The following is a 68,784-nucleotide window of genomic DNA, read 5'->3' as shown; positions in this document are numbered from 1 at the left end:
CAGACCGAGGGCCCAGGTGAGACTCACTCTATACAGAAGAGCTGGTGGTATCAATTGTTCCCCATTGAGCCCTCCCACCAGTGCACCAGACACAGCGCTGCCATAGCCCTGATGTCATCAAACTAGATAACAGAGGTCACTCTGCCCAAAGGATTCCCTGAAACCCCACCTCCTCCAACCCATGTCCCCACCCAAGACACAACCAGATATATCCTCAGCGAGTCAGGTGCTCCTTGCTGAGCAACGCCTAGACTCACTCACACTGGAGGCAGTTTGCCTCAGTTTCTGGTGTGGCCTTTTGAGGCAACTATAAGCACAGCATTTGTGGGTTGTTTGCTGAATCTTAATAGGTGGCCCCAGAGGAGTAGAAGCTTGGGCTAAAGTTGCCCTGCAACTGAACCCCTATTTTACTAGTCACCTACGACACAAATCCACATTAAGACTGAAAGACTTAGGAGCTCTGCTTAGTACATGGAAACAGACACAGAAAGGCAGCCAAAATGGAAAGACAAAGAAGCAGAAACCATATGAGAGAAGAGAACAGAGATCCAGATATACTGGAGTCAAGTAATATAACAGATGCAGAGTTCAAAACACTGGTTATAAAGATGCTCAATGAACTTTTGGAAAGTGTAGATAAATTCAAAGAGAACTTTAACAAAGAGATAAAAAACATAAAAATGGGAATGGAAGTTATGAAAAGGAACCAGTCTGAAATGAAGAACACATTATCTGGGATGAGAAGTATATTAAATGGAATAAATAAAGGAATAAAAAAAGTGAATAAAGAAAAAAATCACATGCCCAATCTAGAGGATGGGAAAGCCAAGGACACACAATCAGTACAGAAAGAGATAAAGTGCCAAGACTATAAAAATAATTTAAGGAGAATGTGGGACATTATTAGGGGTCCAAATATCCATGTGATCAGCATACCTAAAGGAAAACAAGATACCAAACAGCTGTTTGAAGAAATAATGATGGAAAACTTCCCTAACCTGGTGTTGGACATGGACATAAAACCTCAGGAAGCTCAGAGAATTCCAAAAATCAAGGATCCAAAGAGGTCCACACCAAGACACATCATAATTAAAATACCAAAGGTTAAATAAAAAGAATATTAAAAGCAGCAAGAGAAAAACAGATAGTTACTTATAAGGAAACACCCATAAGACTAGCAGCTGATTTCTCAAAAGAAAGTATGCAAAACAGAAGGGCTTGCAGAAAATATTTGATAGGATAAAGACTCAGGATCTACAACCAAGAATAATTAATTTTTTGGCAAAGCTATAATTTAGAGTTGAAGGGCAGATAAGAGCTTCCCAGACAAAAATAAGCTAAAGGAATTTTTGATCACCAAGCCAGTATTACAGGAAATGTTGGAAGGACTTCTTTAAGAAGAAAAACCATGTATCAAAAAACAAGAATAGGCCTTTTGAGCCATGCTTCTCTTGCTCAGGCCCACTTCCACTTCTGGAAGTGTATTTTTCTTTCTAATAAAATTTTTCTTTTCTTCTGTAAAAAAAAAAACACAGAAATAAAGAATGGTAACAACTACATTCCTATCAATAAGTACCTTAAATGAAAAAGAATTAAGTGCTCCAACCAAAAGACAGAGTGGCTGAAAGGATAAGAAAATAAGACCCCTACATATGAAAAGAAAGAGGATGGAAAAAGATATTGCTTTGACGGACCTAGAAGGTCCATCAAAGGACCATTAAATCAGACAGAGAAAGATAAACACGATATGATTTCACTCACATGTGAAATCTAGGGAATAAAAAGAACAACTAATCAAAAACAGACTCACAAATACAGTGGACAATTTGGTGATGGACAGAGGGGAGGAGTTTTGGGAGGCTGAGAGAATGGGGTGAAAGGTTAAAGAATTACAAATTAGTACCTGACAAATGGTCGTGGGGATGGGGAGCATGCCATAGGGAATGCAGTTAGCATGAATACTTTGGCTAGATGGAGGTTCAGGCGAGGGAGGGAGCCATTGGGGGGATCCTTTTGAACTATATAGATATCCAATCAATGTGCTGTATATTTGAAACTAATTAAAATAAATGAATTTTTAAAAATATATTAGCTAAAACAAATTGATATGCATGTAATTACTAAAATGTAATAAGTTTCTATGCAAATCATAATAGAGTTTTCATTTTTAATTTATAAAATATATATTTTTAAATAAACATATATTTCTATAACTTTACATCAATACCTTTAATAGAATCTCACATCCCGTTTTTTGTTAATGTGGTACTTTTTCTTATTTCCTTTATAGATTGGCTTTGCTCTTCATTTCTTCTCTGATGCACATTGTCCCATTAGCTCATATTAACAGGCTACCATTTATCCATCCACATTTTTTATCAATTACATTTGTGTTTATATACATATATATTGTTTTGCTATTCATTTAAAAAATTTTAATCCACCTGAAATTTTATCTGGGTTTCCTCTTCTGTTCAACTTGTCATATTCATCTATTCCAACACAAATATCTGATTGTTTTCATTGTAGTGGCTTTTGATATGTTTTGATATCTAGTATGACAAGGTTTCCTTGTTATTCTTTTTCAAGAAAATTAACCAAACATTTTATGTTCAAAAAAATTTTTAGACTACGTAAAGTTGTAAAAATATTATAATAAGCTCAGATATACCCTTCATATGGATTCACCCACTCTCACCAATTTGCTACATTTGTGCTCCTCTCTCATATATTTTCCCAGCTTTCTAAAGGTATGTTGACATGTAACATTGTGTAAGGTGTACAACATGATGATTTGATACATATATATACTGCGAAATGATTACTACCATAAGGTTAGTTAACACCTCCATCCCCTCACATAACTACCATTTGTGTGTGTGTGTGTGTGTGTGTGTGATGAGAACATTTAAAATTTACTCTCATAGCAGAATGTAATACAATATTGTTAATTATAGTCACACTGCTGTACATGAGATGCCCATGAACTTATGTATCTGATAACTGGATGTCTGTACCATTTACAAAAATCTCTCCATTTCCCCTACCTCCAATCCCTGGCAACCATCATTCTACACTCTGTTTCTATGAGTTTAATGTTTTCAGTTTCACATGAGTGAGATTATACAGTAACTGTTTTTCTGTTTGACTTATTTAATTTAGCATAATGCCCTAAGCTTCATCCATGTTGTAAATGGTAGAGTTTCCTTCTTTTTTAAGGCTAAATGATATTCCTTTGTGTATGTATGTGTGTGTATATAATTTTCTTTATCCATTCATTCATTAATGGACACTTATGTTGTTTCCATTTCTTGACTATTGTGAATAATGCTGCAATGAACATGGAGGTTTAAACTTCTCCTCAAGGCCGTGATTTCATCTCCTTAAGATAAATTGGCTGCACCAATTTACATTTCAACCAACGGTGCACAGGATTTCCTTTTCTCTACATCCTTGCCAACACTTATCTCTTATCTTTTTGATAATAGTCATTCTCATGTGTGGTGATATCTCATTGTGGTTTTGATTCACATCCCCCTAATGATTAGTGTCATTGAGCACCTTTTTAGGTACCTTTTGATCATTAGTATGTCTTCTTTGAGAAATTATCGATTTAGGTCTTCTGCTCATATTTTAATTGAATATTTGGTTGGATTTGTTGGTTCATTTTTTACTATTGTGTTGTAATGAGTCCCTTTCATATTTTTGATATTAACCCCTTTATCAGTACACACATGCAAATATTTTCTCTCATTTCATAAGTTGCCTTTTTGTTTTGTTGTTCCTTTTACTATGCAGAAGCTATTTAGTTTGATATAAATTTACTTGGTTATTTTTGCTTTGCTTGTGCTTTTGGTGTCATTTCCAAAAAAATCATTGCCAAGCTGATAGTAAAAAACTTTTTCCCATTTTCTTCTAGGTCTTACATTTATGTCATTAATCCATTTTGAGTTAATATTTGTCACTGGTATAATGGAAGAGTCCAATCCACATTCTTTTGCATGTGAATATCCTATCTTCTCAACACCCTTTATTGAAGAGACCATCCTTTTCCCATTGAGTATTCTGACTCCCTTGTCAAATATTAGTTGACTGCATATACATAGCTTTATATCTGGGTTCTCTATTCTGTCCCATTTGTCTATGTATCTGTTTTATTCTAGTACCATACTGTTTTGATTACTATGGCTTTGTAATTTAGCTTGAAATAAGGAAGTTATGCCTGCAGCTTTGTTATTTCTCAGAATATTTGGTGTCATTTGTTGTTCCATAAAATTTTAGCACTATTTTTTCTATTTATGTGAAAAATGCCATTGGAATATTTGCAGAGATTGCATTGAATCTGTAGATGACTGTGTAGTATGGATATTTTAATAATATTAATTTTTTCAATACATGAACATGGGATATCTTTCCATTTATTTGTGTTTACTTCAATTTCTTTCATCAATATCTTATAATTTTCAGAATACAGATCTCTCAACTTTTTGGTTAAATTAATTCTTAAGTATTTTATTGTTTTTGATGTTATCATAAAGGGAATTGTTTTCTTATTCCTTTTCAGATAATTTGTTGTTAGTGTGTAGAAACACAATTGATTTTTGTATGTTGACTTTGTATCCTGTAACTTTACTGAATTCATTTATTAGTTCTAACAATCTTTTGGTGAAATCTTGATTTTCGATATATAAGATCATACTATCTGCGGAGACAATTTTGCTTCTTCCTTTTTATTTAAATACCTTTTTTTCTTGCCTAATTGCTCTAGCTAGGACTTCCAGTGCTATGTTGAACAAGAGTGGTAAAGAGTAGGCACCCTTGTCTTGTCCCTGATTTTTGAGAAAAAGACTCCAACCTTTCACCATTTAGTAAATGTTAGCTGTGACTAATTATAGATGGCCCTTATTATGTCTATATTATGCTCCTTCTATAGTCTATATATTCTTATTTTGCTAGTCCTCTTTTTCAAAATATGCTGACATATTCTAATTTATTTTTTCATACAAAATTTAATATATTTTATCTAATTTCCACTAAAAATCTGTTAACATTCAAATTAGAATTACATACTATATACATAATGATTTTTAGAAAAGTAATTGTTCATGATGTTAAATCATTAATCTCAGAATATATGTTTTTTTCTTTTGTTCAGATATTATTTTACATACTTCAGTGAGATTTTATAGTGTTCTTCATATGGATTCAATGCTTTTTAATTAAATTTATTCCTAAATATATGACACTTTTGTTGTTAATGTGAATATTTTCCTCTTTCAATTTCTAGGTATTTATAACTAGCACAGAGAAAAGGTAAATATACCTTCTACATGGCCACCTCACCAACTATCTTATAAATTCTAGTATTTTTTTCAGTAATGTTTCAGAAGTTCTAAGTATATAATCATATTATCTCCAAAGCGATGTGTAAGTTCTTTTTTAGCCCTTTGGCTTCTAGCAAAGGAAAGCTATCTGCCTCTGCTATGGCTGAAGGCATAACATAATTAACAACAACAACAACAACAACAGTAATGTTCTCTCATGAGAACTTAAAACCAATGGCTTGTTCTCAGTGAGATCTGAAGTCATTTGCATAGCCACATCCAGTCAAGAATAGACTATAGTAGAAAATAAGATGCACAGACTAAACTTCTGCCACCCCTTACAAAATGAAAGCACTCATTCCCCTAGCTGCTAGGATGGTTATCTACAGATGGCATTAAGTTGAATCCCTCTCTAAGAATTAGTCTCAGAGGAAGAGAGCCCCTTTGCCTCGGTAGGGGGCCACTCTGCAGAGCCATCTCTGCTCCAACTTCCTATGAGGTTGGCTCAGCACTGTGTTGTGACTGTCCACAGTTCAACTTGTCTCTCTGACCAATCCTACTTCCTTTAGCTTCCCATCTCCCCACCCGCCCCACCTTCCACACACACGTGTTGATTCCAAAAGCACACTCCAATAAACTTCTTGCATACCAATCTTCCAGTTAGAATCTGTTTCCTAGGGCACCTTACCTACAACAAAAGGTAATAAAAACAGTGTAGTTTGTGGGGTTAGATATTTGAAACTAAAATTATCCAAAATAGGAGCATGTAAGTCAGGCAATATTTAGAGTAAAAGTTTCCTAATGACTTGTATTTTATAGGAGAATGGTTAAGATATTAATTAACTTTATTAAAAATGTATTAGTAAAATTTTCAAGTCGACTAATAAAAAATAGAAATATATAAATTCCAACAGGAACAAAATAAAACTAAAGAATAACATACAAGCAAAAATAAAATATCATAACAGAATCAAACTAAAAAACAACAAAAAAATATATGGAAAATCCCCCCAAATATTTTGAAATTAAAGAACACACTTCTAAATAACCAGCTGGTCAAGAAAATGTGGTACATGTATACAATGGAATATTACCATGCCATAAAAAAAGATGAAATACTGCCATTTGTGACAGACAACATGGATGGACCTTAAATAATCATGCTAAACAAAATAAGTCAGACAAAAAAAGTTGAGAACAATATGATTTCACTTATATGTGAGGTATAAAACTGAAAGCAACAAACAAACATGACAAACTCGTGGACATCACAGTAGATTAGGGGTTACCAGAGGGAAGGATGTGAGGGGAAAAGTAAGGAGGGGTAAAAGAAGTCGAATATATGGTGATGGAAGGAAATTTAACTTTGGGTGATGAACACACAATGCAATATACATACAATGTATTATTGAATTGTACACTTGAAACCTATATGATTTTATTAACCAATGTCACCCCAATAATTTTAATTAATTAATTAATAACAAACTGGTTAAAGAGGATATCTTAAGAAAATTTTTAAAATATTTTGAGCTAAAAAATATATAACATTAAAATTTGTGAGATGCAGCTAAAGTAGTGCTTAGAAAAAATTATGGCATTAAATTCTTTTATTAGGAAGAAATAAAAGCATCGAATTTGTAATTTAAATTTCTACCTTTCCTGTGATTATACTAGCCCTTTAAAAAGAATATTGGAAATACCTGTTCAGTCTTACATGGCAGTTTTATGAAGAATAAAAAATAAGCACTAATATGTAATGTCCTCACCCATGTCAACTTATACTCTGATGCCCATGGAAACAAGGAAGAGTTTCAATGAGAGAAGTAGCCTGGAAATTCCAAGCAGGGGTCATCAGTGAAGTGAATCAGGAACTATGAAGATGAAAATGATGGAGGACAGCACCTGGAACAGAGGAATAATTTCCAAATATACAGCTGTAGGGAATGCAAGATAAAACTCCCACCTCCTAACTCCGAAGGTAGATAGGGGTATTACAAAGAATTAAACTGTCTGAAAACAAGAGCAACCTCCAAGATATGTGACAAGCATTGGAAAATCAATACCAAGACTCACAAAGTGGTTGTGAAGTATATAAGAAGGTGAGATCAAAACCCAAAAGAGAGAAATGAACATCCAGTAATAATAAATTTGAATTCAAGCAATTAAAACTAGGGCAGACTAGAATATGTCAGGAGTCCCTGTTATATTTACCTCCTTCAGAGTGGCTGAATTAGGGGCACCCGTGGAAACTATAACATGGGTTTCTAGTTTTAGAAGTGGTAAGAGCTTCTTCAAGAATAGGCAATAGTGGGAGCTCTAACAATTCAAATTTTCCTCTACCCAGGATTTTTAAATGCCTATATTGATGTCACATTTACATACAATTAAATGCACCTATTTTAAGTGTACAGTTTGACAAGTTTTGATAAATTTTTTTATATACAAAATAGCCTTCACCACTTTCAGGTCATATAACACAATTAACTTATAAAACATTTCCATCACTTCGAAAAGTTCCCTCATATCCCTTAGCAGTCAGTGCCTCCTTCCTGACACCAGGTAACCTTTTATCTTATTTCTGTAACTATTAATGGGCTTTGTCTGTTCTAGAAATTCACATAAATAAAATCAAACAATATCGTTTTGTGTCTAGCTTCCTTCACTCAATATATTTTTATATTCATCAATGTTGTTGTGTGTAAACATAGTTCATTCCTTTTTATTATTGAGTAGTTTTCCATTATAAATATAGACCACAATATATTTATCTATTTACTTGCTGGGGCTATTATAAACAAGGCCAGTATGCACATTTGAGGGCAAGTCCCATTGTGAACACATGCTTTCACTCCTAGATAAACACCTAAGAATGGAATTGGTGCGTGATAATGGATATTAACTAGACTATTATGGTGATCATTTCACAACATATACAAATATTGAATCATTATCTTGTACACCTAAAACTAACATGTTATATGTCAATTATATCTCAAATAAAATATTAATGCTTAAATTCCAACTATTTACAGATTTTCTAGATGTTTCATTGCTGTTGATTTCTAATTTACTACCCTTGTATTCAGAGAAAATACCTCTTTTCATATTGTGTACCCACTAACATACGCTTAAAATTACTTTTTTGCATTTATGTTTAAATTCTATACTAGATTTCAAAGTGATTTACATACCTATATTACAAAACTACAGTATTCTATGTTTGTCTATATATTAAACTTTACCAGAGAGTTTTATATTTTCATATGGTTTTGTATTGCTCTTTATTATCCTTTTGCTTCCAATTGAAGGACTTTCTTCAATATTTCTTATAGGGTAGTTCTACTGATATTAACTTCTTTTAGTTTTTGTTTATCTGAGAAAGTCTTAATTTCCCTTCATTCTTGAAGGACAGTTTTGCCAGATACAGTATTCTTGTTTGGCAAGTGTTATTTTTTAATTTCAGCACTTTGAATATATCATCCTACTCCCCCATCCTGCAAGGTTTCTGTTACGAAATTGGCTGGTAATCTAATAGGAGCTCCCTTGCACATGACAAGTCATTTTTCTCTTGCTGCTTTCAGGATTCTCTTTGTCTGCGACTTTTGACAAGTTGATTATGATTCAACTTAATCCAGGTCTCTTTAGATTGATCCTAGTTGAAGTTCTTTGAGCTTCTTGAAATTGCATGTCCATTTCTCTCCTCATATTTATAAACTCTTCAGCCATTATTTCTTCAAACAGGCTCTCTGCCATTTTCTCTCTCTCCTTCTGCGACTCCCATAATGTATATATGGTTCTTCATGATGGTGCCCCATAAGTTCCTTAAGCTATTTTCATTTTTTTCATTTTTTATTTTTATTTTTTTTTTAGTTACTGTCCTTGGTAATTTCAAAATTCATGTCTTTAAGTTTGATGATTCTTTCTTCTGCCTGGTCAAGTCTGATGTTGAGTCCGTATAGTATATTTTTCTATTCCAAAATTGTATTATTCACTTCTAGAATTTATGTTTGGTTCTTTCTCATAATTTCTCTTTGTTAATATTCTCATTTTGTTTGTGCATCATTTTCCTGATTTCATTTAGCTGTCCATCTGTGTTCTCTTTTAATTCATTGAGTATCCTTATAATAATTATTTTCAATTTTTTGTCTGGTAATTCACATACCACCATTTCTTTAGGATTGGTTTCTGTAGGTTTTAATTTGACCCTATTAATAGGCCATGTTTTCCTGTTTCTTCGTATGTTGTCTTATTTTCTGTTGGGACTTCAGCATTTGAAAACTCAGCTATCTCTCCCAGTCTTTGTAGTCTAACTTTTGCCAATCAACTCAGCTACAAAATCTGGAGACCTCTCAAGCCTTTTCTAGGAATGTATATTCTCTGGGTTTGTACATGTAATCTCCTATTAAAGAGATTTGCCAGTTTCTACTCAAGATCACTTCCTTGTGTCTGTCTGCATTGTTTCTCCAGAGCTGTGGAAAATTGTGGGACTGGAGTTCCATCTAGTGTCTGTCTGTGGTATTGAAGACTCTGGTGCTGAACCAAGCCATGGATTGATTGCCTTTGTTCTCAACGGCCTCCCAACCTAACATCTCATTGCTGTCAGTGCTTAGATTCAAGACAGAAACCAGTGCATTGGCAACATCCCAAAAAAGTCAGAACATTGGGTATACATTCAACCTTTTCCTTCCCAAGGGAGAGGTCAAGAGTTGGGGGTTTCCTCCAATCATGCCATGCCATGCCATGCTGAGAGGAAGGGCTCTGGTGAATGAATGCCAAGAATTCTCCTGCTGGGCTTCAGTGGAGTAGGCTTCATGCTTGAATGACCTTATACCAAAAAGAAAATTCTTTTATATACAAAACAGCCTTCACTACTTTCAGGCCAAAAATATAAATATTTATTTTATGTTTATCCATGCTTGAGCTCTGCTAGTCTCAAAAGATTAGACTAAGTTTGTATCCATTTTCAAGACTACACCTAAACAACATCAGCTTTCAAGTCTGAGGAGCTCACTTTCACAAAACCACAAATGGCTTATTCCTACAAACATCCACCATTTTTCCTCTGATGTAAGAAATGGGGACTGTAAGCATTTGGAGAGCAGGTTGGTGCCACTGTCTCCCAGACTTGGGGCGGCTCTCACTCCAGCTAGTATGGAAAGCTGCAGGCTAGTTTCATGGAGTTACCAGCAGGAGGGTTGGGGCAGGATATTTCATCCACTCACTGAACCCAGGATTAGCAGCGTCTTCCATTCCATTGGGTCTTACCAAGTTGTAGTGAAGTAAAGCACTGGACTTTACCCACTTACATTGTTTCAAATCTGTCACTTTATAGAGTGGTAAAAGGGCAGCCAGTTAGTAGCTAAAGCAGAAGAGTCTGAACTCTCATGATCTAACAAGAATCTCTTAGTTTCTGGATTTCTCACAAAGGAGGCTGGTTCATATATTATTGTAAAGCCTTGTCTTTATGGAGAAAGAAGTATCTAAGTTTCCTACTCTAGCATCTTGCTGTTATTAATTACTTCATTCTTCTCTGCCTACTGGTCACACTTCTGTTTCTTTGCATTTCTACTAATTTTTTTATTGGATATTGGGCAGTACGGATGTTCTTTGTTGAGTGAATTTTGTTGTCTTCCTTTAAAAAATTTTGGCTTTGCGACTGTAGTTAAGATAGATACTTGAGTTTCAGTTTAATCTTTTCAAGTGTTGTTTTTAATATTTTTTTAGAGCAGATCTAGATTAGCCTTTATTCTTGGGCTAATCTTATTCCTAAAGTTGGCAGTATTTAGAATTAAGATTTCATGACATGCTTCAAATAAAATCTCAGAAAATAGAGTAACAAAACTTGGGGCTAAATTCTGTAGAGTAGTGATGTAGGTAGGGATGAGATGTGAGCCACTTCCACGGCATATAGAGCTCCTCCTTGGGAAAGGAATGGTCAGTTAGAGGCCAGCACCACAGGCATGAAATTGCATACAACATAGCACCTGACCATGAAATTCACTGCATAGCAAAGGAGGGACCCACTGGTCATATCACATACTGCTCCATCCAGAAGTAACTGGCCTCAGAGTCCTATTGAAGGTACGTACAGTTGAAACATCAGCCTAGAGAAAATACTTTGCAAGGAGGGGTGCCATCTCTCAGGGTACAATACATGCACTAAATCAGAGATCTCTATAAAGTGCTCCATTCCCTTGAGAGGAATAAACAGGTTCAGGACCAAGGGACAGAAGTAGAATAACCCTATTTAACACACCCAGTGACCTACTGGGGTATTCCCAGCCAACTTTTGGCTCTGCAAGGTCCTGGTCGCAGTGTGTGTAGGGGGTGGGAGCAGTGCAGGAATGCACTCTTGCCAGGAAACATAGCAAGGATCCAGCTGAACTATAAGCTAGAACTGCCACCAGGCCACTTTAAACTGTGTCCAGAAACTAGCAGGAAAGGAGCCTCTGTTTTTGCAGGTAATTGATCAGCGGGAGCAAGTAGGGATTCTTTCATACAATTGTACTAGGAAAAACCAAGGTCATCAAATTGGGTGCTATATTGGTTGTTTCTGCCATAACCAATTTCCACAAATTTAGTGGCTTCGAAAAATATAAAATGTATTATATTTCCATAAGTTAGAAGCCCAGTACAGGACTCGGGCTAAAATCGAAGTATGGTTAGGTCGTATTCCTTTCTGTAAGCTCTAGGATAGTCTGCTTCCTCCTTATTCAGGTGCTGGCTAAATTCAGTCTCCTGAAGTATAGGACTGAAGTCTAATCCTTTGCAGGTTTTTATCTGGGGGTCATATTTAGCAACTAGAGACCCCTCTCTGGTCTCTGTACCTAGCTAGTCACCGCCCCCCCACCCCACCCCCAATCTCAAAACTACCATCAAATCCTTATGCTGTCAGCTGGAAAAGGTTCCCTGCTTTTAAGGGCCTGTAATTAGATTGGGCCCATCAAAAAAAATCCAGGATACTTTCCCCATCCAAAGCCCTTAACCTTAACCACGTCTGTAAGTCCCTTTTGCCAAGGTAACATTTTCACAGGACCCAGGGATTAGGATATGGACATCTTGGGAGATTATTCTACCACAGTGCAGCTTGGTACTCCCTTGCCTAACTGTAATTGGATATGTGCAGCAACCCTGGCCTGAGAAGGGTATGATTACCAAGAGTCCTCAGGAATAAGAGTTAAATTCCCACCACCAGGTAAGCTACCAAGACCTACCAATGTGATAACAAAGGATGAAAGGAATTTAGAATGTTTGGTGGAGGGAGGTGACTACAAGTTGCGGCCCAAAACAAACTACAGCCACGGAGGTGTTAACAACTCTCTAATTTATGCTCCTCAGGAATTGTGAATGTGCATCAAGAATTAATCTGGCATAAGAGGTGGACCGTAGTGGCCGTCGGGGTATGCCACCCAAAGCTCCTTTCAAGAGAACCTACTGCAGTTAACAGCCTCCAGCTCCCTCACCTTTAGATCTACAAGGTGTCACAAGGTCACACTTCTCTCAGGCCACAACTGAACATAGAAGGGGTGCTAGGCTATCTCTTCTAACAGCCAGGAACTACAAACTGAAAAACAGTATACTGTTAAGACTCATTAAACATGATCTCAGATATGGTATAGCTTGAGGCTCTTCTTACCAAATCATGTTTTCCCTATGGCTAATAGAAGCCAGAACCTTAAGAGTGGCCACTGTATGTGACCTTTTCAAAACTCACCATTGCTGCTAGGTTTGCAAACAAGTGGCCATCAAATTTCTAGGGTACTAAGAATGCAGATTCCCTGGCCACCACTTCTTGCCCCAACCCCAGAAAAGTGTTTATGGGCCTGTTAATTTACAAAACAATCACCTTGACTAATGGGTGGATGCAACTGTTTGTAGATCACTTTTTAAGAGGATATTCTAATTTCTAGTTGTCACAGGAGCAGACATGTTCTTGTTCATAGCTGCATAAGGTTTGTCTTATGCATAAAGTATAAAAATTACCAGGCAAGAAAGCAGTGGGAACTACAAACTGAAAAACAGTATACTGCAAGACTCATTAAACATGATCTCCAGAGTTCATCTGAGGGGCCAGCCTCCTGATTTAACCTTCAACCATTCTCTGGATACAGATATTTAAACTAAAGCCAAGGTGATGGTGTAACTAAACTCTTCAGTTCAATTCTTACAGAGGCAATCATTTGGCTTAACCCTAATTGAACTTCTATTTTAACCTTTCACCATCAAAATGATCTTAGACAATTTATGCCTACCTCTGTGATCCAGCATCGGGCCCAACTTCTCTGGGAGTTGTATATAGATTGCTAGCCCTAGAGAATTTTAAAATGATCATCAGGCATTATAAAACAGAAATGAGTGGGAATAGGGGGCACAGAGGAGGGTGAAAAGGAAGGTATTTGGAACTGGTAGGCTTTAATAAGGAAGTGTTAACCCTTTCCATTTACTTCTTAGAGGTTCTTTCATTATCCTGCAAACCAAAACCAAAGTAATTTACTGAAAATATATTTATTTCTTGGGATGGAAGGATATCTTGCCCATTTTGCCCTTCCCATTTAGACAACTCCCTAAGGAGTCCACCACATACACACACCCTCCCAAATACAAACAAAACATGCATTCAAGTGATTGTTTCATGTTTTCATAACATTTTAACATTTAATAGAAACTATATACAGTACTTTTTATGGTATCTTACATAAGACAGTCACTACAGAAATTTACATAAGTTAGAAGCAAGACAGATGGTTATGGAGGACCCAGTCCTTTGGGCTGTTTTCTGAGTTTATAGGTCAGAGTTCAAGGGGGAAGAGGGTTCAGATTACCCAAATAGGTGGGAGGTGAGGAAAGGCTAAAATGGAGCCTGTTAAATAGTGATAACCAGAAAGCAGATACATCAAAATTCCAAGGTTACACAGCTCCCACCAAAACACCCATGTGGATTTGTTCCAAGACTTGGGAAATCTTCTTACAAAGGTGTCTCTCTCCCCTCAGGCACAGACTGCCAAATATTTGCTCAATCCCAGCAGCAGATTCACCTTTCTCTCTTCCTTGCCCAAGTGGGAAGACATCCACAACTTTTAGACACAATTGGTCCCTTCTACAACAATTTGGTTTATGTTTGATTATAGCACTCAATAACCCAGAAGAAAAACAAAGCAGTCTGGGTTGTCCTTTAATAAGAGATGGTCAGAAATGCCTGCTTAAAAAACGGGAAATTCAAACCCTCCGAAGTCAAATGGTTCCCAAAACAAATCAACTATCAACTGATGGAAGTGGGTTCTGGCTTCCCATTTGCAGTAGCTATTCCACTTTGAGGCACTGGTGCAGAGGCTTTCTCAGAATTTCGAGATCCCTGCAATCTGAGCTCATCTCCGACCATCTGCATCTGGCCCTGTTAAAAGAAAGTCACTTCGGTTACAAATTCATTTGTTGTGGTCTGAATAAAAATCTGACTTAGCAATGATCTGTGTATTATAGCAACAAGAAAAAAGACAACAGAAATAAAATAATTTGGGGCAGTTACTCTTCCCCATACTTAACTACCCCTGACCCTTGAAATTCTCTTGAAATTCTAAGTCATTACTTGCTGCATTCTTGAGGTTCTCCCAATGGGACAGAGAGCTGTGGGTTGTTTCTTCCAAATGAAATAGTCATTCTCTGCTGAGGTTCCAGAAAAATCAACAGATTGCAGGAAGATGGTCCTTTGGGCCTCTGCTTGAAACCAACAGCTACAGCATAACTGCTGGTTTTCAGTCAGGGCCGTAGGTATCTCATCCAAAGCTCAAAGAAAGAAGCCAAATCACATTACTTGTCCTTCCTCTATGATGACAGCAATTCCAGTGCTGAACTCTCCCTCGAAAGAAGTATTTTACCTGGATTATTTGTCTCAACCTTTTCTAGTTAACTAAATTTATGTCCTGCTCCCTGAGACTTGAGAACCAAGAGCCATTACGTGTTCTAAGAGCCCGTCAGGAGGACTGCCATCTGGGGAACTTTTACTGTGTACGTGTGATGACAAGCCCACTCCCTGGGAGGACATGCCAGCAAAGAACCCTCTGCTTAGCTGGGCCACTATACGAGGGAAAGCTGGCTGGGGTTGTTCTTCACTTGCCAAAATATCCACTGGGCCTTCAGCAATGTCTTTCATTGAATGATCTTCAAGACTTAGTGAAGGATCGAAAAGCAAGGGTGAAGGAGGGCACTGTGTACCGTCACCCACAACATCCAAGTCCTAAAAAAAAAAAGAGAAAAGCCTATCAGCAATACCAAGGGAACCAATTAGCTAAAGCTGGCGTATTTTTCAGCAAACCTCAAAGCAATTCTCCCATACTTCCCTCACCCCTTACCTACCATAAATCAAAAAGATTTTCCCATATTGTCCAACAAATGAGACAAGATCCAAAAGCACTAAGATTTTTTTTTCTTGCTGCCAAGAATAAAACATAGACCACCACAGTAGATTTAAAGAGCATATTTTTCGAGTAGGAAAATTCAGAGAAAGTAGAACGATAGTCTCTTAGAAAGAGACTGGGGGAAAAGGGGAAGTGGGAATTATAGTTTAATGGGTATAAAGTCTCCAGGCTGATGGAAAAGTTCTAGAAATGGACAGTGATTATGGTGGCACAATATGTGAATGTACTTAACACTACTGAATTGTGCACTTAAATATGGGTGAAATAGTAAATTTTATGTTAAATATTTTACAATAAGTATTTTTTTAAAAAGCATATTCCAAGACCAACTGTAGTCAACATCCAAGTTCACCAGTGGTGACATGGACTATCAGCATAACTGCAAATTAAAATGAAATATTGTCTTAAAAGACTGGAGAATGTGAGACTGCTTGATTAATGTTCTAACAACCACAAGCAAGGCAGGGAGCAAGAGAGGGAAAAAAAAAAGAGGAGAGAAATGAGGAAGGACAAAAAACTCAAAATCCCTCTTAATGGCTATGAAATATTATTTTGGTTAAGTCCCTAACCCCACAGAGTAAGTCCCTGATTGTTAAATCTAACATAGTCCAAGTGATCTGTAAAAAAGAACCTTTAGGTTCTACAGGCTGTTTCTTCCAATGGAATTGGCCATTCCCACTGTGGTCCTGAATGGCCAAAGACCATAGAATGACATTGCTCTTGGCTCCTGTTTGAAACCCATGGCTACAACAAACCACTGATCTTGATTCAGGGGCTAAAGCATTGCAAAGCTTCGATGTGTCAAACTGACTTTCATGTTACCACTTTCTAAGAGACTACAGCTAAACTCTCCTAAGAATAAAAATTACCCAAGGATTTGTACTCCCCTATGCTCAATCCGCTTTACAGAGGCTGTGTTTCCAGTAATGTAGCTTCATGAGAAGCTTATTTAGTTCTATTCTTTTAAATAAGTTGTAAGAGTTTGAAATCCTTTCCCTTTCTTTGGTGTGCTAATCATCAGAAATGAGAATCACACCTTCATGATAATTAAGGTAAATAATATATATCAAGAATATACTGGCCTTAAAGCTGCTCAATTTAAGCAGAAGCAGAGAGAAAAGGATACAGTCAGCTACCTAACATTCATTTTGGATTTATTAGAAACTTCTATAACATCCAGCCACCACAGTGTTCTCATATCGTTAAGAGAGTGAACTATTCTCTCCAATTCTTTTAATATGGACAATTATATAAATAATTAACTTGGAATTTAGAAGAACCCATTTAAGTGATGAGGCAAAAGTTTTCCAAGTCTCAAGATGACAATGGTATGGAAATCTTTTCAAAGGAAAATATATCCTGAAAAGGCTTTTCTCACATGTTCAGTGTTGTCTGTTATAAGATAAAATTGGGGAAAGATACCTAAAATAAGAAAGGAAAAAACAATCAGCAGAAATGCCTACCATTAACAGGAATGTTTAGAGATGCAAGCATCAAGACACTGAGAATCCATTTTTGTTCTGATTTCAAAAACAGAGCTCAAAAACCAACACATATAAAAACAGCAAGCTCAAAGTAACAGGATAAAGGTATTAGGTTGTTACTTGCCAAATATCCTTGGATCAAAGCACAGAAAACAGGCAAGTGTAATATCCAGAATAAAAGGATGAATTTTTAGCCATGTTAATATCCAATACATGACCCACCCATGAGTAGTTACCAAAGTTGTTACCAAGTTATAGAAATGATATATAAGACAAAACATAGGTAAAAAGATTGCTTGGTGAAATGTATATAATTAAGAAATTATTTTTTCCCAAAAAACTGTATACTAATAAATATATCCAGAATTTATAGAAGGATAAAAATTCTTTTTTACAACTGAATTTTGTTTCAATATTTTCTGGATAATTTTTACCTCCAAAGGTTAAGAATAAAACTATACTTTTTAATGACTAATGTAGTTTATCAAAAGAACATTAATATGAACATATTAGATGACCAATTACAAAGAGATGATTGTTTATCGTGTTGATCTCTAAACAAAGGTAAGGGTCAAAACCTCTCAAAAATAAAGTTACTTCTCATATTCTTTAAGAAATCCATGCCACATATATGCATTAACAAGTTTGATGACATATTTTTATATATTTTTAAAATTAAGATTCCTTAAATGTCAGTTTTGCCTATGGTCACATCTTACAATCTTTAATATTTTGTGTAAATATCTCCAAAGAGCAAAGAACATAATCTTCAAACACACTGAAACAGTTATGCTTTCTTAAACCTAGATTATTAAAGGTTTGAGAAAGAAAACATCATTTAAAATTAACATGGTAAAAACAGATGAATGGGGGAAAAGTGAACTGGTAAAAACAGAAAATGGCTCTAGAAATTGAACAGACAACAAACATTAATAACCTAGTACATCTACATAAAACATATGTGCTACTTTCTACACAAACGCATTGATATTTGAAAAGAACTTGGTAACATAGTGATTAGGTTATTTTTTAAACCCTATAAAGCTCCTTGTATTACTAAGTTTAAAAAAAAAAAAAAAAAGCCCCTTGGTTTTCTCCACATCTAAGTAAAAAAAAAAAAATCTGTCCTTATCAATCTAGGGCAATCTATTCATTTACTACAACATAATCTCACTGGAAAAGTTTGGGAGATATTGGAATATATCATCTCCAAGGTCCCTTTCTAGTTCATATTCTATGAATCTGTGTGAAAAAAAAAAACTTTTTAAAGAGCAATTATAATCAGGATTACGACAAAAATTATAATTTTATTACAAAGTAATATAGATCAGAAGTTTAATATACCTATAGACAGTACACAACCCCCAAAAAGAGGGGAGAAATTATGGGAAAAATTGCAACTGGTTTATTCTTAATGTCACTTTTTCTTTTTCAGATACTACCCTACCTTGGTATATCTTTTTTAGTGAGCAGTACCCTCCAGGCTACCCAAATATTGCTTGTACCCTTAGCAAAAATCTTGCAACCTATACTGAATTTTCCACTTAGATTTGTCACCTTAAACATGTCATGGTTTTACACAAAATACTTTATTATGAAATTCAGAAGATTTATCATCAGAATAAATAATGAAGACCTTTATCCAGAAAGCTAAAGATTAAGCAAAGTGCCAAGAAAAAGACGGAATGTCAACTGATCCCTAAAGTCAAATAGTAGTAAGTGCTAATTAGGGAAATAAATAAAATGTAAGCTAGGTTTATGGGCTGGGACCAATCAAGGAATAAGCTAAAGAAGATAGGGTAGCAAACGTACGTAGAAGGCTGTAAAAAAAAATACTCAGGGAGATCACTGTTGTTCCAGTTCATTCACAACAGAGTATGTAAATAACATACCAAAAATGAAAAACAGTAACCTGACATAAGTTCAGAGTCATTTCCTGGCAGACAAATTAATCTGAAAATGAAAACCCTACTAAGAGCCAAAAACCAAGTTTACACTGTCAAGAGTAGATATCAGAACTAGTTTGTATTAAGATTCTAGTGAATCACTCACCGTGTGGATGAGTACCAAATTTCCTGGCTATACCAAATCCAACCATAACTTGACTTTCCAATTTCTCTTAGTTTATAATTTCCCTTATCATTCCCTCAGAAAAATTTCTGCCAATTTATGCTAATATGCTTCTGCCAATGAATAAGCTAACATACAAATACAGCCATACATATATCATTTCAAAAACTTTATCAAATATCCTGATATCTTCAAGACTAACCTATTCTCACCATTAATAAATAAGGCCTCGCCTCAAAGGCCAACCAGAGCAGAGCTTCTCTAACTTACATCACTGAACTCCAGAGGTAAACTCTCAGTGGGCTGAAGCTCAGCAGCACTCAAGTACAGATCCATGGGGCCGGCTTCCAGATCGTCTGGCACAGACAGTACCTGCTCGGGCTTATACATCTGAGGAGGCAATTGGAAATGCAGTAGGCAGCAAGGATCCTCAGAGAGGTTTACAGGAACTGGTTTGTTGCAGGGTACCTCTTCAGACCCCCGGCAGCATTTGAAGAGAACCTGATTCGTGTCCTGACAAATATCTGTAGGAAAATGGTCAAGGGAAATAAAATGGATCTATGGTAGATATAAAACAGAGGCAATGTCTGCCATATAAAACTCAAGGTCTGGACTACACAATTGGTTACATTTGATACAGAACCAAATGCAGTTAGCAATCTTTAAAAGTTACTTCTCAAAATTGTCATTTACTAGCATCTAATTCTAGCTATTAGTAATTTAAACCAACTTCAACCTCCATTTCAGGATCTTAGCCATCTGAACTAGAAACATTTTGTTCTCTCTCACAGGGAAAATACAAAACATGTGAAAAGGTAGTGCTAAGCAAACAACAACAGGTGTAGGAATCCACACCTATTCAGAAACATGTCATGGCAAATGCAAACAGCTGGCAGAGGCCTCTACCCACCCTTTCCAAGAGTCAAGAGATAACAATGTTGTATCTGCTCTATTAAGCAGTCTGGCGAAGTTTGCAAAAACTTTTCAAATCTTGTTTCTAAAACGCTTACACAAGTTTGTTTAAAGCAGCAGGGAACTAGGGAAAATGGAAGCTATAGCAATAGTAATTAGCTATTATATTTTGGGGGGGGGGGGTGAAGTGGAGGGGGCAAAGTGGAGGAACAGGGGTATTAGTGTAGGGGAGTTCTGCTGTGACGCCAAAGAGAAAGGGAAGAAGATAATTTTGCTTATGAGGGCCCATGGAAAGAAAAGTACTCCAGGAACGCTCCAGGAACTCTAACAACTTTTGTTAAGGCTAGAAGCAGAAAAGGGCTATTACTTCCAAGTTGGCAAAGAAGCTCTGTAAGATGAATCAAAATTGAAATCACGATTAGATAAAATAACATTTCAGTTCAAGTTACTCTACAAAATATATTTTACTTAAGTCTTACCATTTCTTGAGATCCTAACTACATGGTTATTTTCCTATTACTTCAAATTTGGGCTTATTTCTAAATAAGAAAGCACAATTTTCTATGAACTGATTGTATCCAGGATTATGAAATTATAGGTAATTTTTATTCTCAAAATTTTAAAGTCATTTTTAAAACCTAAAAAGTCTAATGTACATTATAATTTTTAAATCAAATAAAAATTCTTCAATAAAACCATTTCTTTCAATCCATTCTTGGAAACTGCTAAACTCTAAAGCAGGGTTTCACAACGGTGGCACTAATGACATTGGCTGTCCTGTGCACTGCAGGATGTTTAGCGGCATTCCTGGCCTCTACCCACTAGATGTCAGTAGCATCCCCAACTAAATTATGACAAGCAAAAATGTCTCCACACATTGCCAAATGGGGAACAAAATGGCCCCCAGCTGAAAACCAAAACAGGAGCAGTAAATAGTACAAATATTTATTGAATGAAAATAAACGATCAAATGAACAGGAATCTAATGGGAACAGATCTGCAGTCTCTAAGTGCTTAAAAAGCTCAATCTTAACATTGTTAATATTTAAAATTTAATCCATTAAAGTAAATGTTTTAACCAAATCTTTTTTCATAGAATTTGAAGGACTTTCACAAGTCTTATTTAATACCACATATTCTGCAAAGCAACCCCTCCCCCCCAATCCTTCTCCACCCCCTTTCTTTTCATATGGGAACAGAGAAAAAGAGAAGGGAACAGTTGACCTACAACTAGAGTCTGGGTCCTTCACTTTCAGTCCAGTGCTGTCTCCATTAGACCAGAGTAAAGAGAGTTAACAGGTCACCAATGGCAGTCGCATCTTTTCTCTGAGATAAGGACTTAAGGAAGGGTAAGTGACTTAGGCAACTATAAAGTGGAAAGGAAAAAGAGCATGAAAGAAAAAAACACTTCCCTTCTCTTTTCAAATACATTTCATTTTCAACTTTACTACTGTTTAAAATATTAATATTCTAATAAATGATTTGAGTACACTGTAAGAAAGTCTAAAATACTCCTTAACAACTGTAAATTGGGTATTTTTGCCTTATAAAGTAATTCGAGCTCAATGAAGAAAACCTGAGAAGTATAAAGCAGAGGAAAAAAGGGCAATCATAACCCCACCATGCAAAAATAATCACATTTCTACTATATTCCCTCCCAGTATTTAGTTCCATGTATGTTTTACATACTTGGAATATGTAAATATGTAAAGTTAAAACATACTTTGTATACTTCCATGTCTTACTTTTGTTGCTATCAAATACTTTCCCATGTGATTTATAAATTTTGTTAAATATAGTTAATGCCAGAACATATTCCATATTAGGTTGTATCAATTTTCCTCTCTATTGCCCATCTCTGAAAAATTTAAGGCTATTTCCAGTTGGAGACAATTTAAGTAAAAATACTGGTCCACATTTGCTTAGCTCCTTAAAATAAATTCCCAGAGGTGATGTTATATGAATACTGTCAAACTGCTTTCTAAACTGCTTTCTGAAAAGCCTGTATCACTGGAAGCATTTAGAAGGGCCCATTTCACCTTACAGTCACCACCTTTTGAAATTCACTCTCCTTATATACATGTAATTATCAAACTTATAATTAAAAAACTTTTTATTTCCTATTTCATTTATTTATAGTAATGATAAGCACTACTCAGCTATCAGCCACTTCTACTTTTAAATCTGTCCATAGCCAGTCTTTGTCCAATTATGTTTATAACATTTGCCTTTCGTTTTTAGTTACTTTGCATAAGCATTTCATATATTAAGGACAGTAATCCTTTAGCAGACATTTGTTGCATTAATTGATAAAATACTTTAAAAACATTTTCTACTTTCTAAATGTTTTATCTCTTGCCATGAAAATGAAGTCCAGCAAGATTTATGTCTTTCATATAATGAAGATCATTTTTAATAAATGCTTTTACAGCAAAAGTAACTTGATAAATGTCCATAGTAAAGACATACTTTTCACAATTTAATAAACAGCTCAAAAAACTTTATAGCTGAATAGTAAATAAAGTCCCATAGCAGGATCAAAAGATGCTATGATGGTTCAAAGGCAAATTAACTGAGGGGAAATCAACCAATTTTGGAAACGGCACATTTCCAATTTGAACGAAGTCTTAAAAATACAAGAATACGAAAGAATAATATTTAAAGGAAGCTCACAGAGTTTAGAACAATCCTGTTATTGACAGAAACATCCACAGTAATTTTTGTAACAACTGGATTAAACAGTATAGCTCTAATCAACAAATTAAATCAAGGATCTCTGTATTTTGGAAGCCCAATATTAACTGACTAAAAATAGATATTAGCCCACAAATGACTATCACAAATGACTCAGATGTTTCTTTCTAATGAATTGACCATTACATTACCTAAGATCTGAAATGGCCAACAGACCATAGAAAGATGTTTTTTTTAGGCTCCTGCTTGAAACCAACAGCTTAAGCCAACTGCTGGCCTTGATTCAGGGCCAAAGGAAAACAAAGACCTTCAATTAAGCAAACTATCAGATTCCCACTAGCCTTCAATCTAGATAGCAAACTGAACAGAGTAAAAAGATACGGGTAAGGCAGTGTCTCGTCATTGGTAGAGACTGATTGGAACAACGAACATCATCCACAAAGGCCAAACACCTCTGACTGGAACGAGTGGTATGGGCCTAAAATGGAGAAAACAGAAAAATCAAAACAAACAAACAAACAAACAAAAATCACCCCTCAAAAGAACATACTATCAATTATCTTTGAGACTAGTTATAATATGTAAGAAAGTACAGCTTTAAAAGCTAGAAAATTCAACATTATTCACCAATATGATATAAAAGGAAAAAAGAAATTAAAAATCTCATGCCCGAGTTAATCTTAACCTGAAATTCACGTCTCCATATCATAAACTTATAATATAGCCTAAAGGTTTTCAAAGCATTTTATCTTTCAGCAAAACTATTTTCAAAATTGTAACCTGTGAAGTCTCAACAAATAAAACATAAAAATAGAATTACTCTTATTGAAGCAGAGACCAAGAGCTTAAGAAACAAATTTAAGAATGATTACTTAACTCTGCTTCCTAGCAACCTTACTTCCTAACATTCATTGCTCCTATTATTCTATTTTCCCACCTTCTAAAACAAGACCCCCAGGAATTTGGGCTTAACCTGTCCCTATTTCTAAACTGAAGAATTTCTGAACCAAAGAACTGAGAAATCTATGCCCTCAATTTGCAGATGAGAATAGAGGCCCAGAGACATTATTAGTGCAGACATGTAACTGGTCAGAAGGGAACTAAGACTAGAACTCGTCTCCAGACTTCCAGATAAGTGCTCTTTTCAATATACCTCACATCCAATAAGTCAGATGTTGGAGCCAAGAATGTACAAGTGTTTTGACAATTACCCTAACTTCATAAATAAAGTAAATGTATACACCTTAGGAGTATATACACAAATTACCTGTTGGGCGGCACCATCTGTAGCCAGCATTCTGCGTTCCTTCAACTGCCTATGTAGTAAGGCTTCCACTCCATAGCGCTGACGATACCGCCGAAGACATTTTAGGCGCTTTAAATTGTCTCGTTCTTTGGCCAAAAGTCCCTCTGGGCCAGTTAGGAGACTACTACCTGGGTAGTCACAACATTCAAGATGTTATTTGCAGAGCAACCAATCAAGGACACTTCTCCAAAATAACAAAGAAATCTTTGGCCATAAGACAGGCAGTTTCAAAAGCAAATTCTCCTTCACTCCAAGTACTAAGACAGAGATAAATCTAACTACTGCAAACATGTGGGTTCACATGTTGAACCTGCACTAGCTTGCTGGAACAGGCATCAAACTTGCCTAGAGCTTCATGTTCCACTTTGCGATTATGTAAGTACCGTCGTTTCTTTTCTTTGAGCAGATGCTGAAGTCGTTTAAACTGATCAATGTACAAAGACTGTAAACGAATTAGTTTCTCACGCATAATCAGGGCCACTTCTTCAGCTGTGTAGACACCAGCATGTCTGGAATAAAAGAGAAGTCAGCAAAGCATAAGAAAGCACAACAATAAAACCCAAGCTTAAAAGGAGAAAAGAGTTGAGATTAGACTTAAGTTTATTTAAGAAGCAGTCAATGATGAGACAATGGCCTTATTAACAGGAGTCTTTCCACACATTATACAGCTGAAGATATATTAAGAAAAAAGGAAATCTCTAAGAATGGAGACTAATGTATGATCTGACAATAACAAGGAAGATGTTTCATTATTTCTCCTAGTTATCTGCATTATATTTAAAAAGTGAAGCTATACAACACTCAAAATTTTTTAATCTACATTCTAATTCCATCTAATAATACAGAAAAATCACTTAACAGGACAACTTAAAGTGTTCGATTTAGTAGCATGTATCTTAATATATTTTAATTAGAAAGTACAAAAGATAAACAATTACAACTTCTAATTTCAAAATACACTCCTATATTAGAGTTTACATGAGCCCTCAAACACCGGTCACAATGGTTAGACAGTGTCCTCAGCTCATTTTCTTGACAACGGTCTCAAAATATAGTACATCCTGTGTTAACTCTAATTGCCAATTAAATGATCCACATCAACTTTATTAACTTTTACTGCTAATTATAAATAATAGAACTTTTTAATAAGTTATTCTAGTGATTGAGGTCACATAAGCAAATGAGTTAAATGGCAGTTTAACTAGAGACTGTTTCCTGCCAAAGTCAACTCAAAATTAAAAAGATAAACTGTAAATTTAAAAAATTTTTAGTGCCATTTGTCTTGTGATCACCATATAAACAGCAAGAACAAGCTAGATTATATACCCTGACTTGACATTTTTTATATTTTGACTAAGTTATTTCTCTTAAAAGGCAATACACACCAATTACATACTCAAACTAATTTTAAATCCAAAAATTATGCTTCCTTTAAAAATTAGCTGTTAAGGTCACTGAAATACACAGAAGAAACAAAATCATTAACTTTAGGACTGAAAGCAAGTAACCTCTGCCACAATTTTTTCTTAAATATAAATAGGAGCCAATACTACCTGTGTATAAGAGAAGTATAACTACAAAATACTCTGAAATATGCGAACAAAAATATGAGTAAAACCAGCAAATTACAGAAATGACGAAATATAACACTATCAGAAAATACAAAAAGGTTTTAAAAATATCTGTCTAAACAAGGTGACAAGGTTATTTCTTCGGGAATATGGGCTATGTCTGCAACCCTAAAAATACTGAAACTTTAACCTAAGTATTAAGTTTATTAAAATGAAATCAATTTCATTGTACCCTATCAGAAGACGATTTATTCAACGGTCTAGGAAGTAGAATTTATAAATGGAAGACACTACAATTAGAATGTACTACAAATCATTTGAGGTGGCATGAGCACCCCAACTACTATGAATGTCTAGTCTAATTTATGTGACAAGAAGATCATTTAAAGACAGATGTTCTAGACAGTCACAACTAGTTGTCTAACTCCTTGTGACATGCACAAATATATGTCAAGGTTTTATTGTTAAAATTCATCTTCAAGAAAGAAGGAATTACCTTATACTCCATTCAAGTGTCTCTTATTAAAGGGCATTCTCTTGAATTTCTTTATTTTGGTAATAATGAAGACTCAATAATTTGAAATGACCTTTCTCAAAACAAGTTCTGGATGCTTGCAGAAGTCATATAACAAAACTTACTTTTTAAAAAGTGAAAGAAAGATTTAACAATTACTCTTAAACTAAAACTTCACCAGCGTTGGATGCTATAAACAAGCTTTTAAAAATTACTTTTTACAAAGTAATTAAGTAAATGGTTACTTTTTGGGAAATCACCTATATAGACCTACAAAGCAGAAAAAAACTATGGCAACAGTAATTCTAGTTAGGATAAAGTCTCTAACATTACCATAAATACTAAAAGTACCCTTTCTGAAACAAGCAAGTGAAGATATATGATGTAAATTACTAATGATTCAAAAAGTGGCTCTAATAACAACAAACAGTGGCACCAAGATGAAAATGTTTAATTATTCAGGGCTTTATTTTCTCTTTCGAATGTTTCTTTTGGGAGAAATTGACATCAAATTCCTATCTTTTTAACATTTATACTTATCATGGTATTATAACAGGTATTTTGGTTTGTAGAGCAGTCTCTTGTAAATCAGATTAGCAGGAATGTTTCCCCTAGAGATTGATCCACTCTAGATTACTAAAGACAAAATCAAGTTTCTGGACCTTCAAAGCTGAGTGTTTACTACACAACTAACAGTCACTCTGTGTGACCCTACAGACCATACATCCCTTCAAAATAGTAAGTCTGCCATTTCTAGAAGAACAATAAAAAATAAAAAAGAATATGCTTGTTAGAAAGTTACTACTGTGAAAGAACCTTGTTAGAAAACAAACATTCCTTCCCAAACTACTTCAGAGACTTTTGAAACAAGTACTTCCTGAATAGACCACTAGAGATTACTCAAAGAGATAAAAGTATTCTACTCAGAAAATGTAACCTACAATGACTTCTTATTATAAACCTCAGAATCCAAGGTAATGAAGAAAACGGTATTCTAAGATTTTAAGTTCAAAACAGTCTGGTCTAGAAATTTATTACCCCTCCCACTATTTACAGTACTTCCATCTAAACTGTCAGTGGGAAGTGTTAAGAGACATAAGTCAGAAAGAAAGAAAGAAAAAAAAAAAAAGAACGCTAACTAAATTAACCCAAACCATGAGACACAGAAATATGAGTCTCTGGGGTGGTAATGTTTTTATGTTTCTTCAACTTCTGACGTGATTATGAGTTAAGTACAGAACCTTAGTAAGATATAATTAGGCTGATTATTCACTTCCTGGTTTCTAAATCAGTATCTCTTTCTTAGGCATGAAACCAAAGGAAATTCTTGAACACCTTTTTTTTTCTTTAAAAAAAAAATGTAAAATGTAACTTTACAAAAAAAGTAGTTATTCAAATACTTTATGATTCCTGAAGTTTAAGCCAAGAATTCATTCACATCAATGTTCCCTACTCTGACTAATCTAAGCATTTCTCAACCCACTTCCCACTCCTACATCCAAGAAATTTCCTGTTTTCTCCCTTATTCTTTCTCATCTGTAGAATTTGATGTCCAAGAATTTTCCCAAATTACAAAACTTCTAAAACAGAATCAAATCCTGCTTGAAGCAAGACGATGATGAACCATGACACTTTTATTTACAGAAGCTATTTTTGCTCACAAATAACTAAGCTATCTTCAACCCTTCTAGGTTATTAATCTATTAACAGTATGCAATACTACATTCCACATACTAACTACATTAAATATTTAAAAGCCATATGTGGAGTTACAACTTACTTTAGGGGATCTTCTTGATCACTGTCTATGCTATCAGCTTCACTGTCAGGGTCACCTCTCCATGTCTGATCCACTGTAATGGGTTCCTGCTCCCCATCACTCCAGCTGTCTTCATCTAAGGCAAGGAAGGAAGAGTAGCCATTAAGACTTCTCACCTCTTTAACTCCACCACACAAAACTGGATTACTTAACACATCAACCCAAATTTTAAAATTAAAATAACTTAGTACAAAGATACTGGCAAATAAAAACGGCTTAAAAAAATAAAACCCAAGTAAGATTACTTGCAACATAAATGAAATTAAACATGCCCTCAAAAGAACAAAAGTCCTACTCAAAACTGTTATCTGCAATTACCTTATCTAACAAAGATGAAAAATACATGAACAGCAATAAAGAAAATAAACTCAGGAAAGTAAACCTAACCACACACTAATAAATACGAAAAGAATCGGTGAACATAACAATGCTGGAATCTCACCAATTTGCTAATGAATAATAATATTGTATTATCAAGTGCTATATATGTTCAAGGCACTAAACCAAAATAAGTTCTTTGTTACCCTTCTTCCTCCTTTTTCTTTCTAGCAGACAAGATCCTTACCTAGAATTCGGCTTGCTTCACTGCGACTACTTTCTGGAGTTTGAGACCCCAGCTCTGTCTTAGCATATGAGCTCAGCTGACACAAGAGTGTTTCACCCATAGGCCCTGGACTGGTCTTCTTCATTTGAGCATGAAGTGCCAGGGCATTCCTACGGGCATGTTCAGCACAGAAGGACACCCTGAAGAGACAAAATATTAACACTTTATACTCTGGTTTTCTTGAAAGAGTTCAATGACTTTCATACTCACTGACCTTTAGATCATTTTTAGGAAATTAAAATGACCATTAGCTTCATTTATAAATTAAAAAGTACAGGTGAGGCAGAGTAATTTAACTGTCTCAAGGTCAACTCATTTGGTATTAGTAAAGGGAAATGCATGTAGCATAACCTAGTACTCTATCCATCAAACAAAACATTGACTATAAAAATGCTGACATCATCTCATAACAAATAAAGAGATCCAACTTTCATCTCTACACTTCACTTCCAACTCTATACTTTACTTCAATATCAATACATTGCAGGTAATAAGATGTGGAACACAATTTTAAAACAAAAAAAGTATATGCAGAATTATCTAGCTATTATGCTTCTACATGGATTCTTTTGCTTATATAATGAAAGCTATGCAGTCTTTCCCAGAATATGTGTATATACATTTTACATATTATTTAAAAAGATTCAGAGACAGCCAAAAGAGCCATGGACCCCTGGGTTAAGAATAATCTAGAATATTCCTTTATTTTATGGATAAGAAAAAGATCCAAAGAGATAAACTGAGTGGCCCAAATGGAAGTGGTCTCCTTCCAGTTTTTATTTTCTAAGGATATAGTCTTAATTCCAATTTTACAATCATGTGAGCTGAAAATTCGGTAGCTACCTATAAGCCACATCATACCTCATCCCGCTCTCACTTTAAAACTAAGAGTACAAATGACAAAAATATCTACACATATATCTACCCATCTTTCTTCTCAGGCTTTGGAGCGGCATTGGGACATCTTTTCCCATTTTTCGTCGATATGTAACTACACTGCTTGAAGGGCGCATTCTTGTCTTCAAGGATATGCTTAATGCAAAACTCCTGTCCCTCCAGACGAGGTTGTGAGCATGGACGATGAGTGAATGAACAAGAGAGGGGCTCCTGAGACCTGGGCACTGGGGTGATCCTACCCCGATTGGTTGGCAAGACGTGGATCCGAATCCTGTTCATACCAAAACCTGCAGAATCACACAAAAGATCAAAAGGCCCTTACCCTTCCCGAAATTCCTTCTTTACAATATCCTGGCCAACCGCAGGTAGTTTCTAAACAACAGACAGAAGTCACGTTTCGTAACTCCCCAAGGATATTAGTGAATTACCTTCACCTCCACTTCTCCCCCTATGCCCGCCCCCACCCTCGCCCTCATCCTCACCCTCACCCTCCACCTCCACCTCCACACACTGAAAGAATCTCGAAAGCTCGCACCGCCGCAGCTTAAGCGCCAAGTGCCAGCACCACGGAGAGGCAGCAACGCCGCCGCGCCCCGCCTCCGCCTCCCTCTCCCTGCACACTGCCTTTGTCCCAGCCCGCCTCAGAGCTCATGGCTGAGCCGAGCCATTCTCGGCTGCGCGTGCAAGCGCCATTTTGTCCTAAGGCTCTAGGAACCAGAGATTCTCGGTCCTCGAAGCCTACGGGAGAAAAGCGACCCCGACGCTGATGGAGGCAGAGTAGCAGCTCTGAGGGAGGAGAAAGGGCGAAGCAGCAGCATAACTGCAAAGACGAAAAGCAAACACGGGCGCCATCTTACCTCTGCGGCCCCGCTGCGCCACGCCGCATGCCCTCTGGCCGCGTCAGCTGCTTTTAGCTCGGCCCCGCGCCTTTCCGGGCTGCCAACCACTGATTGGCTACCGCGCCTAAGGCACTGTGCCACCATTGGCCGAGGCCAGCTACCCATATCGTGCATGGGAGGGCGGGGCTCTGAAAAACTGTGAGGCTAGGTTAGGTGAGACCTCCTCCAGAGCAATTCCGCCGCCCGGAGAGTGAGGCGCAGCGAGCGCAGGCTGCAGGATTCGTTCGCGGGATCCGGTTGTATTTTCAAATTCAACGTGGCTGGTTTTCAGGCTGTTTCTGGGCGCCCTGTCTGTGGTGGTGTGCTGCTATTACCTAACCAGCCTACACAACCGATAAAAAATCATACATTTGATTATTATTGTTTATGCAGGATAAGGCCTTAGTTTTCTTTTGTGTTCATTTACAGAAACATTTTCTGAGTATTAAATTCTGGTAAATTACATACGTAAAGATTAAATTTCTAGAACAACCCTAAGATGTAGAGGCTATTTTTTCCATTTTAAGATAACTGAGGAACAGAATGGACCTGTATCTAGTGAATAGGTTTAAAGTGGACCTGAGGGTGTTTGTAAATAGAGGCTGAGAAAGACGAACTCTTGAAGGAAAATAATTTTTTAAAATTTGGAATGGGGGGGCGCTAATCCTAGAGAAGCGTGCGTGTATGAGAGGTAGGGGAATTAGGTATTGAGAATAATTGCCGCACTCTTGATCTTTCTGTAGACATCCTCATCTCAGTATATGACAACTCCATCCTTCCAGTTGAGCAGGCCAAACATTGGGAGTCATCCTTGACTTTTCTTCCTACCTTATAGCAGATCCTACTGGCTCCAACCTCAAGATATGTAACTTCTCATTACCTTCTCCAACCAGGTCCAAGCCACTCTTATCTCTTAGCTACCTTAATTATTGTGAACCCCCTTACCCTCGAGTCCTACAATCCATTTTCAACACAGAAGCCTAAATAAACATTTTAAAACCTAAGCTAGATCATGTCACTTCTCTGCCCAAAATTTTTTCAGTGGTGCGCATTTCACTTTTATTTACGAGGCCCTACAATATGTAGACTTTTATTGCCTCTCTAAGCACACATCCTACTACTCGCCTCACTCATTTCCATATTAGCTACACTGGCTTCCTCACAGCTATGTTCCTACCTCGCAACCTTTGCACTTGTTTCCTAGAATGATCCTGATAAGATCTTATCCCAATTATTCCCATGGCTTGCTTTCTCACCTCTTTCATGTCTTTGCTGAACTGTAATTTTGAGCCTTCTTATTTCCAATTTCAACAACCCTTCTTACCTGCGAGCGTGCTCACGCGCACGCGTGCACACACACACTCCCTATCCTTCCCTGCTTTACGTTCTCCTAAGTACTTATCTAACATACTGTTTGTCTACCCCACAACTACAATGTAAGTTCTCAAGAGAAGGATGCTTGTTTTGTTTACTGCCATACTCCCATCAGTAGTCATTACATCATACTGGGTAGGTACTATTTTCTAGTGAAAGAATAAATGAAACACAGAGGAGTGCCTGAAACTACTTTTTAGAAAAGGTGTATCTATTAACTTCCTTTCATTCAACAGCTTTAACGTTAAGGAAAAAAATCGCTTTCCAGCTGGGGTCACAGTGTGGAGTTTGCACACTTTCCCCATGCCTGCATGGTTTTCCTCTGGGACTTGTGTCCTCCCACATCCTAAATAAAGATGTGCATAGTTAATTAGTTTGTCTAAATTGTCCCAAGCTGAGTGAGTGTGGGCATGTGTAAAGTACCCTGCGTTGGAAGGGTGTCTTGTCCAGGGTGAGTTAGAAAATCATGCTTTATTAATCTTTCTTAAATGTATATATAACTCACATGTATCTCAATGTTTAATATTAGAAGTGTTTTCAGTCCCTATAAGTTTGATTTTTTTTTTACCAGAAATATGCCATAGGAACTTAACTCTTATTTCTATCAATTAGCCTACAGTAAAATTGGTTTCCTTATCTGTCATTTCGCTGCAAGTCAGTTTCCAAGAACCTATCAACAATGTTAAGTTAGGACTTACTGTATTCAACTTATTTTCACTGTTTTTTAATCTTTGTTTTGTGTATGTGAAATTGAGATTCCACAGTACAAAAAAGTAGCACAAGTAGGACATGTGACCATCCATAATCCAAATCAATTCAGAAGTAGGCCTCAGAGCTAGAGATTACAGTAAATGTAAGCTTCTAAAGGAAGCCACAGAAATCACAGGAAGGCTTCAAACTTTCTACAGAAAGTTTAATGATAGAGATGGAGCCTATCTTATTTAGATCTCAAAAGTATAGGAAAAAAATTTATGATTTAGGCATTGATCATAAGATTAAGCCCACCTCTGTATCAGCTAAACAAACCCTTTAATAGGGGATATAGTTGTACACAACCCTTATATTGATTTGTAGTCCATCTACTCCCAAGGATAACAGTTGCATTAACTCTTAAAGGCAAATCACTAAATTTATAATTTTGTAACATCATCTATTCTCACATTCTTCATTTACTGCTTTTCTGTTCTTCCATTCAAACCAGAAAAGAATTCCTAAAATGTCAGCGACTTCCACAAAATTTCAGGAAGGTAGAAACAAAAATCTTAAGTTGTTTTATTTTTAAAAAATGGAATGAACAAAACTCAAGTGATTTTTCAGAAATGTGAGTTTCTAAACTGTAGCTACTGCTAACTTTGTGTTATAATTTTGGAATACTTTTAATTTTTTTTTAATTTATTAAATTTTAAATTTATTAAATTTATTGGATGACATTGGTTAATAAAATTATATACATTTCAACTGTAGAATTCTATATACATCATCTTTATATTGCATTGTATGTTTACTACCCAGAGTCAAATAGCTTTCCATCACCATATATTTGATGACATATTTTAGCATAAAAATTCTTTCTCTTTAAATGTGTAATTTATAAGATTTACCTTGTGTGTATGGTTTTATTATGTCCCAGGAATGAGTATTCACTATCAATTTTTCCAGGTACCACCAAGAATGCTATTTATTTTTTCCTTCCAAATGCACTCCTAGTCTATATCAATATTTCAATTTCTCAAAGATACTAAGTATACAATTATGAATGTTTGATAGTGCTTACTAGATAAACAGTACATGTTACTATCATCTATTAAGAGCTATGTATTTTGTGTGTACCAGTTATTCTTCCAGGTGGCCACACAACAATTCTGAATGAGGGTCCCCCCCACCATTACATCATACTTTATACTATCGATTTCACTATGATGACCAAATCTTAGGTCTTTCCGATGGACTCAATTCCCACAGGATCTTGTGCAGTAAGAAAATACATACTACTATCAAAACTGTAACAAAACTATAATCATATCAATAAAATGACAGGTAAAATCTAATTTGAAGACTCGGTACACATAAACAGCAATCAGATGAATGTTTTATAATTGATATTTATTGATGGGATGGATAAATACAGATCGAGAAACATACTTGACAGCAAGATATCAAACTGATAGCCAGACTATAAAATGTATACAACATCTTTTTAAAAATTTTTTTAAAAATTTAATTTTTTTACAAAGAGCCCTTACTGTAATGGTCATTTACATCCTATCATTCACATAACAGCAGTAGAGATACTAGGGGCAGCATCCAGAACTGAGATGCCCCAAGGAGGACAGAGGCAACAGCAGAATAATATGCTGAGAAAGGACTCTTAAGAGCAATACAAAGAAAACGGACAAAAATATCACCACAAAATTGTACCTGAGTGACACAGATTGGTAAAGTGTTTTACTTTTTTGTTGTTGTTGTTCTTTGCTCTTTGGTCTGATAAGAAAACGGACAATTTTAGGGGAAAGGTCAGTTTCAAATCCAGAAACCTCGGTTAACACTAAGTCAGGCTGCTGCATCTTTTTCTTTGGGTGCTTAACCCAGCCATCACCTCCATCTTCTAATCAATTCCAGTGTTATCAGCCACGAATCGGTCAGGTCCTCAGCTTTAAAATGAAGACTTCCTGATAACCTGGAGACACACCTGCTCTGGCTTCAATTAACATGCTGTCAAGCATCCCTCTCCACACTTAACATGGCAACAGAAAACCCAAGGGTCTTTCTGTTCTTTTCATTCAACCATGAATACACACTCACAAAGGGGAAGAGTAGACACTGCTTTTTAGTAAACATTTTCTTTCCCTCTCTTTTCCAATGCCAAGTTCATATTAAAAACGTCAGAAATATTAAAATGGGTCTCCCACTAAAAAATAATTATCATTCTAGACCATTCTATTAGATAGGATTACAGTACCATACTTGTTTCAAACCCACATCCACAGAGGGATAAAAGACAAAACTTGACAATGTGATACGACATGAACATTTCTTAAACCATGAGGAGCGAATACTCATTAAAAGCTGGGTTAACAAGCAGCAACATGAGAAATTTGGGGGAGGTATCAGTCACTAAAAGCTTAGGGGGACTGTGGAGGGCTTATTTCTCACCATGTGAAAGGTTGCATAGTCTGCTTAAATTCTCCCAAACCCAAGAGAATATTTGCATTCCAACTTCAAGCTGTTCTAGAATCTCTTTTCCTAGCATTAATATCAAAGCAACTCATCAAAAAAGAATAATCCTTTTTAAAAAGTAATCATTTCCCAAGTTCCCACAGTTCCTATGTTTCTGTGGGCAACACATATGTTTAAAATCCAACCAGGCTGGGATAAGACCCCTCTGATTGCCTTTGTCCAGAAGCAAGGTATGAGGGGTATGCATTTTCAATATGGTGAATTAGGTAGCTGAGGCTTAAGGAAATCCCGCACTAATGTTACCATGATTTTATTCCTATATCCTAATCCATTGCTGTTTCTAACTGGAGATTTAAAATTTTTTATATCAACACTAGTGAAGCCAATAATACAGAACTATGAAAAAGGATGCAGTAAATCAAAACATTAAAATCATTTTTTTAAAGAAAGCAAGCTGAGGATCTCAGGTATGGAAACACACTGATTCCTAAGTGAGAAGACTAAACTAATTCCTATGTATTTTTTAAACCCAAAAAAAGCATAACTGATACTGCAGAAGACCAATTCAGCTTTAGATTAATGCTTCACTAGAGTTCAGCTAAGAGCAACATGGATGTCTGATTAAAAGCCCAAAAGACAATCCACAGGTATTTGTTTTTGTGAACATGAGGTTCAAGCAAAGTTTAGGAATTAGTTTTACCGAACTTTAGGCTCCAGGCCTGCTTACTACCATTTATCTTTGATAGTCTAGGAGGGGGAAAGCCATGTTTACTAGATGAACTTTGGGTATATAAACCCCATTTCTCACTCGTTGATAGTGTGACAGTAGAGAGACACAGAGTTTTAGAAACCACACAACCCTTTGAAGCCTAAGTTTATGGGAATTTGGACAATATGCATGCTACTGACAGGCACATCTGCTAACCCAAGGACAATGCAGCAGCTTCCATGCAGAGACCATGAGTTCATGAAATATGCACAGATCTAAAAGCAGACACTGCAGATACCTTAAAACAGTATCAAGAGGCCTTAATATAGAAAAGTCTTTAAACTGATCTATACCAGAATGATCTACTAGTATACAGGCAGACTACACAGTATAAAGCAGGTCTTAGGCTCTAGGCTCTAGCAAGCACTTTTTTCTAAGTTCACTGCTGACAGAGTTCTAAGAAACTTAACTACAGACTATCATGGAGAACTGCTAATTAGGCCAAGTGGATATGTATGTCTCTGTGGTGAGGGAATGCATGTGATTAGAAAATGTGACTTCTGATGAGAAAAATTAAAAGCTGGAAAAGACACTTTCATAATCAAATCAGTGATCATCAATTCTATAAAGATACAGATGCAAACTAACGGTCCAAGGAGAGCAGACTTCACCAAACAAAATCTAAACAAACAGAAAGGCTATATTTAGTAAAGACACCACACAGCTACCAATTATCTAGCACAACACAAACTATCAAGAAGAGGAAAATGTCATCTATAAAAGTGAAGTGACATTCCAAGTCAAAAATAACACTAGTTTATAGGCTGGCAGAGAGCTCATTTTACACAGCAATGGCAGGCACTCCAGACAGTTCAAATATGCAAAGATGTCGGACACTAATTCACTTTCAGTTAAGGTTTATTGTACAAATTCCTTCCTATATTAGGCCAGTGCATCATCAATTCCAACTACTTCAGTGTTCTCCCCAATTTGTTGATGGCAAGCAGCAGAAAATGTACAACTCCTATCTCCCTATGACTTCCAATGAAAAAAATTTCAATTTGTCCGTAAAAATATTTAGTGTAAAGGAAGCTACATTAAAAACAAAACAAATTCAAACTGCATCATTTTTTTCCATAGCAAAAAATGTCATGAAGACCAAACAATATCACATTGAATGATCCATGGCTAGGTGGCATTTTCAGTTAGACAACTTGGCTTAGAATTTTTCTAGCTCCTTAAAAGATTCCTTTCCTCAACTAAAATGTTAACTCCTAAAATATGGGATAACCGAGTACCCATAACAGGACACTTGATCCATTTTTTTAAGAGGATCCTTAGAAATCTGAAGAACCTTCTGCCTAGAGTCTAAAGCCACCAAAAACGGACACTCTAAACTTAACAATATCTGTAAGCTAGGTTTGCTAACCCTAATGGCACTAGTATTGTTAAATCCACAAGCTCCAATCTCTGAAGCTATATAAGCTGCAAAAATTAAGGATGCAGCTGTTCCTCTTCAGACATATAGATAAAAAGCAAGTCTCACATTTATAATATAACTTAAAATACAATGTCTTAAAAATTCCCTATCACAATTTCATTGTTTTCAGGATCCTCTAACTCAATGGCTTCTCCCAGAATTATCCTCAGATATGGTCTGGACTTTCACAGGCAGGATATATAGCATATACCTCTTCCCATCAGAGACCCTGAGACTGCTCTCACTTGAACACTTTCCCAAAGCCCAACTTGAAAAGAAGACACACCTAATTCTATATGGCAGAAGCCAGCCTTGCTCTCTAACCCTTCTTCCTCAACCCCACCTTTGTTCTGCATCAAAAGGAAAAAAGGAGTGAAAAAGGAAGTGTTTATAATAGAGTCCAGAGTCCAAAATTAGGCCATTGGCTGCACTTGCCCAAACTAGAATTTAGAAGGCTACCACTCAAGTACAACATAAAGAAAGGGGAAAATACCATGTTGAATGCATGCCTCTTCCTTCATGTTCTAAAGGCCACACCGTGTTCTCTCTAGTAGACTGTTAGGAAGTGAAAATGGTGAGGGACAGGGAGGGAAAGATAAAACATGATTTTTAAACACACTCACTTAAAAACATACATACCCACACTTACATACACACTTAAAGGTCTCAATACTTCAAGTGGCCAGAGCCTATCTCAGAACTCATGGCCAAAAGCCTACCCTCCCATCCCTTCTACATAGCCCCCACCCTCCAATCCCACCCCCCAGGACTCACTGCTATGTATCTCATACACGCAGCAAGAATCCCTGTCCCCTCCCCAATTATATAAAAAAAACTAAACAGATAACTTACTTTCTTTAAATTATTTTTTTAAGTCTCTTAAAAATTTTTGACGTTTAAATACTTCCTCTCTTCTGATATATTAAACACCAAAAGGATCCACAACTGTTTGATAGAAACAAACCCTCCATATTTCAGTCCTCGTAAGAAGAGGGAAGATATCAACTCTAATCGACCTAATTAGGAGGTGGAGAGGCCAAGAATAGAGAAAGTATTCTTAATCTTTCACAGCTTCAATATTCTCATGTCTCTAATACCAATAAAAACTATAATAAAATAGTTACATTTCTGAGGCAGCAGATATAGTAACCAAGGCCCTCTACCATCTTCCCACTTATGTCTCAATATTAATTTTTCCCTACTCCAAGAAGGGAGACATATTTCATTAGGGAAGTAATTTTCTTAGTCCAGAATCAGTAGTTTGTTTTTTTTTTTAAAAAAAAAAAAAAAAGCATATGTTTTTAAAGAAGTTTTTTCTCCTCTTCTTTTTTACTTAGGAAGGGGTGGAAGCGGTGGAGGAGGTTCTGAAGGTAGAGGTGGTAGCCGGGGTTTGTCTGTGTTGCCAGATCTGGAGGACATTCCACCAGCTCGCGGATTCATATATTCACCATAAGAATGAACAAATTCAAATGCAGGGGGCGGAGTGGGCTGAACACCCTGGGCACTGAGAAGGGAATGAAGCATATTCACAGTATCTTGATAGTCTATTGTCTGGGCTGCATTGTGACCATTGGCCCCTGCTGGACCTTTATCCAGTTTCATATGAGGAACTCGAGTTTTACAGCTGGGCTGTGAAAAATGAAGGCCACTTGTGTCTGAGCTATGCCCAGGCAACTGGGCCATTGTTGGATGAGAAGGGAAGGAGAAATTTATGGAAGAGGATTTTGTACTCTTGGCAATCTTGGCTGGATGATCAAACACTGCCCCTCCAGTATCTTCAGGGGGACCCCTCTTACGAGTGGAACTGGAAGAAGAGAACGAACTAGACGAGCTATAGGTTTTGTGCGCTAAGGTGCTTGTCTGGCTACTATGTTTCGGATCACCTGGCCGTTTGTTCCCAGTACCAGCTGGAAGCTGTGAGTGAGAATGCTTGTGTGAGTGGTGATTATGATGATGATGATGGTTAGATGGGTAAGTCTTATGCTTTTCTTTGTGCTCTCTGCTCTTTGTGATATTGTCATCTACAGAATTGTGCTTGTCAGCTGCAGCATGGACTTTAATGCGCATTTTTATCTCCTCTGGCTTTGAAGAGGCAGCTTTATCTCCACTTGCCATTGGAATTCTCATTTTGAGAGCTGTTTTGTCAGGCTTTTCCAGAAAAGGCCGCTCAGGATTTTCTGAGCCCTCTATGGGCATTTTCAGAATGACTGAAGAATGGCTATCATGTTGAGATAAGAGATTCTGAGCAGCATATGCATACTGTGACTTCACATTGGCCTCCATGTTCTCCAGTTGCCTCTTCTGGGCAGCCAACTCTTCTGCATGCTTTGCACGGTATTCTTTCAGTGACACTTTAGCTGATGGCACACTCTTACTAGTCTGCTTTTGAGAAATAAATGCATTTGAACCATCCTGTTGCAAGGAATGATCAACTCCTATAAGTGCTACATTCTCACTAGTCCGATGACCCTGAGAAGATTCTAGTTTAAAAGGAGGTTGGGAGGACAACCAGCGCTCGCCCTGCAACATCTCCACATTGCTTAAGTTGTTAGATGACTCTTCAGTGGCTGGACGGGAAGGCACTGCACTTGTGGTAGAAGAAGTTGACATGCTCATTAAACCTGCAATAGTTGTATCTGAAGAGCTCTGAGAAATCATATTGAGGATCGTCTGCTCTGAAGTATTAGTATCTGCCCCCCGGTCATCTGCTTTTGTTTTCTTGGCAGCCTGGTATGCCTAGAATGAAGCAAATGATAGCTCTTCACTACAGGTAATATCAAATGGAAAAAAAACAATAAAATTAGTAGACTGTGCTTGTTGTGACTACACACCGGATAGCCCAAAAGCACAAAGCTACTCTAACATAAGACTGATAATTATTACCATCAAGAGACAGAAGATTTTAAAAACCTTCAATGAAGAGTTACACAAACAGGATCTCAAGGAGATATCTCTGCACTCCTATGTTCACTGCAGCATTATTCACAATAGACAAGATATGAAAGCAACCCAAGTGTCCATCTATCAATGAATGGATAAAGAAAATGTGGTATATACATACAATGAAATATTATTTAGCTTTAAAAAAAGAAGGATTCTGGGAAGGTGACGGAGTAGGAAGCAACAGGAATCTATTTCTCCACCTTAATAACAAATTGCACTGGCAGAATCTATGTTAGAACTCGAGTCTATTGAAGGCTTGCAACTTCCAGGGTAAGACTTAGACAGTAAATTAGGGTTAATTTCCATCAATTTCATTTCTCAGCACAGTAGAAACTACCATCGCTTACCCCTAGCCACATAGCAGGCAGTTGTGTACCCATTTCTAGAGAAGTTTGCATACTCTTTGAGGAAGCCAGGGTGAGCAAAACGAACTCTATCTCCAAATATTGGGGACCTGAGCTATGATTGCTGATTATTGCTTTCGGTCACAGAGGTACGTACCAAAAGGCAGGCAGCCACTGTTGCACCTTTTCTATTGTTGCAAGCCCCTCCCCCTCTGGCTGAAGCAACTTCCAGGGGATTTAAAAGGCCAACACTCTCCCTCCTCTCATTTTTTTTTTTTTTGCTTTTTCCCCTTTGGAGGGGGGGGGGGGGGTCAGACCTTAAGACTTTCAAAAACAACTCCATATACAGGGAAAGTTAGAATGCATGTCCAGGGAAAGGCTCAGAAAAGACCTTAGGTTTACACCTCAGGCTGATCCTCAGCATAGAGATGCCCTACAAAATCCCTCCCATCCCCCCCCCCAAAAATGAACAAAACAATAAGAAAAAATAGCAAACTATGGGGGGAGGGAGAAAATCTGATTTCCAAAGTTACTACACTATTAAAGTCAAACGTCCAGTGCTCGACCAAAAAAAAAAAAAAAAATCACAAGGCATATAATATTTATTAGTTCTAAAAGCTCATTAGTTCTAATTGCCCATTCAAAGGGAAAAAATTAAATCAACAGAAACCATCCTTAAAAAAGACCTGATGGCAGATCTACTACCCAAAGACTTTTACTCCTTTAAAGATACTCAAAAAATTAAAGATGTGGAGAAAGTCAAGAAAAGTGTGAACAAAATGGAAATATTAATAAAGAGGTAGAAACCCTAGAAAGAAACCAAAAATAAACCCTAAAGCTGAAAAGGACAATAATTGAAATGAAAAATATGCTATTTATTGAAAGGTAGATCTGCATCAGCAAACTTCAAGATGGAACAATGCAAATTATCGAGTCTAAGGAACAGAAAGAAAAAAGACTGAAGCAAGTGAACAGAGCCTAAGGACCTGTGATAGACCATTAAGTATACCAATATATAAATCATAGGATTTTTAGAAGGAGAAAAGAGGAGCAAGAAGAATATCTGAAGGAATAGTGGTTGAAAACTTCCAAAATTTGATGAAAGGTATGAACATAAACATTCAAGAAGCTCAATAATCTCTAACTAAGAACTCAAACAAGATTTACACCGAGACACATTAAATCAAACTTTCAAAAGCTAAAGACAGAGAATCCTGAAAGCAGCAAGCAAGAAGCAAATTATCACATACAAGATTATGAGATTTATCATTATATACTTTGGAGGCTAGAAGAGAGGAGGCTGCTACATTCCAAGTACTAAAAGAAAAAAAACTATCAACCAAAAATCCTATATCCAGCAAAAAATATCCTTCAAAAACCTGAGGTTGAAATGAAGATATTTCCAGATAAAGCTGAGGGAGTTCAAGACCACCAGATTGGCCGTGCATGAAATGCTCAAAGGAGTCCTCCAAGGTGAAATGAAAGGAGACTAAACAGTATTGAAGCCATATGGGGAAAAAATCTCAATAAAGGTAAAAATATAGGCAATTATAAAAGCTAGCATTATTCTAACAATAGTTTGTAACTATGGTTCTTGTTTTCTACGTGATTTAAGAGACTAACAAATTTTAAGAGAAAAAATCAATTATTAGTGTAAAACCTAGTATTACCATGACTTTGGTTTATAACTCCAAATATTATTTTCTATATATTTTAAGAGCCTAATGGATATAAACAATTATTGGTTTACATTTTGGAGCACACACTGTATAAAAATATAATTTTGTCACATCAACAACCAAAAGGGGTAAGAATGCAGGAATAAAGGAGTTTGTATGTTATTGAAGTTAAACTGGTATACATTCAAACTAGAGAGTTTTAACTTTAGGATATTAAAATAATCTCCACACTAACCACACAGACCTAACTGTAGAATACACAAAAAAGGAAATAAATTTTTAATTTTTACTATAAAAAATTAACTAAACATAAGACAGTCATGCAGAAAATGAAGATCAAAAAAGCTATAAGGCATAAAAAAACAACAGATTAATGACAGAAGTCCCTCCTTATCTATAATTATGTATAACTGGATTAAATGCTTAAAGACAGAGATGAGGAGAAAGGATAAAAACATATGATCCAACTATATGCTGTCTATAAGCACTGAGATCGAAAAACCCAAACAGGCTGAAAGTGAAAGGATGGGAACAGATATACCATGCAAACAGTAACTAAAAGAGAGTAGGTGGCTATACTCTATCAGACAAAATAGACTTTAAATCAAAAAAGGTTTCAAGAGACAAAGGACATTCTATAATTTTTTAAAGGCTCGATACAGCAAAAGTATCTAACAATTACTAACATTTACACACCTAATGACAGGCCATCAAAATATATGAGGCAAAAACTGACAAAATTGAAGGGAAAAATAGTTTTACAGTGATAGTTGGAGACTTCAATAACCCGCTCACAGTAATGGATAGAAAACCAGACAGAAGATAGGAAATAGAGGACTTAGCAAAGAAACCACCTAGATCTCGCAGACATACAGAACACTAACCAAAATAGCATCATACACATTCTTTTCAAGTACATTTGGAAGAATTTCCAGGATAGACCATAAGTTAGGCCACAAACTAAGTCTCAATAGATTTTAAAACATAGATACTAAGCGGGACAGAAAAAGTTGAAAACCATATGTCACTTATACGTGGTATATAAACCCAAAAGCAATAAATGAACACAACAAACAGAGACTCATGGACATGGACAACAGACTAGTGGTTAGACTAAGTGGGAGTTGAGAACTATTACTGCTATAGTTACAAATAGTGAAAGTATTATTCCTTCTAGGCATATACCAAAGGGTAGGGGTTGGGGGGAAGTAGATGGGATAAAAGGGATCAAATATGTGGCGACAGAAAGAAATCTTTCTTTCTGAACACAGAAAGAACACACAATGTAATATATATATGCCTAACTGTTAAATTGTACACCTGAAATTTACTGGATTTCATTAACCAATATCACCAAAAAAAAAAAAATTTTTTTTAAATAAAATAAAGCATAGATATCACACAAAGTATCTTTTCTGACCACAATGAGATAAACTCAGAAATCAATAACAAGAAAAATTGACAAAATCATTGAAATCAAGCAACACACTTTTAAACAACCAATAGATTAAAGGAGAAATCAAAAAGGAAATTAGAAAATACCTAGAGATGAATAAAAATGAAAACACAATGAATAAAAATGAAAACTTACGGGATGCAGCAAAAGTAGTGCTAAGGGAGAAATTTATAGCTATAAACACATTTAAAAAAGAAATGATACCAAAACCTAAGCCACTACAAAAATAATTACAGATTAATATCCCTGATGAACAAAGATACAAATATTCTCAACAAAATATTAGCAAACCAAATTCAACAACACATTTAAAGGATTATACACCACAATCGAGTGAGATTTATTCCAGGGATTGCAAGGATGACCAATATCTACAAATCAATCAATTTAATACACCACATTACCAAAAAACAAAAGAATAGAAATCACCTGATCATTTCTATAGAAGCAGAAAAGGCATATGACAAAATACAACAACCATTTTTATGTTTTCTCAACAAAGTGAGGATAAGAGGGAACATATTTCAACATAGTAAAGACCACAAATGACAAACCCACGGCTAACATCATACTCAACATTGAAAAGCTACAAGCTTTTCCCCTAAGATCAGGAACAAGACAAGGATGCCCACTCTTACCACTTTTATTCAACACAGTATTAGAAGTCCTTGTCAAAGCAACCAGAAGAAAAAAAAAGGCATCCAAATTGGAAAAGCAAAACTGTCACTATTTACAGATGCCATGCTCTTGTATATAAAAACACCCTAAAGACTCTAACAAAAAACTATTAGAATAAATAAATTCAGTAAAGTCACATGATAACATACAGAAACCAGTGGTATATCTATATGCTAACAACAAATTATCAGAAAGAGATAATAAGAAAACAATCCCATTTACAACTCTGTCAGAAAAAATACCTAGGAATAAGTTTAACCAAGGATGCAAAAGACCTGCTGTGTTCTGAAAACTATAAGACACTGATAAAAGAAACTGAAGACAACACAAATAAATGGAAGGATATACCTTTCATACTCACTGACTGGAAGAATGTTTTTAAAATCTCCACACTACCCAAAGCAATCTACAGATTTAATGCAATCCCTACCAAAATACCAATGGCATTTTTCACAGAACTAAAATAAATAATCCTAAAATTTATGTTGAACCACCAAAGACCCCGAATTAACCAAAGCAATCTTGAGAAAGAACAAAGCTGTGGGTTATCACAATTCCTGATTTCAAAGTATACTACAAAGTTATATAATCGAAACTGGTCCCACCACAAAAACAGGCACACAGTTCAATGGAATGGCAAAGAAAGCCCAGAAATTAATCCACACTCATATGGTTAATTAGTCTATGACAAATGAGGCAGGAATATACAACGAGGAAAAGATAGTCTCTTCACTAAATGACGTTGGGAAAACTGGACCGATACATGCAAAAAAAAAAAAAAAGAAAAAGAAACTAGACCACTTTTCATAACACATACAAATAAACTCAAAATGGATTAAAGATTAAATGTAAGACCTAAAACCACAAAACTCCTAGAAGAAAACACAGGCACTAAATCCTTTGACATCAATCTTAGCAATATTTTTGGGGAACTGTCTCTTCAGGTCAGGGCAACAAAAGCAAAAATAAACAAATTGGACTACATCCAACTAAAACACATTTTGCATACCATGGAAACCATTAACAAAATGAAAAGACAGCCTACTGAATGGGAAAAGATACTTACAAGTGATATCTGACAAGGGGTTAATATACAAAATATATAAAGAACTCATACAACTGACCATCAAAAAACACAAATATTCTGATTTAAAAATGTACAGAAGAGCTGAAAAGACATTTCTCCAAAGAAGATATACAAATGTCCAAAAGACATAAAAATATGCTCAACATCACTAAGCAGCAGGACAATGCAAATCAAAACCACAATGAGATACCATCTCACACCTATTAGAATGGCTATTATCAAAAAGTCAACAAATAGTAAGTGTTGGCGAGGATGTGGAAAAAGAGAACCCTCCTGCACTGTTGGTAAGAGTGTAAACTGATGCAGTCACTATGAAAAACAACATGGAGTTTCCTCAAAAATTTTAAAATAGAACTACCAAATACCATACAACTGAGCAATTCCACTTCTGGGCATTTAGCCAAAGAAAATGAAAACACTAATTGGAAAAGATACATACATTTCTGAGTTCACTGCAGCATTATGTACAATAGCCAAGATATGGAAGCAGCCTATATGTCCACTGATAGATGAATGAATTAAAAAAAGTAGTGTGTATATACATAATGGAATATTACTCATCCATAAAAAGAATGAAATCTTGCCTATTGTGACAACATGGATGGACCTAGAGGGTATAATGCTAAGTGAAGTAATACAGAGAAAGACAAATATTGTATGATTTCACTTATATGTGGGATCTAAAAAAACAAAACAAAACAAACACAAACACAGAGAACAAACCGATGGTTGCCAGAGGAGAGGCAGGTAGGGGATGAATGAAAAAGGTAAAGGGGAATAAGAAGTACAAACTTCCAGTTATGAAATAAGTAAGTCAGGGGATATAATGTACGCATAGGGAAAATAGTCAATAACAAGTAACTTTGTTTAGTGACAGATGGTTACTATACTTATCATGATGATCATATCATAAAGTATATAAATGTCAAATCACTATGTTGTACACCTAAAATTAATATATTGTATGTCAACTATATTTCTAAAAAATAATTTTTAATAATATCTCAAAATAACTAACTTTAAAACTTAGGAAACTAGAAGAACAAACTAAACCCAAAGCTAGCCAAAGGAAGGAAATAATAAAGATTAGAGCAGAGATAAATGAAACAGAAAATGGAAAAATAGAGAAAAATCAATGAAACCAAAAGTTGGTTCTTTGAGAAGATCAACAAAATTGACTACCCTTTAGGTAAATGGACTAAGAAAAAAAAGAGAAGGCTCAAATTACAAAAATCAGAAATAAAAGTGGAGATATTGCTACTGATTCTACAGAAATAAAAAGGTCTATAGGAAGAGGACTATGAATAACTATTAAAGCAAACTAGATAACCTATATGAAATGGACAAATTCCTACAAACACAAAACATACCAAAATTAAATCATAAAGAAATAGAAAATCTGAATAGACCTATAACTAGTCAGGAGATTGAACCAGCAATCAAAAATCTCCAAAAAAAAAAAAAAAAAAAAAAAAAAAACAACTTCACTAGTTAATCCTGTCAAACATTTAAAGAGCGCCAATCCTTTTCAAGCTTTCCCAAAAACATGAAGGAAAAACTTCACAATTCATTAAGGCCAGCAATACCCTGATACCAAAGCCAGCCAAGAAAACTAAAGACCAATATCTGTTATGACCAATGATGCAAAAGTCCTCAAGAAAATACTAGGAAATTGAATTCAACAGCATAATAAAAAGATTATACACCATGAACAACTGAAATTTATTCCTGGAATATAAGGATGGTTCGACGTATAAAAATTCGACCCATGTAATATGCCACATAAACAGAATGAAGAAAAAAACACAGTCATCTTGATTGATGTAAAAAAAGTATGACAAAATTCAACACACTTGAATGATAAAATCAATAAATTAGAAATATAAGAAAACTACCTCAACATAATAAAAGCCATTATGAAGAACCCACAGGGAACATCATACTCAATGATGAAAGACTGAAAGCTTTCTCTAAGATCAGCAACAAGGTAAGTGTGTCCATTTTTACTACTTCAATTCAACATTGTACTGGAAGTTTTCATCAGAGCAATTAGGCAAGAAAAAAAAAGGCGTCCAAATTTGAAAGAAGTAAAATTATCTGTTCACAGATGTTATAACCTGATATGCAGAAAACTCAAAAAGATTCCGCACCAAAAATGTTAGAATAAATTAATTCAGCAAACTAGTAGGATACAAAATCAATACAAAATTCAGTTACATTTCTATACACAAACAATAAACAATCTGAAAAGGAATTTATGAATAAAATTCCATTTACAATAGCATCAAGTCTACAGCCATGCCACCCTGAATGAGCCCAATCCCGTCTGATCTTAGAAGATAAGCAGGGTCAGGCCCGGTTAGTACCTGGATAGGAGACCACCTAGGAAGACCAGGTGCTGTAGGCGTAAAAAAATAAATAAATAAAAATAAGGGATTGTAAACTGACAAGATCCTTGCAATCTGTGAGGTCAATCAAGGATTGCTTCGCCTAAAAAAATTAATTAATTTAATTAAAAAATACAATAGCATCAAAAAGGATAAAAGACTTAGGGATTTAACTTAACCAAGGAGGTGAAACACTTATACAATAAAAACTCCAAAACACTGCTGTAAGAAATTAAATATATGAGTGGAAAGTCATGCTATGTTATGAATCTGAAGACTTAATATTGTTAAAATGTGAATACTGTAGCAATCTAAAGATTCAATACAATCCATATCAAAATCCCAATGACATTTTTTACAATAGAAAAACCCATCCTAAAATTCATATGGATTCCCAAGGAACCCCAAATAACCGAAACAATCTTGAAAATGAAAAACGAAACTGGAGGGTTCACACTTCCTGATTTCAAAACTTACTACACATCTACAGTAATCAAAACAGTGTGGTATTGGCATAAAGACAGACATACAGATGAACGCCCCAGAAATAAATCCTCACCTACATGGTAAAATGATTTTTGACAAGGGTGCCAAGACAATTCAGTAGGGAAAGGACAGTCTTTTAAACAAATGGTGCTAGGAAAACTGGACATCCACATGCAATGGACCCTTACCTAACGTCATATACAAAAATTCAAGTCTCCTTTGAACCCTAGGCAACTCACTCAAGAGTAAAATTAAGCTTACCAATCTGGATTTCTGAGAAATGCAGGGAACATTTTAAAATAAACTTTCTATCTGACACTAGAAAAAAAAGGAAGATTGATTCTATTATTCATAAATAACACTGAAAAATATTTGAAATATGACTTTAGACCTCAATCTATATTTTAAAAAATTCTAAAATCTATTTCAAAAGCAGGTTATATGAAAGACAAAATTATGGTAGCAGCTCTAACTCTGTATATAACTCTGTATCTTTATCAGAAGCCATCACTCTGACTCAAAGAAGCCACATTTTTTCCCTAACAGTCTCAACACAGAAAATACACAACCAATGTTGCTGACCAAATGACTATCACAGGAGTTGCAAAACACAAAAATCCTGCTGTCACCTACAGCCATTGACTCTGGGCCACTAACCAAGCTATAAAGCTAGTCATAATTATTGTGTAACTAAAAAATGGGAAACTCCAAACCTAGGGTAAATAACCAGTTCTGGTATATTCTTACCTTCCAATTCCGAATTCGTTTGAACCTGTTGGGGGTTTTCTCCAGAATCTGTAGAAACTCATGTGTCAGTTCTATAAACAAAATAGAACATATAAGAAAAACTCAGACAAAAATAATTAAACAAGAATAACCTCGACTATTTTCTTCTGAATCAAGTCACCTTTGGCCAGATGTGACAGATCAAGTGCTTTCCAAGGACCCTTACTCTAAAACTTACCATCTAAAAGTTCCAGGGTCACAGTGGCGTCAACATACTCCCACCAGTGCTTCCCATCAGTTGAGACTGGGATCTCCCAGTTGGACCACTTGCAAGCCAGATGAATGCAGACACAGGCCACCACAGGAGGTGTGTACTGCAGGCTAAATGTGGTCAAATGCAGGCTGACATCAGAGGGAAGGAAACAAGAGAGAGTCGTGAGCTCTCAATTCTGAATCCAAAGGTAAAAATTCACATAAAAAAAAAAAAAATTTGAAAACACTGCAGAGCAAGAAGGGCAAGAAACATCCAGTGCTCTGATCCAGCACTTTACATGATTTTCCATTAACCCACCTGCTCAGGCAACAATGTTTATAATTTTTCAACTATATATCATTCAATCCACAAAACTGATGAAGGGCCAAAAAAATAAAATGAACAAAAATAAAACTGGGTACTTGGTTTTTTTAAAAGTAAAGATCAATTTTTCTGAGTATAAACTCAGAACTTAAGGAAAATTACAAGATATTTGATATGTATAATCCCTAAATCATATAGTTAAGAATATAGGTCTGGTCTATTTAAAATAATGAATAGACAGACAATCACTCTCTTAAGTGTGAATATGTTTGATTGATGGTTTCTTCTTTTAATTTCTCCTATCAGACTATAAAAATGAACTTCTTAGCCCTGAAAGTCATTAGGAATATCTTTAGTTTCTATGAACAACCAATAGATTGGAGATGAGAATGAGCAAATTACATGGTAATACAAATTATGTATTAATAAGCTTTTCTTTAAAAAGAAAAGATGAAATAAAAAGCATTACAATTCTTTAGACATATACATGCCCATATATGTGGGAGTGGGGGAAGAAGAACTAGTCTTTTAAAATATCCTAATTATTGCAGACTCCTCCAATCAGACTGTTTCAGTCACTGTCAATGAATTAATTCCAAGTTTACCAACTTTCAGAACTATTCTCTTGGATATTTCAAAGCTAAGTAACACATACAGAATTAAGTAGGCTATCAATCAGGAGTAAATAATTATATCACCTTAGTAAATTAAAAAAGCACCATGGAAATTTATATGAAAAGCGTGCATAAAAATCAACATTTACAAAAAAACTGTAACACATTATCAAAAATCCATGACTGAGTCTGAGTTCTAGTTTACTAAGTGCCAGACCTGACATTTTTCTGTATGTCCCTCAAAAAGTGACAATCCCAACCCAAGTAAAGTCCTATCCCCAAAACAGAAAGGAAAATAAAATATAAACCTGTTGGTTGCCATGAAGTAAGAAGTCTGTGCTAAGTCCTTGCTTGCTAAAAAAAAAAAAAAAAAGAAAGAAAAAAATAGGTGGAGGGAAAAAGTTATTACTTCCATGTATTCTCAGCATTTAGTAAGCATTTAATACTTGCAAAGTAGAAAATATAATGGTGAATGAGGAACACATGATCCCTGACTGCCTCAAGTTTACATCCTACCAAAGACAGGTTAACAATTTTAATTATATTATTAATAATTGTGCTGCTTTCAGACCTAGGGACTCGAGCTTATATCTCTACACCAAGTATCTGACACTCGTTTAAAATTCAATTTCTTGGACATGGTTCCATGGTGTAGCGGTTAACATGTCTGCTTTACACACAGAAGGACCTGGGTTCGCACCCCAGCAGAGCCACAGTCCATGGTTTACGGCCACGGTACCCTAAACAAACCCAATGTCTGATCTCGGAAGCTCACCAGGGTCAGCCTAGTTAGTACTTGAATGGGAGACCACTTAGGAAGACCAAGTGCTGTAGGCATAAATAATAATTTTTAAAAAAAAATTCAATTCCTGGATATCCTCCCTAGACTATGACCAACATGTTTTAAGAAGAATGTAAGCATTTTTAACAAATAACAGAGATTTGATATAAGGGTTCACTAAGAAATACTAAACTGGTAGATGAACTAATTTGGAGGCCATTAGAATTCAGAAGACTTTGATATGTTTGTAAAAAGGGATTTATGCTTTAAAGTTTTAAATTGAGAACCTCTGATTTAATCCTGAAATCATCAAATAAGATAGATTTAATATAATTCAAAAAAAAGTTTGTTTTTCCAAAAACAAACAAAAAAAGCTGCTGTGGATGACAAAGCAAATTTTAATCTTCCTTAAATATTAACGTATATCCATCTCTGTTTAACCCTATCCTTGCTCAATATAAACTTTTTCTTAATTTTTTTCTATTAGCTGACATTCAATATTATTTTATATGTGTTTCAGATATATAGCATAGTGGTTAGACATTTATATAATTTATGACGTGATCCCTCCAACTGGTCTAGTACCCACCTGGCACTATACATAATTATTAACTATATTCCCTATGCTTTACTTCACATACTTCACATTCCCGTGACTATTTTGTAACTACCAATCTGTAACATTTTCATGCTTTCAAAGTAAGAAGAACTCAGAAAAAACTTGGAATTTTCAGATAAAACACACAGAAGCAAAATACAAAACAAGGCCAATTATCAGTCTGATCTACAAAAGGCAATGAAATGCACAATGGTGAATATTCTTGATACTATTATACTAAATGAGGAACTAGGTTTCATGCAATTACAGCTACTAAATTTAAATTAAAATAAAAAGAAAGTTCTGTCAAAGGATTGTCAATCATGGAAATAAGTTCAAATAAACTCTAGATGATCCTCTCAGTGGCCTTTTAGAACATTTAGGACAATCAATCCTAGAATAAAATTAAGATCACCCATTCTCAAAAGATTTAAAATTTGCTGTTAGTTACTTATGATTTGGTGACTTTTTCAAAATATGCCCCCAGCTTTAACAAACATCCTTAAAAGGCTAACTCTCTTTAAATGGAAATCACATAAAAACATTATTTATAAGAACTCAACAGAAAACCTCAAAGTCAGAATCACTCATTTTGTTTTAAGCCAGGTAGCCCTTTCAATTTAACATTTGGTCAAAGGAGCTGTGTTATGTATTTGTCCACAGCAATCTTAGCCTTTAAACGGTAAAATAATTTAAGAGCACCATCTCAAGTTGGGATTCCTTACCTCGAACAAGTTGAGTGCACTTTACCACATGTGTATGTGGGTGATCAATTGTTAGTTCAAAGCCTAAAAAAAAAGTAACTGGTTAAAAAGCTAAACTACTTGAGACATTTTATACATCTTTTATCTGAGTCATCATTAAAGGCCTCCCTCATTTTCCTGTCCCAAAACTGTTATTCAGAGGCTGAGTCACACATGCTCTTCTCTAAGACACATTATTTCCCAAACTGCTTATATTTTGATAGAAGGTACCGCTAAGATAACAAAGCTAATGCAGTCTCAAAACCTGTGAAAAACCAATACCCTCTAAACAAAACACGTTTCAGGAACAATACACTATAATATACGGTTAGAAGGAGCAGTTATTCATGTAATGACTGTCTTCTCTGTTTGTTTGTCCTTTCCATCGTTTTAATTACAATAGGTACTGATCATTTTGTACAACCCCAAAAGGTCTTTATACCAAAATTACTGAAGATCAGTGTGTCTATAAAAATCTTTTCTCTTTTTGCCTATGTAAAACTTTCTAGGTAAATTCTAATGAGAAATTTATATGACATAAAGTATTCTATAAGGATTACTGATTCTTGCAAATTAGGTTTCACCACTTTCCACATTAAAATATTAAGAAAATTTGTTCCACTAGAAAAATATCACTGTCCCCTAAAATATGGTTACACTGAAGATAATTTAAAGTAAAAAGTTAATTAGCAGACATTAACCTCAAAGATAAACTCTGAAGAACTCAGTGTGTGTGTGGTATACCAGTAACTTTGCAAAACAGCTAATAAAATCCTCCCCATCTAAAGAGAAAAATTATAACCCAAAATAACAAGGAAAAAAAAATCTTTACTTTTCATATTTGCTAAGCTTTTAAAGGCAGTCTCTTTGATGAAAATAATAATGGATAATAACAGAACATCACCAGGGTTACTCATGAACAGCTGAGCAGGTCTTCATATAACTTCATTTTGTTCAATGTCATTCTGTTATAATGTTAACATGACAAAAAAATTTTTTTGATTCCCAGCTGTAGCCACTATCTCTGTGGATGGAGTCTCCACATGCTCCCCATGCTATATGGGTTTTCTCCAGGTACTCCAGTTTCCTCCCACACCCCAAAGATGTGCACAATAGATGAATTGCTGTCTAAATGTCCCAGTCAGAGTGAGTGTGAAGGTGTATGAGTGCACCCTACAATGGAAGAGTGTCCTGTCAGGGTGGATTCCCACCTTGCGCCCTGAGCTGTTGGAATAGGTTTCTAGCCACCCTCAACTCTAAGCTGAAATACACTAGTTGGAAAATTATTAAATCATTATCTTTCTTGTTCTTATTCTTTCTTAAATGTTATGTACAGCTCACATTTATTTCAATGTTTTATATTAGAAGTATTTTGGGTATTTAAAGGTTGGTGACCAGAAACTTAACTCGTTTATGTCAATTAGCCTACGTAAAATTGGTTTCGTTATATTGTTTCACTTAAAAGCCACAGCTTCCAAGAACCTATCAGTAACGTTAAGTGAGGACTTACTATAGCTTGAATTCCTCCACCTCCCCTCTGCTGTTCTGAACCCAATTTAAGAACAAACATTATCAAAATATAATGAGACTATAAAAATCCATGAAAAAAAAAAGTTCTTTAAATTATTTCTGCCAGGGGGTGGCTCCATACCGTAGTGGTTAGCACATCTGCTTTACACATAGAAGGTCCTGGGTTTGCGCCCCAGGTGGAGCCATGGACCATACCCAGGTGCGCCAGGCCCCCCAGGGGCACCAGACCTCCGGAGTACGCAGGGGTTGCTAGGCCCTTGGAGCACACCCTGAGTGAGAAGAGATGCTCCACCTTCAGAGAACCAGTTCTTAAGGGGAAATAGCAACATCCATAGGTCAGGGGTAAAAGGGGGTGGGTAATTAAAGAGGAGGAAAAACAATTTTTAATTGTTTCTGCCATTAGTTATCAGGAAGTTAAAAACTGCCATAACTTAAAAAGTAAATCATGAATCCTAGACTATAAAAAAACACTGCTAACTGCTATTTCAAAAATCAGCTGTGCCTTCATTCCTTCTTTGGCGCAGGCCAGGGTAAAACTGAATTCTACAATCTCTATCATTTACAAAACCTTTTCCAAGACATTTTCTTCCTGTTTCCTATTTTGCAAATTTTAAAATCATATTATATATATTTAATGTTCTAAAGAAAAAAAACTTACCTAAAGTCTGCAGAATTATGCTTTCTAATATCACCAGATCTTGAACTTGTTGCAGGTAAGCCTTCAAGTGAGAAAACACATTAGGCACAATATACAAAGTGTAAACAATTCTAATGACCTCTCCCAGAAAAAACAAAGCCAAAAAAGGCAGGGGCAGAGTTATGAGGTAGAGTAGGAACTGAAATTAATCTTTATCCCTATTTAGTATAGACTCTGCTTTTAAAGGGAAAAACAAAGCGGCATACTGAGAAAACACTTTATTCATAAATGGCTACAGAAAAAGCACCAGAGATTTGGTTTATTTTCAGACTGATATTTTAAGTTTTAAAATTCATCTGATGTAGATACATGAAAGATAAAAATACATCTTTTTCAACATCATCAAAATACATTTGCACAGCCTTCCTAAAGGCAATCTCAAACATCTGACTCCTGTTAAACCTTCTCCTTAGGGGTAATGCTAGAGTTCTAAAAATTCATAGAAGAGTTCAAAGGAAAAAAAGAAACATAATTGTACTGGCTAATACTATAGCCACATGGCTACTGAGCACTTGAAATGTAGCTGGTCAAAACTGAAATGCACTACAAGCACAGTATATACACTGGATTTTGAAGACTGATATAAAAATAATGTAAACTACCTCATTAATAACATCTTTATATTGATTATATGCTGAAATGATAATATTTGACTAAAGAAAATATATAAAATAGATTAAAATTATTTTTTAAATAAAGATTTTAAATAAAGTTTAACAAAAAGGTAAAATTTTAAATGACACATGACTCTCCTTATTTCCATTTTACACACTGGTCTAGAACTTCGGAGAATTAGACTTGACCAGGAGTTAAGAGACTTATGCTGTGGTTAACTTTCCACTTAACTTTATGCTCTTTAGTAAGTCGTATAAGGACTTCAACTATGCTAATTCTGTTCCATATATTGAAGGAAATATTTTCCCCTAATCGCTTCATAAGGAACAGAGACCCAAGTTAAGAAATTATGTAAACATAATTTAGAAAAAAAAAAAGTGGGGATTATTTTTTGTTTATTTTGTTAAAACTGTTTTATTTGGTCAATTCTATAGACCAATAGTACTTAGTAGTTAGTCTCATATCTAAATAAAAGTCCAGAGCAATAACTCTTTCAATAAGAGGTACTAGGTTAGCCCAAAGAGAAAATGAAGTCAGTCAAGACACTGCTATGCAAAATACTTAATTCACATAATTAGGGGCTATTATCAACACACACAAAAAAATAATGCCCCAAAAAACCACTTTCTCCAATATTAGTAGAACACATAATTCCATTTATCTACTAGATACACCCACTAATACACCCACTGTAAGAGATTTAAATAATCTTATAACAGAAATCCATGATTTTTCTCCAAGCACTTACAGATGTCAAACCTCTCTATTTCTCAAGACTCACCACTCCCCCACCACTGACTTTTAAAGCCAGAAGTTTCTCATCTCTAAGAAGGTCAAGGAAAGATGGAAGGGTGAGAAAAGCTATATGTATATGCACAGCATAAAAGGTCTAGAAGAATACAGTCATCAGCAGCATCCTCCTAGGAAGAGGAGGGGAGATGCTTTAACTTTTACTTTATATGATTCTTAAGTGTTTGGTTTCTTTCATAATTAGCATATATAACTTTTATGATTTCTTAGAAAATTCTCTTAGAAACAGAATGGTTAAAATGTATATACATATATACAATGAAATATTATCTCGCTATTTAAAGCAAGAAGAAAATTAATCAAATGGGAAAATATTTGGGATATAATATATAAGTAAAAATAGCATATAAAATGTATACATATATAGCTATTCATAAAAAAGAAGCTGGAACTAATAATGGTTCACTTACACATCTGTGGTCCACATATATCTTTTTCTGCATTTTCTGATTTTACTATAATGAACACAATTCACTTTTGCCATAAAATTTCTTTGATGTTTTGTTAAGGGAAAACAAACACTAAAAGGTTCCTTTAACAGTCCCCATTTGGATTTCAATAAATCGAAGTTACAAAACTAAGCTATGATCAAAATAAATTAAGAAAAACAGATGCATAATTAATCCCCTACCTCACTCCTAGTATCAGGAAGTGATTCCTGTGGATGGAGACAAGCATGTGCTACCTTGATGACGTGTTCCAATTTTTTTGGCTGCTCCTCTACTTTAGCTGCTAGAAATAAGGCCGCTGGAGCCACAGACTAAAAGGAGAAAAAATAAATTATGTTTATTTTGCTTATTTCCAGATCAAAGTAGACATAAAAAAGAACTAAGTCTCAAACCAAGTTCTTTGCTTACCTCAACTTCATCACCTCGTTTATGCTTTTTCCTCTACTTAAAATGTCCTCCCCTCACCTATCCATTAATCTACATCCACTTCTGAAAACCAATCCTTCTGCAAACTATCTCTCATTAAAAGCTACCTATTCAAGAAACCACTTACATATAAATAGACAGCTTTCTATTTAAAATGAGATTCTTTATTAAGTTTGTATCAAAATACTCTACATACTTTTTTAAAAAGAAGTAAACTGAAATGCCCAGAAAAGGCAAATCCACAGAAACAAAAGAAAGTAGATCGGTGGTTACCAGGGACTGAAAGGAGAGGCGAATGGGAGTGACTGCTAAAGTGTGAGGAGCTTCCTTTTGGGGTGATGTAATGTTCTAGAATTAGATCATGAGAGTGGTGGCACGACTCTGTGAACTTACTAAAAAACAGTGAATTGTACACTTTAAAAAAAAGAATTTTATTGTATGAGAATTATCTCAAACACACTTACATATGGGGTCAAAAATCGTTAGAAAAGGGATTCAAAGTATACTCAAGAGGTTATACCTGGAAGTCACTTACAGAGGAAAAAAATCAAGCTAACATACAAGTAGACATCAAACTCAGACACTAAACAATATAAGAGATGAGGGCAATATGACATAAATGTAGCCTGGTAATCTAGGGAACTTCATCAAATAGAACTTCTCTTAAATCTTAAAAAATTTCAATGAATCTAAGATGGCAATGGCCAAGAGCTAGAACTCACCGGGAGTCAAAGAAATGCAATATACAATCTTATAGAATTTAAATATTTATTTCAATTTACTGAATAGAACTGACATGCATCCTAGTACAGAAGTCCTCCGTTATTCTCCAGAGATCCTTTCCAAGACCCCTTGGTGGATGCCTGAACTTCGAATAGTACTAAACTCTATTAGACTATGATTTTTCCTATACGTACATACTTATGATTAAGTTTCACTTATAAATTAGGCACAGTAATAGATTAGTAACTAATGATAAATTAGAACGATTATAATAATACGCCATAATAAAAGTTATATGAACACGGCCTCCCTTTCTGAACTGATAACTGAGATGGCCACTAAGTAATCACTGGTGGGTAGCATATATAGCGTGGAGTCGCTAGACAGGGATGATTCACATTCCAAGCAGGACAGAGTGAGACTGCAAAAGATTTCATTGTGTTACTCAGGCTAGCATGGAATTTAAAACTTATAAATTGATTTTTTTCATGAATTTTCCATTTAATATTTTGGACCACAGTTAACCACAGGCAACTGAAGCCAGTGAAAGGGGGGACTACAGTACTTATTTGTATTCCTGCTATTTTCTGTTACACTTTACTAAAAGAGATTTTTCTCCACAATTCAATTTATAGTAACAATTCTCTTCCCTCATATATGTTGCAGGTGTGTATGCAGCTTGCTCCACATACATTCCTAGAGTTTAGGATAAGAAAAAAGAATGAGAAGAAAATGGGCATAAACAAATGTGTGGGGAATCAGGGCATGAAGCACACTTTAAACACTAAATTGAGTAGTAAAGTGATACAGCTAACAGGATGTGGAACACAAAAGATTTTTAATAAGAGTAACACTAAAGATTTTGGAAAAATAGGTAGAGTTTAAGAAACATTTAGAAAGATCTATCCAGTGGTAGATGGGACTAAAAGGAGAAAAGGATAGGCTACACTAGAATTTAATTTTTATAAAAGAAAGATTCAATAATCCAAACATTGAAAATAAGGTTTAGAGTAGGCGCTAGCAACAGAAATAAAGAAAAAAAGAAGCACAAGGATCACTTGAAAAACTAATAGAGCTTCACCAAATATGTTATTTATTTGCTTGCAAAGAAAAAATTCTAATGGGATATATTCCAAAACGGTGAATTATAAGGAAATCATCATTTTATCCTTTATTGTCTTCTTTTAATTTTATGACTACATGTATTTATAGGGAGAGAAAAACAGTAACAGTATAAAAATTAAAAATGTTATAACTGATTGGACAAAGGAGAAAAGGAAATGGACAACTCAAAGACAACATCAAGATTTTAAGCTTCCAAATTTGCCTTCCGGGGGCTAAATATATTTGAAAGGAGCTAACTAAAATATGGTATACAAACAATGGCTAACAGGGCAAGATAATATTTCAGTAAGTGAAAGACTGCAAAAGATCTATCTCAATCTTCTATGCAAATCAACCAAACCATACAAATACTCATTGTTCTTCATGGAATTACTTACCACACTGGCTTATTAAAGCATTTCCCATCAAAGGCAGCTTCTCAGAGAAATTCTTATACCAGGTACGAGTATAAGATTTTCTTCATTTTAAAAGAACAATAATAATGCCAGCTAGTACTTGTTTCCTGTGTGCAGGCACTTTGTAAATTCACTTAAATCCTATTAACTACTCTATGAGGTAAGCACTATTATTGATTCCAAAGATATGAGAAAACTAAAGCCTATGGTAACTTGCCCAAAGCCATGCATCTAGTAGGCAGTGCACCAAGGATCCAAATCTAGACATATCTGACTTCAGAGTCTATCCTCTTAACCACTAAGCTTCACCTCTTAATAGTCAACTAATAAGAGTAAAATACACCCAAATTTGTTAGCTATTAAAATACAACACCTGTATTTAAAAATACATAAAACAGCATAAGCACACATACATCAAGGTGCTCACTACTACTTTTATATTCCTTGAAAACATTTAAAACTGTATATATAGAAAATCAGGTAACGAGGCTGAATTTCTTCTCAAAAAGAGAATAAACGCAATGCCAGAATTCAAGTGGGGAAAAAAAAAAAAAAAACAAAAAACTAGTGATTTAATCATGTCCACCAAAGTAAAATCTACTTTAATCAAAAAGCAAGTTCTCTACCTTCCAGGGTGTTGGATGTTTCCTACTCTATCTTGATCTGAGTGGTGGTTACATATATATATAATAATGCAAAAAGTAATCAGGTTGCATACTTCATAACACTATTAATAAAGAGAACAAAATGAGAAAAGTATTCACAACACATGATATGCAGCTCTAATATAGTGTTCATATAAGAAAATCAGAACAATAGGGACAAAGTGAATCGACAGTCAATTTTTAAGTTAATTCCTGAATTTTATGAGAACAATGACCAATAGGCATAAGCAGCTCAATTTCATTAACTGAAGAAATGGTCACCACTGTATTGCTAGTGCTTCAAAAGTAGTTACAACTTAATATTTCTGGAAGTAACAAATATTTGTTAGGGAGAATGTAGAGAAAAAGAAAAAGATCCCTCTCCTATAATGCTAGAAACAATGTACACTGATGTAATCTTTCAACAGGGCAAATTAACACAACAAAAAAATTTTAAATGCATACTTTTGGACACGGCAATTCCACCTAAAAGGAATTTATACTAAAATAATCATAAGTGCACTACCCATGTACCGGTCTATCTTATGTAACATTATTTATAATATTACAAACTAGAAACGACCCAAATATCATCAAAAGGGAGCTGGTGAAGTAAGAGGTACTGGTTAAGGTAACACAAAGAAATACTATGTGGTCATTTAAAATAATAAGAAACCAAAATGAAAAGATACCTAATATATATTGTTAAGTATCAAGTTGTATAAGAGTAGTACAGTAAGAATTGATATTCATAGAAATGCATAAGTGCTAGTATGTACACAGAAAAATGTCTGAGACAGTATATGCCAAACGATTACAAATGGTTATTCTGGAGAGTGGAATTATGTTAGCTACATTATATGTTTCTGTATTGTTTTAATTTTTACCATAAGCATCTGTTACCTTTGTAATTTAAAAAAATATATATATAGAAAATGTATAGGAGCTTGATAGGACATACAACTTATCAATTCCACAACAATGTGTTAAGTCCTCTCAAATCTAAATTTGGATTCATCACAGCTAAACTCTTAAATCAACTCGCTAGAGGATCAACCCAAAATTAAAAGTCATCGGATTTGAAAAAAATCATGACATCCCAAAGAATCTTTCTGTATTAGATAATTACCATAGCATGCATTCATTCAACAAATTTACTGAGATGTTTTAGAGGATACACAGGAGAGTGAGTCTCCGTCCTTGCTAAGCTTAACACATGGGGAATAAGGAAAGATATAATTTAAAAGATAAAAGCAGGAAAGTATACATTAATATACATATACATGCATACAGTGAACAAAGTGAAACATATTTCACCCTGGATTTCAAATCTTTACCATAAAAAAATGGAAGACATGTAGAAAATTTCAGAATTGAAAAAACAGCTACGGACTTTCAAGTTTTATTCTTTATCCACTAGCTCATATTCTAGAATCATCAGATGGCCTCATTAAATGCTTCTCCCTCCCCTAATAAGGGTGTGCACCTTGCAATCAGAGGTAGAGCAAGGCTAAAGTAACGGAAGTTAAGGGTAGGAGAAAGCCAAGCTGACTGGAGAATCAGCAAAAACAGGGAATACTTAATCCACAAATTCAAAGGGTTTCCTGTGCAATTGCTCCCAATACTGAGCCCACCAATATCTTACATTACAAGAGCAATATCTAGCTTCACAGATTCTCTTCCTATGGACATTAAAACAGATAGATAAGTAGATAAGATAGATAAAAGAGCTTAAAATTCATCATCCTAAGTCTAGAACACTTTTCCTCAAAACATAACCTTAAAAAAAAAAATAGGAATATTTAACTCACAAAGTCATATGAAGTGTTCATCAAGTTTAGCCCTATTATCTTGTGAGTTTATTAAATACGATCTTACCTGCAACTGCGATATCACTATGCACTCGCTTCCAAGTCATTTATAATTATGTTAAATAGTACCATTTCAGGTAGCAAAACTGAGAATAGCACTATTAACAATTCTGTCCAGAAAAAAAAAAAAATCCCTTTATTACTATTTTTTTCTTTTTCCTGTCTTAAAAGTCAACCCCAGTCATCCTATAACCTACCTTCCCACACCAACCTGTCATTGATTGGAATTTTATCACTAGATAAATCTAAATAACTTCCATTCATTTATTTTTCTATGACCATATTACTTACCACTTGAAAAATTACACTTAAATTATGCGGTTTCCCCTTTAATGTTACTCTCCCAACCCAAAATTTAAACTTAAATGTTTAATAATCTATTTCTTTATTAAAGAATCCACCTACTCTAGGATGCACTAAACTTAACAACTAGGTACTTCACAGAAAAACTAGAAGGCTGGATTCAAAAGAGCAGTGTGATACATGAGTGACCAACCCTAAATTCAAAACTTCAAATCTCAGTTCAGCAATAAAGACCAACCATAAGAAATATGAAGTTGGAATCAATCACAAAAGAATTACACTATATAAAAAATTTATACTTACATTTTGATGGAACTGTGTAAAGGACTGAATCATGTAGAATCGATGCATGTATACTATAGCAGTGTTGATAGTCAATTGTGAGCTAAAATGTTCAAGTTAAGGCCCCAAAACAGGCAGGCAGTACAAGTCCCCAAAACACCACCTCTATATCCTCCCAAAACCATCATGCAGCTAAGCACAGTACATGCTCCTAAATGAAAATCATACCTCTCCACCAAATTACTAACCAATTGACACTTTGCATGAGTTAAACATAACAGGTTTTCAATATAAATATGCTGAATTAACAAACAAGCAAGCTTCTCAGCATGTATGTGGATCTATTTAAGACTTAAACCTGTCATCTGCCTACTGAAAAACCTGCAATGGTGATCCATTAGCTCATGATATCTCTTCCCGATTTACAATGCCCTCCATGACCTGGCCCCAAGATATGTCTCCACTATCTCACATTCTAAGTTCCAGCAATTAACTTTTTAGTTCCACTTCTCTCTGGCAAGCAAGCCTTCTCATATGGTGACCACTGAGACCAGAAACACTGTGGAACAATCCGATATCCATTCATCGAGAAGAAAAACTTTTAAATGCCTTACTGCTAAAGACCTCAAATGACAAAGTGGAGTACATACACAAAGATGAGGCAGTCTCATGATGGCAACCTTTAATAGCACACATATAAAAGGAAAGGGCTACTGAAACAGAATTTCAAACAAAAGGTTTAATTAACTCAGTACTGACTAGATGCTTAGGAAACAAATTGGAATTGGCAATAAAGAAAACTTTTGAGGTGAGCATTTTAAGACACAAATGTTACAGACAACAACCAATTTAAATGGAAGCTGCACCCAAGGATAATTTTTCCCTCCCAGAGTGAAAAGAACTTTAGCTTTCTCTGCTACAAAATATTTTCTAACAAAAAAATGCTTGGATTGATCAGTTCTTTGCAACCAGGAAGGCACATGAAGCCCCATTCCTGGACAAAGCAGTTGTAGCAAGGGTGGACCATGATAGCTAGCAACAGCATGTACACCTTGGTGGCAGGCGTAGTGCCAGCCCAGAACATATTCACCTTGAAGACAGAGATAGGGTGGAAGACCAAGATCATTAAGATGTCTATATCCAAGCCCTGCATTTCTGGATATTGCTTACCACTTACGCTGTTGTTCTAAGACAAATTCAAGGACCAAAGAACTCAAGAGTGCCTTAAGGAAGACTGGATAACCAAGAAATTACTAAGATTCTGCTGTACATGTGAAAATGATGCCAGAATTCCAGAAAAGTTCAGTTCTCATGAAGAATCCTACAAGAGTAGGAGAAATTATCTGTGGTCTTATCAAAGGAGAAGCTATCAAACTTCAGATAACAATACTTTAATTTGACACAGAGGTTTTCCTACAGAGGGAAAAGATGTCCAACATGTCATAACATCACTGACAACAGTAAGCTGGTTTCAGATGAACGTCGAAAAGTTACTGAAACTAAAGGAAAATTATGGTATTGAAACTAATCCTGTTCTTACCATAGAAGAGTAGTACCCTTTATATGGTAAAATGGCATACTAAATCACGTGGTTTACTTGTCGAACAGGTTTTACCAAAACCTAAAGAATTTAGGGCAGAATCTGATGCTATGCTCAATGATATAGGAATTTCTATGATAAGCTCCAACACTTTATCCATGTTTATGTTCTTATTTTTGACTGGTTACTGATGATGTACTAGAGATTATCTGTCAAGCTGGTGTTTATTATTCAAAGTAGTGTTCAACTTCACAATTTTGATAACGGATGCTTAATGATTGAAAAAAACTAATTCATGTATTTAACAAACATGATGGTGCCTTGAAGAACACAGAATAGTTCAATTAACTAAGACAACAACAACATAATTCTGCTTGGGAAACTCTGAGACTTAAAAGTGTCAGATGGGCAGCCAATGTCGAACACATTCTGAAAACTGGATATCTAAATGGCAGAAAAGCTTTTAGAAAAGTACACGGGCTCCTATGATAAAGTCCTAGTAAAATGTGAATCATTGGAGGTGGCCAGCTCTAACTTACAGAAGATTCTGTAAACGAGCTTCTTCAAGAGCTCTCTCCTTATGAGTGCAATTGTTTTACGAACTGCTCATCTGTTCACCTTGTTGAAAGACTTATTAATAATATATACTTGTTCCAGAAGTTTTTCCTCTACATCACTGAAGTATTACCAAAGTATTCCATGTTGAATCCATCAACTGGAAGCTTTTTTAACACACTCATATTTTTTTAACATTAAAATAAAAATCTTAAAATCAAAATTTGAAAATTAATTCCCTACATTTCCAGAGAGTATTCTACAATTTAACGTTATCATTAAGTTTCTCAGGATTCTTTTTACACTGGAAAGTTTGTAGAAGTTTAAAAAGAATTTTTATGAAATAGTGAAATAATGTGCACAATTTTAAGTATTGCCATGTTTGTAATTTGGGTGAATTATGTTGATGGTATTACCATCAACTGAAATTGTATTATGTTGGTCATTTTGTTTTGGGAAAAAATTGATATTTATCAGAAAATACTTGCACGTGTTTAAAAAAAGACTGTTGGTATCCACATGTCATTTAGTCATTGGTCATTATAAAATGTCCTACACTGAAGCACTGATAATATAAAATGAAAAGCAAAATAAAATGCTTGGGAGGGTCGCTAAGTTAATTATCTCACCTTTGAAATATGAGAAAAACGAAGACATTAGCTCTATCCTAAATTTAAAAAAAAAAAAACAGTATTTTTTAAACCATTAGATCCGTAGATCGACAACCCTAAAATCTAAACTTACATCCCTCCCTCCTGTGAAATTTTATAACATTCTTAACAAGCTACTGTTTGAACTCGAGTGCCAAGCATTGTGTTGGGCATACAAATCAAATGCAAGAGGTATCACCCCATTTTACAGACCAGAATATCAAGAATTTGACAGGTTTCTAAAACAGCTAGTAAGTGGGAAGAACAGATTTTAAATCAAAGTTGAGCATTAATTCTGGGCCACCCTTTATTTGGGTATTGAATTTCTTAAAATTCTCTTTACACACTAAGCTCGAGGCAGCCATCAACGGTGAAACCTCAACCAGATCCCTAGAGCATAGCAGAAAAGCAGAATCTCAAAGTTACTAGAACAGGAAATCAGCACACACCAAAAAGGGCCTCGAAAGGGCTGGTTAAAACACAAATCCTGGAAGGATACGAATTCCTAAAAGGTTGGTGGCACCGGTGTGCGAGCGGGAAATTAACTCCGCCTCGCCACCCTCCCGCGAAGACTTAACTTCAGCCTGTCCCGTCGTAGGCTCTCCCACCTGGACATCCCACCCTCTTCCCTCTTTCGTCCCTGACAGAGCCTGTGGCCTGGACGCGAGCTAGGCGGGACTGACTCCAAGGCCGAAGGCCTAGGCCGCAAGGATACACGTTAAGACGTTGTCCCATGTCCTGAAGCAGATTGGCCGCCTGCTGACGAAGAGAAAGCTCTTTATCTGGGTCCAGGCCAAAACGACGGGATGGGCTATTTTCCAGCTGTTCTCGAGTAAAATACCACCGTTTGTTGTTCTTCCTCTCTTCCTCCATAGTGCTTCAACCAGAAGGCAGCGGCGGAGGCTGCAAGCACTTCCCAGCGTCACTTAAGCAGCGACACACATCCGCCTTGCGGAGGCAACTGCGCCGTGACGAACTTCCGGTAAGGGTGGACGGCTACGTTGTGACACGCTTCCGCCGAGGAGTATAGTTCAAGTGTCTGCTTCCGGAATAGTCCTCGCGACATCATGTAGCCTACTAAGCAACCAGTAAGCGACCAGCAGGCGCTAGTCATGTGACCCTTGGGAGGGCGGGTGAGGTTAGAAGTTCTCGTTCAAAACCACGCCTCCTCCCGCGAGAACTGGGTTGAGCATTCGCGCCACTGGGCGGGTAGGCGAGGCAGTGTTTGCGGCGCGACGAGGCGCCCGCCCACGCGCCACCTGGCGGCTCCTCGGAGTACTTCATTTGTGGCGATATAAAATGGGACAGATGGAGACTTAAAGTAAATAGGTGGCACTGTCAAAAATTGAAAAAAGTAGTCAAAGAGAGTGGCCCTTTCGTATATCGTAACATAAAGCAAGTAAAAAGCTCTCACATTGTTGGTAGCGGAGTAAATTCCGCATTTGAAAAGCCGGCATATAATATGTAGCTAAAACCTTGAAAGCTTTCTTAGCTTCTCCACAGTGATACAACGTAAAGGGATAAAATGAAATTAATATAATTAATTTAGTGCTTTACCATATTCCAGGCACAATACCTTTAAATATATCATTTCATTTAATCAGCACAACCCCAAGAGGTAGTAACATTTTAATACTTGTTTTGAGAATGGGTAAACTAAAACTGCTTCATTGTGGAAAGTTTGCACCAACCTGCACATGCACAAATTTGTAAGTTTCTGTCTTCTGTCAAGAGATAGCCCAGCTCCAATTCTTGATAGCTGTTTAATCCCTAGGCAGGACTCTCTGTGTTTCTTGTACAAATGTAAATGATAGTAATAGTACCTAAATTTTAGGTTGTGAGTGGATTTTAAATGAAGATTTAATGAGTTAAGAGCATTTATAATAGTACCTGGCACATAGAAAACATTTAGTAGATGTTATAGTAGTCACTAGATTACATTGGTATCGAAGGCAAAGACAATGCCTCCATCATTTTTGTATCCCTAGCACCTACCTAGTATAGTCCTGGTCCTAGTAGTCAATAAATGAAATAAATGAAATGTGAAGTAAATGCTCAATACCCTACAAAGAAACAGGATAAGAGAGATAAAGTACACCGCTTATAAGTGTGGATTTTAAAAACAAGTCTAATTTTATTGTTCTTTTCATTCTAGCAAACTGTATTTTTGCTTTTCTGAAACACTCAATTTATCTTGATTAAATTTGGGTAATAGAATCATTTGTCTTTATTACTATTTTGAGTTTTATTATTTCTAGACATGGCTGTTTCCATGCAGTAAGTTTGATTCTAATTTGTTCTCAGAAGTATTTCCTTCCATTTCAGGCTCTCTGCCATATACTGCCTGCAGTTAGCCTTTGCTCCATTTTACTCTGAAAAAATTGAGATTCGGTAATATTAAAATTACTGACATCAGATTATAACATTAACAAAATAACTCATGATTTCAAACTTCTTCTATCACAGACTTTTTTCTTTTAATAGAATAAGCATTTTTTCAGTTATGTAGTTTAAAAGCCAAAATTATTTCTCCCCGATCCTTCTTGCTTGTGTTTGGTTATCTACTTAATCTTTTGAATTGATGACTCTACTTTGAATTTGCTATCCTGGCTGAGTATGCCAGTTTTCCAAGAAAAGCTTCTGATATTTGTGAGTCTTCAGGCAATGCAGCTGCTAACCAATGGCTTGCTACCCTGCCATCCAGAAGAGGAGGACCTGTATAAATCAGAAAGGAAATATTCTTTAACCAAAGATGAAATTATTTGAAAGAAGGTAACAATGGTAATGTAATTGCTAAACATGAGTTTTGGAGTTAGGCCTGGATTCAAATCCCAACTATTTTTTTTTAACCATCTTAACCATTTTTAAGTGTACAATTTAGTAGTGTCAACTGTATTCACATTATTATGCAACAGGTCTCTACAACTTTTTCATTTTGCAAAACCGAAACTCAATACCCATTGAATAAGTCCCCAATTCCCCCTCCACCCAGCCCTGACAACTCCCATTCTACTTGCTGTTCCTATGAGTTTGACTGCTTTAGATACCTCATATAAGTAGAATTATACAGTATTTGTATTTCTGTGACTAGTTTATTTCACTTAGTATGATGTTCTCAGGATTCCCAGCTATTCTTTTAACTAGTTATGTGATCTTAAATGTCATCTCTGCGTCCTGACAGAACACCATCTGGCACATAGTGGGTGTTCAGTATATGTTTATTGTCAAAATAACATTAACCTTCTGGTACATTGCCCTTAAAAAACAATTGACAAAATCTTAAACTAGAGGAGTTTTTGTTGTTGTTGTTGTTGTTGTTGTTGTTGTCATTGTTAGTTTAAATAGGACTGTTTTCTGTAAATCACACCTATAAGGCTACTCCTCTTATTTATAAGACTAATCTAGTACAGGATTATACCATGTTTCCTGGTTTGATCTTATTTTGCACTGTACTTATGAATATCATATTTCAATTATGTCAAACATTACCATTTACTACTGTTAAAACAATTTCTCCCAACATTCCTACAGTCTCCAAATTAAAATATGAAAAGATGGTATGCTATTCCTAACTATCCCCAAGTCCATGTTCAGTGATGTCGCATTGATACCTTGAAATTAACCATAGTGTGTGTGTGCTGGTAAATTATTAACAACCAGCTATCTGAAAAAATAGTTGTATGTGTATGTATACATACATAAAGTTTATTATAAAATTTACTACTATAAAGGATGGGAAACACAATTTATAAAAATAAATGTACAATCTTATTTATTGTAAATTCCTTATAGCCAACTGATTCTCACAGAATGATTTCATTTAGTTTTGCCAAATTCTTGAA

The 68,784-nt window shown here is 35.5% G+C and overlaps 2 protein-coding genes, 3 non-coding genes and 2 pseudogenes across 10 annotated transcripts; 2 read left to right on the top strand and 5 right to left on the bottom strand.

The window, feature by feature from the left end:
- Positions 1 to 13,952: 13,952 nt before the first annotated feature.
- KANSL2 (KAT8 regulatory NSL complex subunit 2) lies at positions 13,953 to 30,582 on the bottom strand. Of its 5 annotated transcripts, none has more exons than XM_016151728.2 (9): positions 30,468 to 30,582; positions 29,639 to 29,897; positions 28,675 to 28,853; positions 28,071 to 28,185; positions 24,551 to 24,714; positions 24,167 to 24,333; positions 23,281 to 23,377; positions 19,564 to 19,817; positions 13,953 to 15,558 (listed from the first exon to the last, which is right to left on the bottom strand). In XM_016151728.2, exons 2-9 carry the CDS (start codon positions 29,887 to 29,889, stop codon positions 15,238 to 15,240), a joined length of 1,548 nt encoding a protein of 515 aa, XP_016007214.2. In that variant the 5' UTR covers positions 29,890 to 29,897; positions 30,468 to 30,582; the 3' UTR covers positions 13,953 to 15,237. The 5 variants fall into 5 exon arrangements, with proteins under 5 accessions (XP_016007214.2, XP_016007215.2, XP_016007212.2 ...); XM_016151729.2 differs by lacking the exon at positions 30,468 to 30,582 and adding an exon at positions 30,146 to 30,346; XM_016151726.2 differs by lacking the exon at positions 30,468 to 30,582 and having other exon boundaries at positions 13,953 to 14,718; positions 15,439 to 15,558.
- LOC118614511 lies at positions 14,954 to 15,090 on the bottom strand. The gene has a single exon (XR_004956097.1). It is a non-coding gene; the product is annotated as a small nucleolar RNA SNORA2/SNORA34 family (small nucleolar RNA).
- LOC118614512 lies at positions 16,385 to 16,517 on the bottom strand. Its single transcript, XR_004956098.1, has one exon. It is a non-coding gene; the product is annotated as a small nucleolar RNA SNORA2/SNORA34 family (small nucleolar RNA).
- On the bottom strand, positions 23,055 to 23,192 carry LOC118614509. Its single transcript, XR_004956096.1, has one exon. It is a non-coding gene; the product is annotated as a small nucleolar RNA SNORA2/SNORA34 family (small nucleolar RNA).
- A 3,364-nt stretch (positions 30,583 to 33,946) lies between the features above and the next one.
- Positions 33,947 to 66,034, bottom strand: CCNT1 (cyclin T1). 2 transcript variants are annotated; one of them, XM_016151725.2, is made up of 9 exons: positions 65,658 to 66,031; positions 62,219 to 62,300; positions 56,611 to 56,739; positions 54,516 to 54,576; positions 52,310 to 52,372; positions 50,514 to 50,559; positions 49,253 to 49,416; positions 49,036 to 49,106; positions 33,947 to 39,964 (listed from the first exon to the last, which is right to left on the bottom strand). In XM_016151725.2, exons 1-9 carry the CDS (start codon positions 65,813 to 65,815, stop codon positions 38,558 to 38,560), a joined length of 2,181 nt encoding a protein of 726 aa, XP_016007211.1. In that variant the 5' UTR covers positions 65,816 to 66,031; the 3' UTR covers positions 33,947 to 38,557. The 2 variants fall into 2 exon arrangements, with proteins under 2 accessions (XP_016007211.1, XP_036092226.1); XM_036236333.1 differs by lacking the exons at positions 49,253 to 49,416; positions 50,514 to 50,559 and having other exon boundaries at positions 65,658 to 66,034.
- LOC118614564 lies at positions 47,704 to 47,822 on the top strand (annotated as a pseudogene).
- On the top strand, positions 63,189 to 64,290 carry LOC107514223 (annotated as a pseudogene).
- Positions 66,035 to 68,784: the final 2,750 nt, after the last annotated feature.

The sequence above is a fragment of the Rousettus aegyptiacus genome, unplaced genomic scaffold, assembly GCF_014176215.1.
Source record: "Rousettus aegyptiacus isolate mRouAeg1 unplaced genomic scaffold, mRouAeg1.p scaffold_m13_p_2, whole genome shotgun sequence".
Taxonomy (NCBI): domain Eukaryota; kingdom Metazoa; phylum Chordata; class Mammalia; order Chiroptera; family Pteropodidae; genus Rousettus; species Rousettus aegyptiacus.
Note: the sequence above shows the minus strand (reverse complement) of the source record. Positions and strands in the feature narration are given on the sequence as shown.

Bases quoted from the DNA above. Each gene is read 5' to 3' on its own strand.
- CCNT1 (XM_016151725.2), bottom strand. From the start codon at position 65,815: ATGGAGGAAGAGAGGAAGAACAACAAACGGTGGTATTTTACTCGAGAA. The intron at 56,740-62,218 runs GTAAGTATAAAT...TTCTCCTTTTAG, and splicing joins TTACACAGTTCCATCAAAAT to TCTGTGGCTCCAGCGGCCTT. The intron at 54,577-56,610 runs GTAGGGGATTAA...TCTCACTTGAAG, and splicing joins TTCCTGATACTAGGAGTGAG to GCTTACCTGCAACAAGTTCA.
- KANSL2 (XM_016151728.2), bottom strand. From the start codon at position 29,889: ATGAACAGGATTCGGATCCACGTCTTGCCAACCAATCGGGGTAGGATC. The intron at 23,378-24,166 runs GTAATTTGTGTA...TCTCCATTTTAG, and splicing joins CAGATGGTGCCGCCCAACAG to GCCCATACCACTCGTTCCAG. The intron at 19,818-23,280 runs GTATCTTTTTAC...ATTTTCCTACAG, and splicing joins GACGAGACACTGCCTTACCC to ATATTTGTCAGGACACGAAT.